Below are 72,089 nucleotides of genomic sequence, written 5' to 3'. Positions count from 1 at the left end.
AGGCCACATCTGAAAAAAACATATTCTACCACTGGTGTGGCCATGTTTGTATAAGAATTTGTAGGGAAATCTCCTGTTGTAGCTTCAAAATTTGTATCACCTGTAATCTAGACGGCATAGAGCCGTGCCATCTAGAGAAAATCCTGTGGTTACATAATACACTGTCTGTAGAATATAAATTTTACAGCACATTATTGGAACGCGTAGATAGACGTACAGTGATAGTGTAGTGGTGGTATTGTAACTGAGCATCACAGGCTCAGGCAGGACCTGATGTGTTGCCAATAGTATTTCTATTTATATTTGTTTATTTGTTTATTTATTTATTTATATATTTATTCTACTTCTGTTACTTCTGTTGAAGTGCAATAACAACGAACATCAAGTTTTCAGGTGTACTACAAAGGCCTAGTGCCATACTGGTACATGTAACATACTCTTTATTTATTTATTTTATTTTTTTGTCCCTGAACAATAAAGTGGACAGTTCAAAGAAATGCACAAATCACCCCTTTATGAGCAGACATTGTGCTACGTTCTCTCAGTGTTCTCACCTACAAGTGTACATGTATATAAACCAATGTCCTACAGCCCATCAGGCAGGGGCCTGTCTTATAAAGACTTGTGATAGAAATCAATCCCAATTTTTGTGTGTGCTGCAATGCAAGTTGCGATTGATTTGAGGACTTGTGATCGATTTGAAGGCTTTATACAAGACGGGACCCAGATCTCCCCAATTCTGTGATTCTGGCATATTGTGAGTGTCTGTAAATACAGTGTATGTCTACAATGTGAGCATGAATGATGCTTTCAACCTCTGCAAATATTTCAATTTGAGACGATTGTGTCATGAGATGAAAATATGAGGAATGATAGGGATTGACTCATTAGTTATACATTTCTTGTGTTACAGTATTTCTTGTGATCTTGTCCATGTGTTTGTATGTTTGTTTTCAGTCCCTTGGAGATGGATGAGTGATGAGATCACCTAGGTTATTCCCCAAATAAAATTGATTGATAAACAAATGTTACAAGCTGCATAGACATTTTACTTTGATAAAGCTTCCAGCGTTAATTATAACCAATCTTTTCACAAGTAGTGATTTGTGAGCCCAATTTTGAAAAAGGAAATCACTCCTTGGCTTGACAATAATTTGTACATCACAGACTGTGCATACAGTGTACAATGTACATTGCATAGTCAACGTGCCATCCTTTTGTAGTTCTTTTTTTTTTTAGATTGTATTGTGCAATTGTAATAGCAATGGGGGTATTCCCCATTTACATGTAGGCTATAACTCAGAGATAGGTTTACTGCTGCTGAGAATACCATGTACACGATTGTACCAAGATGACTGACTGACAAGTAACTAAAAGATTAATTATGAAAACTTGCATCTGGGGTAATCTAAAACAATAATTACTTGGTGGATTACACTCTGGCTTCTTGTATCACAAGGGAAATGCAGATTGGGAGGCAGTGTGTCGCTGTATGCCCAGTCATCAGAAAACAAACAAACAAACAAGCAAACAAAAACCAACAGGCCACGTGTGAGACTTTGTTCTCTGACTCATGATAGTAAAAGGAAAATCCTGTACACTGTTCATGTTGCAATCGCCATGTCATTTACAATGTATGCATGCATAACATGTCAAAACTTGTTGTTGCCACCTGTTTTGCAACCAAAGCCAACGAAGGTAGGCTTTGCAAATTATACTTTAATGTGTTTTATGTCTATTGGACAGCAAAACATTCATGCAGTTGTGTACATGTACATTTGTACAATACTTAAATGTAGATTAATTGTAATAATTGCAGATAATAATGCAGCATGATGAGCATGGAGATGGCTACTTCAGCTGAAAAAAAAAGATAAGACAAAAAGTGAAATAATAAATGAATCAATGAATCAATCAATCAAGCAAGCAATCAATCAGATAAATGAATAAATGAAGAAATAAATACATAATAAATGAATAAATAGATAAATAAATAAATGAACAAACATTATCTGGAGTTGAGTTAAGATTTGAATGACAGGTTGCTACTGTTTTTCTATTACCATAGTACTTGATGTGTTTGATATTCTGTAAATTATAAAAATCATAAAAAGGTTGACTTCCATACTCTACACTGTCTCAGTATTTTCTTTTTATCTTCAAATAATAGTCTTGAATAATCATTTGTCTGTTTCTGTATTTCTGTTCACTCTAATGTGCTGTGCAGGAATGGAAAGGGTGCAGGGATCTCTAATCAAGATATAACAGCAACTTTGATTTTATTTTCACTAATTAGTCATCAGCTGAAAATACTTTGCCAGTACTTTGCTAATGCACATACTTGTGTTTGTCTGTTTGCTTTGTGTTTCATCTTCTTTGGTAATTCTATGAAGCTCTCACAGTTTAAAAATTGTGGACCTGTACAGTGTATTTCATGTAGGAAAGTAAATTGGTGGTCTCAAGATCACCAGAAGAACGAGATCTAAAGAAAAGGGATATGATTAGATGTATTTGATACTAACTTTTCTTATCATATTAAACATGAAATAACATGACTACTTTGTAGATTTTTATTTAAACAGTCTATTATAATGTCAGTCACCATTTTACAGCATTGTGTGTTGAAAGTCAGAGAGATTGCTAAGAGTCTACATACTTGTACATGTATGTCGGTTTCATTCAATTTGAAAGCAGTCTCCCACAAATTAGAAAAAACAAAAACAAAAACAAGCCAAGTGAATTCATGCAGTTGTACACTGTACATGACTGTATGTCATATGATGCTGTGTTAGATTGCACAAATTGATGCAGTGTGAATGTATTAAATGAGTATGAGGTGCAAAATTAGTAGCTAACTTGGCAAATATAATAGTATCACCAATCAGAATCATGCACTGTACACTCCGACATGGTGATGGTAACAATACACCTATGCTCTGCGCCAAGTTTTCGAGTGTGTTTTCTCATGATGTTTGTATTAATACATAGTCTGCTAGATGTCCTGTTTCGGATGCTACAATTAATGAAGGTGTCTAGTTGCAAAGGTACAATGTAGGGCAGGTACATGTAGAAATGAATAAAAACTCAACAATGCAATGAGAGTGCACATCACCAGCTCTGGAATAAAGATTTGTGGTGATTCCCAGGAAGAATGAAGCAAAGCCCTACAAACTTTCTTTACAAAGTACTGTAGCAGTGCAGTAAAAGACTTCAAAGACAGCATTACAAGTGTATGTCCAAGAATCCACACAGTAACCATTACTTTTTGCATAGTCAAAATACTGCAAGAATATACCTTGGAAAAGGAGTTAACAGCAGCACTTGAGATAGATTAAAATCTAAGTGGTCTGTAATCTTTTTGCGAGCTTAATAGATATGTTGATGGTAATTATAAATGATAATAGAAATAATGAAGAAGAAAATTATGATAATAATGATAATTTTGATAGTGGTTATGAGCAATTATTATTGTCATCATCATCATCATAGTCATCACCACAATAGTAGAATCAATGTTGTGATTATGAATTTTGATCTACTTCTTGTACCTGAAGGCAAAGTTTATTGGTAATTAATATTGAAAAGAAATTGGAACTTACACGTACATGTACAGGTACTGTATTGTAGATTTGTGACATGATCTGTCATTTATACAGTGTGTACAATCAACTGTACAGTAGAGACAGAAGATATGATTTGTATGATTAATAACAGGGTGTTTATTTTACACCTTGTCTCTAGACAACACAATGGAGATGAGTACAAGACATGTAGAAGTCAGGATGCAGATTTTGAAAAGATTTTTAACGTGGAAAAAAGCATGTTGATTTGAGACATCCCAAGTTTGTCCCATTGATGATTTTAACAGCGTGTTGTGGTGATAGTGTACTTACAATTGTAGTTTAGTCTACTGCTTTTAATACTAATATCATCAATTATTCGTCCATGGACATGGCATGACATGCCCAACAGCTTCGTTACAAGGCCAGCATCATAATCAGCAAACCTCAAAGCACTATGAGCACGAGTCACCCCACCCGTGACTCAATTCGCATTCTCAATGAGTTTCCACGTCCGACAACCCACTACCTGGGTGCGATGATTGCACTCTACCAACATGTGTATGCTGTGGGATGGTGCACCGGGCATCGTTCAGCCCCAACCGTTTTGCCCGCTGCCAAGAGAAGTTCAAGGTTGTCTTGGGTCATGCCAGACAAGCTGTTGCCCATAGCAATTTGCAAATGACATTCATTAGCTGGAAAATTAAGGAAATGGTAAGCCTAGACCATATGCTGTGATGTGTGAATAGTGGATGCAACCTCACATGAGCACATTGCTATAATATGTACTTCATGTCAATGCATTTAAAGCTTGAGATTATCCTTAAAATTCAAGATTCTTTTTTTTTTCTCCAGAATCTCTGTATCCCTTTTAAGATTGTATATTTATTTTTAAGTGCAGACATCTTTTATATAAAAAGAACTCTTGGAGAGTAACAATAAGAAATCTCTTCATATGTATGATATTGTGACAAGCAAAACTAGTGGCCTAATGGTGAGCAATTATAAAGTTAAGCCCTCATAACACAGAGTACACAGTCCTTGATAAATTTTGCTTTTACAGTTTGGCCAGTCCTCATGTTCAAGAATTCATTGATTTTACATTTAATCTATGTTTAAAAAAACTTCAGCTACAAAATGTAGTTTGATATGAACTGTGCTGATCTATATATTAAAAAAAAAATAGCTGAGGTAGTAACAACTGCAGTAAATTTAGCAACCAAAATGGCAGGCAAAATTGTGTTTGACTGTAGAAATCACCTTATGCATTGTACAACCATACATTGCAGTGCGAAAACCAACTATCCGATACTGAATTACACAAACTGACCGCAAAATGATTTTTATATCATTTTTGCCCTACAATGTATATTTGGGGTGAAAATGGAGGGGGGTGGGGGAGGGGGATATATGATAGCATGGTATTGTCAAGTGCTGATCTAAATTAGTGTCATTGTTTGAACCTGTACCTTATTACAATACTGGGTAGTTGTCCTTTTTCCCAATTGTACTGTGAAATGAAGAGTGAAGATGTGCCACCCCCCTTTTTAAAGATGATCTGAAGTTCGTACTTCCACCTGCACTCGTGCAAAACTACATTGTATGCTAGTTTTGTTTCATGTGTAGGAATGCAGAGGCCAAAGATATTAGTGTATAATATTGTCTTTGCACAAGCAAACCGCTGCTGGTATTCACTGAGGGAAGTTTGTAGTACATACAATGTTTAGGAGTAAACAAATTGTGTGTTTATTGAGAGATAAACTTGCAGGGTGGAATGATATATGAAGGAAAGAAACATACAATGTACAGATATACATACATTGTATATTGGATATATCACCCTCCCCCCACACACACACACACACAACACACACATACAGTACATACAGTGTACACATACACTGTGTACGTACACTGTATACACACATACTGTTAGGAGGCTGTGGGCACTCACTGTAAATGTCCATATTTTTGCGTGATTAATTTTTCACGCTTAGGGGCTCAAAAACATATTCACGTGATCTTGAATTAAATATGCTTCACGATTATTAACCCATTCAAAATGTGCAGAGAAAATTGTTATTAAAAGCCAAAAGTAGCATGAAATGCGCAAAAATTAATGCACAGTGAAAATGTGTGCGTTCACAGTATCGGATTGTTTGAGAGGGGTGATATCACCACAGGCAGTTTGGTAGCCAGAGGCTTAATTAGCCTGCTAGCATGGCGTGCCACCAGCGTGGACTACAGTGTATGCATGTACTCAGTTTGTGAGTAAATAGAAGTTTGTATGACTCAGCAGCCAAAATGAGGAAGAGAGAGAGAAAGAGAGGGTATGCGAGGTCATAATGCTATTCTCACCCGCCAGTTATGTGCCAGTGACGTCCCTGCGAAATGCAGCAGTAGGGGAGAGATGAGTTATGGGCAACTCATCGGCCTGTCACTGCCCTTCCTCCCTCGTAGTTGGTCATGTGTGAGATATTATGCAATCGAGCTCAACGCTTTTCTCTTTCCCCTTGGGCACCAAGAAGTGTCCTCACTTGAATCGACAGTGACAGTGTCCCAGTTTTCTTCTGATGAGCTGACTCACCCTACTCATTCTGCCTCGCTCAACTCAAATTGATATAATTTGGAAATATAACAGTGTGTAATGTATATTTTGCCCTCCAAAACATATTATTCCCCTTCCAGTAATGAGTGACATACACATGTAGTGCGTAAAAGATCACCATATACTACTACCGTATTTCACATAATATACTAGTACTGTATTGCCCTCCAAAATATGTTACTGCCACCATGGCGGCTGTCACTGAATACTGCACTCTCCTTCCTGAAATGAATGACATAGTGTGTGAAAGGTCAACTTTACACCATATTTCTTACCACATTTTTCACCAAGTAATTTTGTTCAGCTTGCTTACTACCCTAAAATGTATGATTTTAGATTGTACTGTCTTGTGTAGATCTTTGAATTCGTCGGTTGCCCGTGCATTGGCCGCTAACGCAATACAAATTGTATTGCGTTAGCGGCCAATGCACGGGCGCCCGACGAATTTATTTTAAAGCAATTATAAAATTGGACAAGTACAGTGTATGCTTGACCCATTGATACCATTTAGGAGGGCAGTGCTAAATGTTGAAGAATGGCCTTAATTGCATTCCTTGCAGTGTTTGACCAGTGATAAGCTTTAGGAACTCCCTAACGAGCTGTATGAACCTGCTTTTGAATTTTAGCCTTGGTCTGATAACTTGTATTTGCCCTTTACATTTACAATCCGTACAAGGAGATCCTGTACTGTAGGTCTCACCAGGTAGAGTTTTTCTCAAATTTTGTGTACAGTTTTTGAAAAAAGATATCCCAACAACACCCAAATCAAAGAAGGATATACGGCAAACTATCGTGTATGCTTCGAAACAATAAAGTCATTCCTGTAGGAAATTGTGCAATTTCCTACAAATATTGCTTTCCTAAATGATATAAAAACATGTAGATTTGCATTGTCAGCCACATAAAACAAGTTGTAGCCAGATTCTTCAAAAATTTACGTTGTGTTCACCACCAAGAATTGTAGAGCTCAGGGTACAGTTTCATGAAACTTGTAAGCCCCGACAAGTTAACAGTTTCTGACAATCACCATAGTGACACTTTAGTGACCAGAGCTCTCAGCCAATCAAAACCAAGGATTTTACTGAAATTGTCAGAGACCGACAACTTGTCAGAGCTGACAACTTTCATAAAATTGTGCCCTGATTAGAGCAGTGTATAATAGACAACATTGTGACACAGGGTTTTTAAAAATGAGGACCCATACATGTGAAGCTTATTGTGTTTTTTGAAGGAAGTACAAAGTGCATGATCCAAGGTATGTGAGAAAAGGGGTAGAATATCTCAGTGTGACAGAATAGGTACAGATTATATGTCGGTATTGATATAGATAATGTCACAACAGCAATAACAAAGTACACTGTACAGTTTGTACATACAAATTGTAACACTGACAAATTCAACAAATCGTTCTACACTACTACATGTACTATACTACTACTACTACTACTACCGTAACTACACAAATACTACTTTTTACAATTGCAAAATATAACAGTATATACAGTGTAGTGTAATTGCAGTGTTTTTTTGTTGATAATGATGATAATGACACTACTACTACTAGTACCACTAATAGTAGCAGTAGTAGTAGTAATACTTACCACCACATTGTACTGTTTAAATACTACTACTACTACTACTGCTGCTATTTCTACTTTATGTACGTGTAGTTACATCTACTGTTAATATGACTGGCAATTATGGGGTGGTAGTAATAGTGATATTAATAGCAATTTAGTATTAAAAGTGATAAAATAGTTTTGAGCATGTCCCATTTTGCCATTGCAGATTAGTGCATACATAATGTATTATGAGGCAATCAGTCCTTTTGCAATTAGGCCTACATGTACAAACCTATATTGTGAAATACTTTGATGCTTTCAAGGCTTGCAAAATTACAATATGTAGAGTCACTGAGTCACTGTTTTGAAGAGATCTGGCACATTTGTGATTTCCTTTGCTTAATCTGGACTGTTCAGTTACCGGAACCATATTTTGGAGCAATACATGTAGCTTATGAGTGGCTGTTGATTCTACATCTCTGATGTGGTGTTGCATATTATTCTACACCCCCCCCCCCCCTCCCCTGGGGGGAGGGGGAAAGGGAAGAGTGGTCAAGGTACTTTTTGGTCATCATGTCATGTCAAGCATATCAGCCCTATGGATGCCTGTGCTGTCCATATTCATGCACCATATGTCCACTGGCTTGGTACAAGTACATGTGTAGAATGCATAGTGAAATCACTTACATGTTTATCATAGCGTGCTGCCATGTAGATGGATCGTTGGATACAATGACCCAGCTATAAATCCATTTCAAGGTTCTACAGAGTTGTGATGCACTTTGTGTCACAAGTACAGTTAAACTCGCCTAAGTCGACATCGCATATATGTCGAATAATCGCGCAAGTCAATGATTTTAAAAAGTCCCGATTTTTCCCCATTGACTTGTGTGTATTCACTCACAAGTCGAATTTTGTAAGTCGAATACTCGCCTAAGTCGATGAAATTCCAAGAACACTTTCACGGAAAAACCATTAAATTCACTATGCCTAAGTCGAATAAGATTTTATTGTGCAATAAATCACTGTCAAAATCACGAGACGCCAGTTTTTGTTTACATAAGACCTAGCCCGACCAGACAGGTGACAAAAAATTATCTAAAGTATCAAAATTCAAAGCGATCGCATGCGATTGTTGAACTCTCTTCGTGTTTGGAGGTCCGCTGGTACAGCCCTGTCATGCTACGTACGTACAGCGACTGGGCTGTGTATAGTTTGTGCATACAGCGACTGGGCTGTGTATAGTCTGTGTATGTTTGCAGTCTGCGCTGTGCAGTGGATGGATGAAGCTGCTGAGTTTTCAAAGCGGAAAGTAAGGGGAAAGTTACGGGCACGGGTAAATCAGAATTACACCTCTACACGTATTTCAAGCCACGGTATGGTAAACTGGAATCAATCACTGCTCAAATACCGTTCATATTCACTTCCCCAAGGTTTAACAAGGGTGTAAAGTAATCGGACCTGTGCCAATATTAATGCAATGTCCATGCAAAGTTAGCCGCGGCCCTGCCGGGCGACCCGTGCTGCGGCACACCTCTCCAGCTCTCGGCTCCAGAGTAGACAACATACCGTAAAGTTCCGTGTATAAGACGCACTATTTTTTCGTCGGAAAACGTTGAAAATCGGGGGTGCGTCGTATACACGGGTACAGTCGAATCACGGAAAAAAAATCCGTCATGTACACCCAATTTTATAAGGCCAACTTGGGGCCATGTATGCCCATCGACGTTTGGAAGGTAAGCAATCACTAAAACTTACGGATAAATTAGCGATCTTTCAATCTGGACACACACAAAAGCTGCAAGTACAAGATAAACTTACATCGGCCTTGTGCAGTAACGATGTATCAATCTGGCCATAGACAACAGCTGTAACAGCACTGCTGTATGCTACCGATGTCAGTCTACCAAGCTACCAACAGCCAACCTAGTAGCTGGAATACGCGATGTACAGGTATCATTACTAAATTACCGATACCGTAAAACTTATCAATGTACTAGTATCAATATGGCCACAGGATCGACACTATGTCACCGCAAATATGAACGATGTGTGAAGCATGCATGCATATCCACGTCATTCGTTTGCTCTTCATTTCACGAGGCCAGCTAGGATAGCATAGCTACACTTTCACGAGGCCAGCTAGGATAGCATAGCTACACTGTAGCTAGCTAGCAAGCCTTTGGCAAAGGCAGCAGCTGCAGAGAGGCTTTTGCAATGGACTCGCGTGCACACAGCGATCGGATCGAAGTGCGCTTGCCCGTTGCGCGCTGTGTGTGCAAGTCCATTGCTCTCTGTGTGCGTGTGCTGAAATTATAGCGAGCTGCCTTTTGCAAAAGGCTAGCACTGTGCCTGTGCATACAAGCATGGTACAAGAGACATACACGTTACTGGTAGTGCATGAGTGTACTACCGTACGCACCGTACGTCTTGCCGTATGATCCCTCTGCTACACTTGTTGATGTTTTTCTTATTTTCCGTAATGAACCTTCCAGTCTGACATGCGTCAATATGCGAGACCCTCTGCTATCATGACAGCAAAGATCGTACTGTACACTCGTGAGTACGATATGCATGACACATGTACCACGATTGAAAGGCAAAACAATAGCAAGTGAGTACCGAGACAAGTCTCGCATTTTGCGACTTCCATATTTTGCCGATGTCAGATGAATACCGTTAAAAGAAAATATAAAAGGAAACGAAAAATAGAGCAAATACATGCTGCATTCTAGGGAAATTTTGAGATGAAATAATATGTATGACACACGCAATATTTGCGTGGAAATTTTCGTGTTTTGTTTTTTTTTTTAATTTTAGGTCCGAAAGTAGGGGTGCGTCTTATACACGGGTGCGTCTTATATACGGAACTTTACGGTACATGTACATTTATACATAATGTATGTACCGGTATGTGGTGTAACTGTTGTTTAGTCGATTTTTTTTCAACTTACGCACAAGTCGAAAATCGCCTAAGTCGATGTGTTTTGCTCAGTCCCGAGAAGATCGACTTATGCGAGTTTAACTGTATATCAAATAGAAATGCAGTTTATGATACAATTTCTTCAATTTTTTAATATTTTGTTTTGTTTTTGTTCTGGAAGTAGCCCCTCTACATCCATCTGTACAAAATTGAATTATCATAAGCTGAATTTGTCTGTCATACATTGTAGATATGTCATAAAATATCAAGTATGGAGTATTTCAAACAGGCTATCAATTTTCTACCATTATGTGTCATCACCTCATCTCTTCCCCTCCCCCTAAAAAAAAACCCAAAACAAAAAAAAAACAAAAACAAAACAAAACAAAAAACAAAAACTCTCTTTTTCATGTAAACAGTATACAAATTAATTCATGACAAGATAACACAAATTTCATTATAACAACATGCATGTAAATTCCACATTGTCAATATTACGAATGAAAAAGAAAGCATTTTGGTAAAAAAGGAAAAGAAACAAACACATCAAACAAAAGGCAACAAGACACCCCCCCCCCCCCCCCCCCCACCTCCAACCAACCCCATATCTGGCGAACCCGCTTGCCATCTCTTTTTTGTGTGTGTGTGTCAATCTTTTATTTTTGTATATAAACAATATAACAAATTAATTCATGACAAGATGACATGACACACACACACACATGACACACACACACTCACACACACACACACACACAACAATGACTATTGAGGCTAGCTTGATGAGGTATTCATAAAGCCCAGATAAATGTGCATTCAGCTCCTTAAGCCTCTCTTGACCACATTACATGTATATACTTTATAAACTGTTATATTCATGTACAGATATTTTCGCCTATGAGGAAGTCACATACATTTTTGCGAGATGTTGTTTTCACAAATGGATACCGACACGATAGTAGATGCACTATTTCCCTAGCGCATGGCAACATTTTTGTGTGTTGTTAAATCCGCAATCCAACTGTGATTGGTGAAATTCGTGAAAATTAAACCCTTGCAAATATAACAGTTTATACAGTAATCTGTATGCTGCTCATTCAGGATGGGGCACCATCAGTACGAGCAGCTTCCATTCACACCAAGTACTGTATAGATATCATACCGTTCCAGGAATGAATGTTGGTGTTGTGAAACCAAACTGATTATGAGTGACTCAACTGTATTGATCTAATGTTGGTGACAAATTGTAGAGGGATTGATATGACAAGCAATGCCACACACACACACACACACACACACACACACATATGGACGCACGCACACTACATGTAATATACACGTGCATACACTGTATACAGCTGTACATTGTACGCTGTACACACATGTGCACACACCCAATATTTTTGCATGTTTGGGTCAAGTGCAACAGAAATACAAAGGTACCCTTTCAGAGAAAATTGAAAGTGCTATTTTCCTGCAACTTGCTCGCAATAAACTCATTGTCACATCTTCTTTATACATTGTATATGTGTATTCACATATGATACAATAATAATATGCCTTCAGGGTAAGATCCCAGTGATTTTTTGTGAGTTTTTGTTTTCATGTTCATGAGACTGAATTTAAGCTTACCGACAAAAATATGTACATTGAGAAAATACAATCTTGTAGACATAATATGTATAAGTGAATGAATAAATGAGTATGAAGAAAAAATTATATGGCTGCAAAAAGCTACGTGTACCATTCAGAGAGAAACCAGCGTGACATGAACAGAAAATCTACAAGCTTTGCTTTTCGGTGGGTCTCCCATCTCCATCCTCCACCTCATTCATCACCCAAATGTCTTACTTCTTCAATCCCCAACAAAAGTATACTGTACTCCACTCTAGTTGATGTCGATATTCCTTCACTTTCATTCACATTGTGACTATATTAACGTTGAGATGGAGAAAAACAAAACAAAATATACACTTGAACTGAACTTGAACGGAAATGAACATGCAGTCCATTCTCTACATTGCCTGTCTCCCATGACCAAGCAAAGTAATCTAATGTGTGTGGGGTGTTGCATGAAAGATCTTTGAACATGATGTACTGTGTACGTACATGTATTTCCCAGAACGTTTAGCTACATTGTACATGATTCTCTGAAAATCCCAGTTGTTCCAAAACTACAGTGTAAATGCTGAAAATGACCACATCTGCAGTGACAGTACAAATGTGTACTAGGTACCTGTGATATGAGGCTCAAAAAGTAATTGAGGTTATACACAAGATGAAATGTGCCATGAGTCTTTAATGTGTCTGTATTTAAAGTAGAGGCAGAAATAAAACAAACAAACAAACAAACAAACTTAGACATGTCTCTGTGTGGTATTCATCTACTTTCATGGCAATGTTACCAGTATTTAATGAGGTCTACCAAGTATCAGGTGCTATCCTTGAATGTATTTTTTTTTCTTTCCCTCTCTCTTTCCTTCCCTGCAGGAATTGATTTCAAGATTAGGACGATAGAATTAGATGGCAAGAAGATCAAATTACAAATATGGTGAGTACGATCATTTTTTTATCTATTTCTTTTTCCTTGGCTACATGTACTCGGGGTAATTTTCTGCTGGGTCCTTGTAGCCCCACTGTGTATATTGCGTGTGACCATTTATATAGATGAGTAAAGAGTGCTATCATCTCTGTCACATATCTTGCAATAGACTAAGACTTGAAAATTTTAAGCAGATGCTTGTCCGTAGTATAAACATGCATTTATAACCGATACTGTTGAAGTGCACGGCAGTACACAGTTGAAGAACTTACCAAAAATTCAATGAGTCAACCCTGTCTTCTACTTTTTTGTGTATTTAACTAATTTTTGTCTTTCTTTCCCCATTGAAACATCTGCTCATCTGTAGATGTTTCAGGTCTCCTCCTCCTCCTCCGTATAGGCTTCCTAAAAGTTTGTATCCTATTTGGTGATTAAGATTGGCACTAGGATATTGCCAGATGCTGAGGGGGATTACACATCTCCAGGAAAAATTGAAGCAGATGTTTTGGAAAACCTGCTCCTCAAAGAACGACATTTGAACCCCCCCCCCCCCCCCCCAAAAAAAAAAAAAAAAAAAAAAAGAGAGGAAGATATGAAGTCTAGCCAACAGCAATGGGAGCAATATTGAGATTGAAAATGTAAGGGATAAGTGATGATCAAAAGCTGAATCCTTGTGCTTGATTCAGTATTTTTACGCGTGGGTCCACTGTATCAAAACACATTACTCAACACACCATACACACACACACAAACATGCAACACACGCACACTCATGTATCTTTACCACCGAGGACAATCAAAGTACTAAGACCCCGTTTACAGTGCGGGGCTGGGCCGAGCCCGGCCTCAATTGTGGGGCCGAGCCCCACAATTTTGTCCGTTTACACTGCCGGGCTCAGCCAGGGCTTTTAATTCAAACCTTTTAATATTTTGTCGTAGTGGCGCTCTGCTTGTAAACAAACGCAATTTGGTATAGTCTGATTTCCAGACCCTTTGCCAACTGGACTCCGCTTTGTCGCCACCTTTGCCGAAGGAAAAATCCTTTGCAGGACAAAACCACCTCAAACTATACTAGTTTTCGACGTTGAGGGCGTTAATATCCTTGATAGTGAAATAGTATGGACAGAGGGTCTGGAAGCCAGACTAAATTTGGTACCGCTTTTGGCCCAGTTTGCGTTTACACTGAGAAAAGGCTGAGCTCGGCCGTGGCTCGGCCGCCGCCGAGCCCGGCCTTTTCGCTCACTGTAAACGGGGTCTAGGTCAGTGTCTTGTGAGGACGTTCATCACAAAGTTGTGTTTGGATTGTGTAGCTTAGTCATACCAAGGAGGTATCACACGCTTGGTCACACAGAATGACTCTTCTCCAATATACTTACATGTGAATCTGAATGTTGTGGAATTGAAAAGTGAATCAGAAAAAGAAAAATAACAAAAAACCTTCAGTGATTGTAGCAGTGTGAAATCATGGATAATGCTGAACTGTGTAGGAATTCTGTCACTAATATACATGTATTTTGAAAGTACATTAGCAAACATTGAAGAGAAAACACACCTTTTTTAATGACTGTTTTTAAAAGAATTTTGAGAACTGTTTCGCTTCATATTCTGTCAGTTTCAAAAATGTATTATTTGTGCATACATGTACAAATAAGATGGGAAAATAACTTTATGACCAAAGCAATGAGATGTTGACATATTTTTGCATATACACTGTATGCACACATGTACATGTCTGTATGTTTTGTATGGATTTGCAGTATGAAGACTTATGCAATCTAGTGGTGTCGTAATTAATATGTCGTGTACACTCGTATCTGAAAGCCTCCTGTGGAGACACCACAGCTGCAAATGTTGAATACTATGCAGAAAGGGTGCATTTCATCTGCATTCTCTCGATATATGCCATTGATATGCAAATTTGATCAAAACATAATAGGTTTATTGATCACATGGTTATGAATCACATGATGTGGATCACCAAACTGCCCCATGTGTCAAGCCAGATGTACATTCTACACATGTATCTACTGTACACTCAATGTAACAGTATGTTTGCAACTACAGTAGAGTACCCTTTGTCAACTGTGGCTGTTGACTCTGGAATACAATGTCATATATGCATGTGGGCATGCATTGTGTTTGGCAGCAAACGTCAACAACCACTCAAGATTCCTGTTTGAAAAAAAAAAGTCACTCGAACTTTGACTCTTGAATCAGTGGTCTGCCAATGAACGGCATTACTTAGTCAAAGTATCTCATGTCGATGACATCACAGATTACAAACAAAGGGTATCGTAAAGGTTTATCTCTAGTGCACTGTTTCACAATGTAATATTCACCATGTAGCGTTTGCTTTTAGAAATCCAAATCCTATGATTCGAGTGCACCAGTCACTTAACAGTCACTTGAATTTCATTGCATTTTTCCTTATTTCACTTTATTTGGCTACATCATGAGCAAGCTGAAATATTTGTTTATTATAGCGCCTTCAGACTAATATCAATTTGACATTTCCACAGATATAGAAAGGTACTGGTTGGGTATCATTGTCTGTATTAAATTGCAAACATTGCCAAGGAATGGTAGTCAAAGATCATATGCAGACCAAAGTCTGCTCTGTACAATATATAGTGTTTGCATAGAAGCCAGGCCTTTAGACCTTTTCCGAGTAGACTCATAGTAGATTATCTCCCAAAAATTTGAAAGACACATTACTGTTGAAGCAGAATATGGAAGGTGAAAGAGAAAGGTCACTAAAAAATGATGTAGTATGATGACAGACGAAAGGTGACCGTACAATTATGTAATAAAAAAAGAAGAAGTTCTGTTTATCATATTAAAGGGATGAATGTATGTACTGGAGGGTGCCTGGACATATCAAATAGAGAATAAAACTAACACTGTCATTGGCAGGTGTATTGTGTGTGTGTATTATTTCACACCTATCATACATAGTCTATTTAAGTGCAGATGTCTATGGGCAAAATTTGATAGAAAGTGAGAATGTGTGCAGATATAGTGCTATCAACTTTAAAGGGGCTGTACAGTACTGGTTGAGGTGGGGATTCATGTTTTGAACATTCCTTAGTGAGATAATGTGAGACCTGGAAGAAATATGAAAGAGCATGTATTTTTAAGAAGGATTCAACGTTTATTTGATGAAAATTGGTTTTCAAATGGCTGAGATATCCAAAAAAGTGATAATAATATAAGACTACATACCATGCCTTTTATTAGGATCTCTTTGTTTCACCTTGTTTTTGGATATCTCGTCCATTTCAAAACGGATTTTCATCAAATAAACTTTTGATACCCCTTGGAAGTGCATGCTCTTTGACATCTCGTAGAGTGGTTTCTGAATATCTCGCAAAACGTTAAAAGCTAAATCCTCACCTTGACCAAAACTGTACTCACCCTTTAAATCTACCTACGACACCTCTGTGGAACTTCTGCACCATGAATGTTTTTGTGGAGTATCTACAGATTGTACCAAGGATTTTTTTTTTTCTACAGTGTGAATATTATTTGGACAAATGTATGAACATTTGTTTTTTCTTTCTTTCATGTCATCAGGGACACAGCTGGTCAGGAACGATTCCGCACGATCACAACGGCGTACTACAGGGGAGCCATGGTGAGAGAGCTGAAAATATTGACAGGGTCCATCTCATTCCTTATAAATTGCTTCATATTATGTGGTAATATGAGTCGACATAACAAATTGAGAAAAGAACGAATGGATCTTGATTGTGAAGTGATCATGGAGAAGGTTAAAATTCTTACTTTTAGGTAGAGATCTTCCCAACCCCCCCCCCCTCATTTTTGGGGGAGAGTCTTTCAAAGGTCATTGACAGAGGATGGAATAAAAAATAATGTATCATGTGATATCAATTTTATTATCATAAAAATTATAATGTCCTGTCCTTGTGATTATATGTGTGTGCTTGCTTTCTGGATAACTAAATTACCTTTTGGAGTTTGGTAAGAAATAAATGCAAAAGTTAAGAAAATGCCCAAGATTTGAGGCAAGAAGGTATTTGAGCATTCAAACAGCAAACTTAAATGCTCTTTCTTCCTTTTCTTTTTTTTTTCTTTGTCTTTTTGTGTAAAATTGTTATCTTTCACAGTTTTCAGAATAAACATGTGTACATGTTACGACTGGCCCAGTGTAGATATTTCATAAGTTGTCAAAACACATCAAGGGAACTCGTCTTTACCTAGCCTACTGGTTTTGTGTTGTTGATCTCTTTGGTTTACCAACTTGGTACCCATGTCTTTCAGTGCCTGTGTATCAAGAAAGAATTTTAGCCTTATAAAAGTTAAGTGGCTACAATAATAAACATTTCATTTTGAGAACAAAAAAATGCTACACTAAAAGTTGATTCATTCATTGTTCCTGGTACAAAGCTGAATGCTATGTAGTAGTGTATCAACATTGTGTATCAACATTGCATATATTTAGTAGACATTGTGTTGGTATGTGCTGGGTCATGCTGTAAATGGCTGCAGAAAGCATTATTGTGGTATACATTTCTTACCTCTAGGAATGGTCATATATCCTGTTTAGTTTGTACTTTCTTTGGGGGTCATCTGATTTTTTTTTTTTTCCGTATCATGTATGTTGTATGTTTGTTTTCTGAAGGGCATCATGCTGGTATACGACATCACAAATCAGAAGTCATTCGACAACATCAGGAATTGGATCAGGAATATTGAAGAGGTGAGTCAAATATCCTTGGCTGGATTTCACTGGTAATCTCTCTCTCTTATATCTTGATCTCCCCCTATATTGTCTCTCTCTTTTCTATCTATTTATCTGTCCATCTATCTATCTTTACATTAGTTTCATTATAACTCACAGTCTTTATTCTTCATTCAGACTCCGATTTAGATGTGAACCTGTTGTGAATATGGGCTAACAAACAGGCCAGTGTTACTGACAGGTAAATTCGTGGTCTAAATTTAGTGCGGAGACCATGTTTGAACCTCCCATGAGGATTCATGCAGGGCGGTCTGGGACTCTACACCAATACGTGCATGTGGTATATACACTGCCATTGTTTGAACTTGCTGCCAAGTATCTGCGTTGGAGCCTATATCCACAGTGCCAAGCAGGAAGTAAGCTGATGAAGACACGAATAACCACAGAGTAGAGAGATTAGCAATGTCTGCTAATTGCACATATTATGTGAAATAATTGTAGGCTTGTTGTTTTTGTGTACCCAATGAGCCGCCATCGGTTTATTGTATGTGTTTTACCGTGCGCAAGCGTTGGGTGAGGATAAGTGTGCAAGAAGTTGATATGTTACAGTTGTACATCTTTGAGGTTGTGTGGTAGATACAAAATGAATAAGTACATGGTATGTAACAGTCAATGTGGGGGGGGGGGGGGGGGGTATAGAGAATGGTGGTTATTCGGTGTCATGCCTTGTTAAATTTATTCACAGAATTAATCTAAAAAATTCCCTGAATCTTGCATATTGCTCTTCCTCACCCCACTGAGTAGCAGTGACAAGTTATTTATTTGGGGGTTTTTTTATGCACCTTTATATGCTTGAATATGGGAATCCAAACCACTGTGATTTTATATTTTTGACCTTTATAGGCTTGAATGTAGGAATTCCAACCAATGTGATTTTGCAAGTTGTAAAAACCACAGGTTTCATGAAGATATTCTGTTTTAATGTCACAGATCTTTGCTTATTGCCTTTGTCATGCAATAGATAACTGCTTCTCCACCCCTCCCCCCTTTTTTTTTGGATCAAGTTTCACATGTGTGCACACATGTATATTTAGCAATACTATCAATAGCAAGGTCATGCATATTAGATGTAGTCTGTGCTTTATACACCTTGATAACCTGGAAGAATATTGTGTAGGTACAGTATGTAGGTGTATAAACAGGAATATGACACATTGCTGCATAGCATGGATGCCAGATTGTGAAAAATACAATGAGGTAGATTTGTAACAACAACTTTTACCATTGCAAGGAGGATGGGTATGAATCATTCACCATGCGTACTATAAAACATGAGAATTTCTTTGGGATGGGGGTGGGGATGGGGGAGGGGGGAATGGGGTGGTTTCAGGCTTTCCAGCATCCATTCTATTAAATTATGCTTTACATTATGAGGTAATAACTTCATAATGATAGTGTGAAGTCAGAAGACTACATTCCCATTTTGCAGAGGATGGTAAATTTAGACATCTGGCTGCTTTTTTTCCCCTCTCTCTCTCTCTCTCTCTCTCTTGGCTGAATATCTGTAGAATAATCACTCTTTCTACACGTATGCATGCTGTTTGTGGTTTACATTGTACATGTTTGCATCCAGCACTGTCAGAAGCGGAAATGCATCAAAAATTTATCAGATTATCCAGTTTGAATAGTATAATTACTCGGTTTATTTTTGAGTTGTTTTCTGTAAGTGTTAGTCATCAGTATGTCTATACTAGGGGACCATGTATTATATGATAAAGGAGGAATTGCTGATTTTTGCAGAGGGAAAGACAGTTCATCATGTCGTAGCCACCAGAGTGTAGCCTGAAAGCCAATGTGGGAGAGTGTGCTGCATCCCAGTGTTGCGCCTCCTTCAATTCAGGAAGTGCAGTGGTGCAGGGATCCCCCCTCCAGCAAGCCACTGGGTTCTGATTCGGCAGGGGGACATTAGTCATCTCCTACCTCCAAGAAGATGGATCATCACCCTCATGTCCCTGTGTTGATCCATCATTCCTCCCATCGGCTGTGGTAGTCTTGACAATTGTCTCCTCAGACCCCTTGCTGCCACCTCCATTCCTCCTGCTATCTGCAGTAGTCTCTATGCATGTCTGTTCAGACCTCTTGTCCGATTCTACGCACATTGACTTTGTTGGTATCGACAAGTATGATAGTCTTATACTTTTGTCTCTTTATATTTCTTGCTTCCCCTGTTCCTCTGATTGGCTTTGATAATCTTGACAACTGTCACCCCAGACCTTTTTTCTTGAGCCACGTTCCACCCATAGGCTGTGATAGTCTTGATAATTGCCTCTATTGGCCGTAAAGTATTCGATGCAATAGTCTTTGCAGATGTTGACGTTTTCTACCCATTGACGCTGTTAGTGTTGACAAGTTACTCTTATAGATTTCCTGTTGCCATGTTTAGTCTACTGGCTGGAGAGAAGTGTCTTTCAGACCTTCTGCGGCTACATTACACCCATTGGCTCTGATATTCTTAAAATACAGAGTCTGTTCAGACCTTTTGTTGTTCCATCCAACCCATTGGTTGTGATAATCTTTTGATTACACATGTTGCTGCAGATGTCTTCTGGCTGCATTACCCTATCCATTGAATGTGCAAGATTTGGTGGGTGTGATTTCAGACCCGTGTATCGCAATTTGTCTCATTCCCTGTAATAATCTTTGAACAAGGCATCACCCTCTCTTCTACTTGCAATGGAATGGGACAAATTTGGAAAGAAGAGACAGACATTTGCATGGCTGCTGATAATGACTTTTGCGATCTGTATTTGGGGAATGCCCATGAAAGAAATGGAAGAAAGACAATAAAATCAGCATGAGTCACATGTTTAAAGGCAGTCGTCCATGGTCATGATGGAGAAAAGGAGATCACCATACCATGACACTGATCTTGAGGCAATGCAAATTGATGATTTTGGGAGCTTTACTTTGAACTGACTTTGAGTATTTTTGCAGGTACCGGATAAAAGTGTGCATAGAGTGTCCATGAATAGTCTAAGATCTGCCATTTCTCAAGCATTGAATATGAACATAAACAGAGACACAAGCATGCACTCACTCACACTCACACACACACACTCTCTCTCTCATACATACAATGTATAGTTATTCAAGTCTTCAGGAGGAGCATGGTTAAAAACGTGTGGGACTTCAGACATTTTATCAGTAGTAAAGTGACTTGCCATACAATATGTGGATTTCAGGTACTGGTAACATGCTTGTATTCAATACATACTGCATTGCAGTATGGTAGATATTTGCATCAACATCATTCATTAGTCCACACTTCACTCGCTGTAAAATGTCAGTGATATTGAGAAAATTTTCTGCTTTACATGATTCATGAGAAAGCATTTAACAAGCGTAATCACAAGTTACACAGCATAGCAGATATCCTGCACTCAAAGACTGGGGGTGGATATACTGAGTTACTGTAGACGTGTGTTGTCATTGGCAGTACTTCAAGTGTGAAAGAAATTTCTCCGTGAAGCAGATAAACTATTTGGGCGTGAAGCATCAAACTGCATGCCTGACTGTTTATTGTGTATTTCACATCCATTATGTCTGGCAGCTTTACTGAAAAAAAAAAGGACAAAACTAAGCAGAAGAAGATTTACAAAATTGCATCAGTGCGCTTGGTATGGAGTTACATATTGTATATATGCAGTGATCTGTGAATCTCATACAATGTATGTTAGCTATACAACTTACAATGTAAGAATGTATGTAAGAATACTACTGTAAACGTCAATATTTTCGCGCAATTAATTTTTCGCGCTGAGCGGCTCGAAAACATATTTGCGGGTTCTTAAATTCGCGCTCCGCATCGGGTTAATACACAGTCGCTGTTTTCATCCAGCGCGATGCCAGCGTACGATAAGCGACGTAGCGAGCGGCGCGAGTGCGAGTACAAGCGCTCAACTACATAGTGCATGTGCAATGTAAACTTTTATTTTACTTGATACATGTACTGTAGGACTAGTACTGTAGTCGCGGGGATGTAGCACACCAATCGGCCGTGGGCTCGGTGCATGCGGTGAGTGCGATGATACTGCTATATGTGTAAACATGTCTGTACTACGTAGCAGTATCATCGACGAAGCGCACTAGGCCGTTCAAAAAGTGCATAGAAAATTGCGAAGATATATTCGCGCGTTTTTGAATTCGCGCTAGCCGAACGTAGCGTGAAATCCACAAAAATTAATGTACCGCGAAAATTTCCACGTTTACAGTAATGTACAGATTGTATGCAAAATTCCTGTTTTGTGTAATGAGTGATTATTTGCAGTTCTATAGTGTAGACTGCAGATGAACAGCTACGAGAAAGGAAGTACAGTAGCAACATAACCGGCAGTGGAGTAGATTTGTGTCCATAGTGATTCTGTCTTTGCTTGGGAATTTTTCTTTTTGATTGAAATTACATGAAACTGAAAGAAAGCCAGTCAAAACATGAGAACTACTAGTAATGTGAATAGGACTCACAATTTTTTCCAAAAGATTTCTGTCACCAATAGTGGTCCATAAGAGGAATGAAAATTTCTAGATATCTCAGGATAATGTTTTTTCCAGATGTCGAGCCTGAGCTTGTAGTGAAACAAAAGAATAGACCCATTGGTGCTAGCCATTTCCATTACCCACAGACATAAATGCTGAACATTTTTAATAGTTCAGTGAGAGAGGAGTCTACTCATTGCCATTATATCCTAACTTTTGGGTCAGTTGCCAGCTTTTAACTGTAAGGGTCCCACAACCCCTGCTACTGGTATGCAAATATTCATAAAATTTGGTGATTCATTCATTTAAAAGACAGTCTACCTCCAGGCATCTCGTACTCAAATATAAATTTCACATATATCCCCATTGAGATGTGTCGTATAGTTTTTGATAAGAAGAAAAAAAGGCCTGGTAAAATCCCGAAGGGTAATTTTACATAAAAATGCTGCATGTGTGTGTTTCATCCGTGTTGATATTCTGTTAAATCAACTCATTTCACTTCAATCCACAGATGAGGGGTTGGGAAAAGGATGAGAAGGGGTGTGGTAAACATATCATAGGGGTATTTAAAGCCAGGCAGCTTGTTTAAATACTTCGTTTTGTGTCCAAGCAAAATCTTTATAGAGTTTTGTGTGTCTTTGCTATTTTCCCCCACTTTGAACTGGGGGCGTTTCATAAAGCTGTTCTTAAGATTACGAATGACTTACGAGCAACTGGTGATCAGTTCTTGTGCTGAATTATTGAAATTCTGATAAGTATAGGACATCACAACTGATCACCAGTCACTCGTAAGTTGTTCGTAACTTTAAGAACAGCTTTATGAAGCACCCCCTGGTGTCTAACGGTATGTTGTCTTGTGATATGGTCAGTAAGGTCCATTATACTTCAATGGTGTAGGATATTTCTTCATTGTGTTCCACACAGATGGCATTGATAAGTTTGCCACACTGTTATATCACACTCCTCTCCTGACCTTGGTTGTCTAGCAGATCCCTCATTAGCACTGATTGGCTCCAGCCAAAGCAAATCATCCACTACCAAGTGAATGATATACTCTTGCAAAAACTGTTTATTCAGCTTGTCACTTTCTGTATGATTATATTTTTTCATGTGTATTGCGTGACATATTTGTATGCCTGGTACACAGCCATTAACTCTGATTAGGTGTATCTGATACCTAGTATATTATTTTGAGAAAATGTACAATGTATTTTGATATCTGCTTGGCTACAAAATAAATCAGTTTGATCAAATCATTGTTAGCCCACTATGATAGATCCTGCAAGATGGTCCATGCTCAACACTCAGAAAAAGTGCTACTCGTTTGCCACTATAATGGAGTATACTTCCATAATTTACGGCTAGTATACGTTGTGCATTGTATTTACATGGCTGATAACTCTTGACTGGGGCAGTTGTGTCTTGGCCCATCGAGTTCTGTGGGATTTCATGAGCAGACACTGCTCTCTGGTCATCAAATTAGCAACTCTGGATTTTACTGCATACAGTATGTATATCTTGTGTATTTGAGTAAGATATACTTCAAATCACTACAGATGCATGAAGTCGGAATCTTCTGAAATGTCTTGCCAAATTAGAGATCAGTTGAAATTTTAACAATTAACAGGTTTTTGAAATTATAGTTGAGATTTTATTGTTTCTGTCATAGTAACTCAATGCAAAGTGTACTAAATGGAAGAAAGGGAATTGAAATTTGTGATCATAAATCTGCATCAGAGATTGGAAGCATAAGAAAATAGTCAGAGTGCTCTACCAAATGGCATGATGTATCACCAATATTTGAACACCATGTAGCTGTGTTTTCATAGTAATTTTACATACACTGTAGTCTGTACATGTATGTAGTTTTCATTGCTCCATGTAGTGTACAATACATAGTAAATACCATTATGTGATGCATTATCTGAGATGGCGCAGCAGAGATAATCTCATAGTGTTTGAATTTTGATCAGAAAGCAATGTAATTCAAATTGTACTCCTGGAAAATTAACTCAATGATTTATAATTATATCAGCAGGACCAATTACATTTCATCTAATGATTTTCAAGAATCAATGGTACAGTGTAAGCATTCAGCCAGTGTGCCATTTTTATCATTTTTCAGATGATGCTGGTAGTGACCTAGAAAAAAAAAATTGTGTTCGGTAGTGTACAGGGAGTGAGTATATATACGTTGTAGTTCTGCAGGATCTAATCATAAATTTTTATCTCATATGACCATGGTCATGTGACCCTGTCAGATACGATTGGTGCACAGAGTCGTCAACCAAGATATTACCAGTTCTGCATCTGTGTTTTCCTCAGTACTTCATACCTCTTTTGCCCTGGAATAGTGAGCATAGAAGTGTAATAATCATCAAAGCTGTCACCACGGTAGCATATACCCCTGAGTTACTACCCCCATCCTCTTCCCTCAATACCTCTTACAGACTGTGCGGGTCTGTGGGTCGCTCAAATATTCTACTCACAGCAACCGCCTGGAAAGTTGAAAACATAATTCAAGGCCTACTAACTGGGGCTTGCGCCCTGGTAGAATATTTGTGAGCAAGCGATGAATGATGTGGAATCTCTGGAAATTTGAAATTTTTTGCCTGATGCATCAAACGTGTGCACCACAGAAGCAGGGATGAATCACGGTTATTTTTAGGTTTCTGTGATTGTTGTTATTTTTTTATCTTTTTGCAATGAAGGGTCGTTAGGGGAAAACAAATACGGCTGTAATTTTACCACCACAGTTGGAACATCCTTCTGTCTCTCAGCTGACTTGTGTCATATACAAAACGTGATTACTGTATCTATGAATAGGATTTTAAAGGAATGCTGGGTAGTTTGCAAGTGTTAACAGGGACATTTCAAAATACATATACATGTACACAACTGTAGGACACAGCTAGGATGTACAGTGTACATTGTATGTGTACATTACTACCAGGTATTGTACCATTTTATAGCCAGCGTGTTTTGATGTCTTTGAGTCGTTGTGAGGAATTAAGTGTCAAAAGTCTGATGGATAAAGGAATAATCGAGTCAAAGGTTAAGAAAAAAAAAACACTTCAGGTATCCATGTTGTGCTCACTAGACACAGTTTTATGATGTGTAGTCCCATGTGTCCATATCTGTGTTTGGTTTCAGTCAACATGCTTGGAAATGAAAAGCACAATAATTAACAATGCCAAGACTGACTGTTACCTGCAGCTTTCTGAGGCATTGAAATGCTATTGAATCACATAAACTGACTAGTAGAAATTATTGTAACTAATCACCACTTAGTTTAGTTTCATATCAAATACATGAACATGTACCATGATGTACAGCTCATTTAAGAATTTGAAATGCATTGTATAGCTGTAAAATGAGGAATGTTCACATGCAATTTAATTTCGCAAATTTCACGAGAGGCAAGATTCATGAAATTAAAATGCATGCAAAAGTTCTTGTCTGCACTATATGCACTGAATGTTAAAAGGCAACTTGCGAAAATGTCATGCCACGAAAAAGGCCGTCGGCTCCAATTAGTGAAAATGTCATGTTTTACAGTACATGTACAGTACTTTAGGTGCAGTAGAGTTGCCGGTGGTACTGATAGAGTTAAAGAGTTAACTCTTACCTAGGCTGGTACAGAATCAATGCAAGGTGGACTGAAGCAGTAAGAAAACAGCGAAACTGTCCCCTATGTGCCGAGGCAGGCAATTTGGCAGGGCGTACAAATTATAAGCACCTACAGTACACGCTGTACTCTTTTAATTGTCGATCCAGTGTGAAGTCTGACCTGTACACCTCATCACTTCCGATCTGTCACTCCGTTGACTTTTACGTCCATATTTTGTTTATGATTACTTTCACAGCATGCGTCAGCGGATGTTGAGAAGATGATCCTTGGGAACAAATGTGACATGGATGACAGGAGAGCAGTATCAAAGGAGAAGGGAGAACAGGTAATCAAGTTCACTCACATCCAAAGTAGATTTTTTTTTTTTACAATTATCGTAAGAATTGTGTTTTAGTGCTCTGTTTTTGTCAGTTGATATGTTTCATAATGTGTTCATCACTTGATTAATGCATTCCTGGCCACAAATGGGGCTGGATGTATTTTCTGCTACCACTTGGGAGAAAAAATAGACTGTTCCCGCATGCACATACATACTTAAGGGGATTTCAACCAGCAGAACAAACTTGGTCCTTTACATTATACAACTATAGTCTTCCTTTCTTCTTGAGATGTTCCCCCTTCTTTTTGGCTCAAATTTGAAGTCCAGTGATTTTGCAGTATACATATGCTCACAAAATGCCAAAAACAGAAGGAGGTGTCTGGCCATACTAAGTAGGGAAAGTCATATAAAGATCGGAATGTGTTTATTATTGCAGATTTTGTCCATCTTCAGTACCACCTTAGTGCTATAGGTAAGAATATAATACATCATTTTGCTGACTATGCTGATTTTTTAAGATGTCCATTTTTTCCCTCTCTCTGTGCAGCTGGCAATAGAGTATGGCATCAAGTTCATGGAGACCAGTGCAAAGGCCAGCATTAACGTAGAAGAGGTAAGTAGGAATGAGTGCTTGCCTCTACTGTATTCCAGTTTTATTCAGTCATTGAAACATTAAAACAAATTGTTATGCTACTGCATATCATAATCCTTGTTTTTATGCTGCTGCTTTTCATATTTTTTTTTAAGTGTTAGCATAAGTATGACGTAATGAAATGAAAAATGTTGGGTCTAGTGACTGTATGAGATATGATGCTTTACCGTGCTTGATGACAGCAGAAAGGTTTTTCGTAGGAAAATGTATTTTATGAGAGAACCTGCCTGATATATGTAAAAGGTGTGATTATTTGAATATACATGTAGTCATGATGGAACAATCTTACTGAACGGGCCATCTGTTTATTTAATAAGAAAAGAACATTAGCAACGGAGAGGAAATGATGCAAAGTTTTTCACTTCATTTTTTAGCATTCTTTGTTGACAAATTTTCTTCATGCTTGACAGAGACATCAAGTTGAAGTGTATAGAGATTTTACATACTATGTCATTTCGAAAGTAAAGAGTATCAGAAGGACCAATAGGATTTGGTGCATTCTTTCCATATTTGTCTTAGCCCTTTCCGTGCCAATGAGTGAAATGTGCACAAATTTCATACACATACCAGTTGATGGACAACAGAACCGGTGTAGCACGCAGCATTAAGTTGATTCACCTTGTCTTGTTGGCAGGCTTTCGTGACACTTGCCAGAGACATCAAGTCGAAGATGGACAGGAAGATGGATGCCACAGGTCAGCAGAAGACGACCGGCGTGAAGGTCACGGAAAAAGAGTCGCAGAAGAAGAGCGGGTGGAAATTCTGCACTTTATTGTGATGTCCATGCCTGTCACAGTTGGAGACTGGCCCCGCCCCTTCCCGGGGATTCCCCCAAATCATCTCTGAGATAAAATTGCCGCGGGCAGGGTGTGGCAAGACCAATGGCACAAGCACACTCGGATATCATTTGATGGACCAAGTGCACTTGGTGGCTAGACCAATGTCTTTAAAGGCATAAGTCCCTCTCGCCTGCTCTGGATTATAAATATATACATATACATATAAATATATATATATATTATTTTTTTTCCATTCCCGTAAAGATGAGCACCCCTTAGCAAAGCAACCTTTTCTAACTTTTGCCAAGACTAACATAAAGGGGTGAAGTGTCCTGTGATGGTTTGCCTTTATTTTTTAGCTTCATCCTGCATTACAAAACATCAATGGCAAACTCTGCTATGGAAAACCCAGATTTCTTTCAAAAGCATAGTTTTTTTTTTTTTTGTGGGATATGTGGGAGGTCTTTCTGTATGGGCTGCTTTCTGATGACGGAGTGATCAAAGGTGTGTGCACAGGAAGTGATGCAAGCGAAGAAGGAAACACGATTCTCTTCATACCAAAGACTCATTGGTCTATCCTCTACCGTGTTGCCAATTTGAATCACCTGTTATTGTAGAAATTGTTTACAAAAAAACAACCAAACAAAACATTATTTAGTGTTTGTCTGAACTGTGCATTAGCCTAGAGATATAAATCAAAACATGACAATGTATTGCGTTATTTTTTAGCAGAAAAGAAAAGATTAAGGGATAGAAGTACAAGTGAGAGAAAACACACACACATACACACAAAAAGCATGTCCCCTTCCCTGAAATGATTTGTCAGACAAGTTTTGTCTTCTTGCTTTGGGATATCTCCATGTGCTCAAGTCTCCATTTGAAAAGAAGAATGTAACCAAGCAATTTCTCACTGCTTATCTGGAAGCAAAAGGGAGAATGCCGCCTAGCAACCAGCCTGTACACATCTTATGCCGAGTGGCTCTATAAACACAAGTAGTGGAGTCCATTGGACATTGCTCACTTTGCTGTCTTCTCAGAGTGTGATGCATCCCTTTAAGGGTACAGTTCAAATTTTCTCATCCCAGTGATAATGATGAAAAGAATGTCTCAATCCTCTGTCTGATCTAATACATCCAAAAGCACACATCACAAGTGGTAGTGAACCATGAAGATATGCCAGGTATATCGTGAATATGTCTGCCTATCCACACATACTAGCTGACATTTTGTACATCTCCTCATGTCTGTGTGGACTGGGAAGTATCAGCAGTGTGTGGATGCTTGTTTAGACTTTGTGTTTGGAGTGGAAATATATTTTTTCTTTTTTCTTTTTACATCAGTATACTGTTCAAAAAGTTTTAAAGAAAAAATCTGAACTGTACCCTTAAGGACTGTTGACGTGCCACGACTCCTAAAAAAAAGTAAATGTATGAAGTTTTAATGGGCATTCTTTGAGAAATATGTTTGAGGTCAGTGAAAATATATGTCTCAAAATTTGCTCCCTTTTTCTACTTTTTATGTTGTAAAATTTATATTATGATATACTGTAAGTAATAATGCATGCAAGAATGTTGTACATGTATTGATGATGAATTGTAGCTCTGCAGATGAAAAAGACATGTGAGGCAGTGTTTGCAGTGTGGAGAAGGGAAATTCTTTCTTGTTTTAACATTCTCTTTTTCCCCCCACTGGTCAATAGTTCTACATTATGTGATATTTGAAGTTGCACTCTGTGTAGTTTCTCACAGAGTCTTGCTGTTTTTGGAATAATTGGAATAATTTACGGACAATGAGGAATTAAGCATCTGAATATTAATATTTTTCTGTGTTTTTTTTTTCTGTCATTTTTTTTTTCAAGTCAGGACCGATATGACACTTTGCCATGGTGTTATGGATATATATGGGAATATGCAATCAGTATATTTCTTTCAAGATTAAATATTTGATTGAAAAAGCAGACTTTCCAAAAATCGTAACCATTATCAGTGCAGGTGATGTGTATTTAATACCAGGGAATATGAGAAAGTGGCTTGGGGAAGTGATTGTGGATTATACTTGTGGAAAAATATGTCAACTTCAAGAAAGAAAACAAGCAAACATATAATAGTTAAATTAATAAAAAATGCAAAATAATCCCAGACAGGCTGTTCCACAAAGTGATGGGCATTCTGGAAGGAGGTTATCAATGACTTACAGTAAATGTGTGAACATATTTGTGTTGTCCCAAACTATAGTAGAATAATGTCATTTGTGTTTGATGGTTTTAGAGAAAACCATCGTGGGGTTATGGGCTGTGTAAGGAATTTCCAAATGCTTACGAACGAAATAGTTGAAATATTACCGAAGTTTATTGAAGGCGGATAACCAAATTAAGTGTATCCATGAAGGAGGATATTGGTGAACTAATGTGAGAGCCAGATAAAAGTTGATGAGTGCTCATGTGATCAGTAATTTTAAGCTTGGTGTGAACTCACCTTAACTCAAGGTCGCATTGACTTGATCACAGTGCCCTCTGAATTGACAGTAATTGCATCACCTACGCAAGCCGACTTGTCTTCAACAAGTTCTCGCATTCTGCTCACATGTTTGTGTGTGTGGTGTTGTACGTATGTGTTATGTGTGTATGTATGTTTATATGTGTGTGTATGTATATATTATGCAGGGCTCCACGTTAGTTGTGGCCCAGTGGCCCGAGGCCACTAGAACCGATGTCAGGCCACCAAATTACTACAATTGCTATCTTTTGGTGACCCATTCAGGCTGCTAGAATTTAGAATGAATCTCTATATTTCATTTCATTTTGGGCCACTACTTTTACTTTTCAGGCCACCAAAAGTACAAATTCAAAGATTTTAGTGGCCCAAATAGGCCACCAAATAAAAATGTTAGTGCGAGCCCTGGTATATGTATGTATGTATGTGTGTATGTATGTGTGTGTATGTGTATATGCATTTGTGTTTGGGGTGGATGTGTAGCACAGGTGTGTGCATGTATGGACTTGTGCTTGTGCAAACACATGCAGATGAGGAGATTAGTCAGTGGAAAGAAGGTATGAAACAAAATGAACGGGACAAAATGCATCATTCGTAATGTGGGTTTGTTTTCTGGTGCGCTAAATAAATTCTTTGAAGAGTATAGGTATTTCTCTAAAAAAGAGGGTGGGGGAAGAAGGAATATTGGGAACAAATAGGCTTTCTGCTAGGGAGGTGGGTCCCTGCTTTATGCTGTTGAAACAGGCTATTTGTGTGGTGCTCACATAATGTAGCATGCAGCTTCTTACTAAAATGGCATGAAAGTGACGGACATACACACTCATTAGTGAGATAACTGGAAGATTTGGCCTCGACATTCACAGAGAAATGTAAATTCGTGAAAACTTCCACAGCACTTTTGCCGCCACACATTGTGCTAATTTCAGTTGATGCTAGTCTCAGCCTCATATTTCGTCTACCAAAAATCAACGACAGATGAAATTTGTGTGATACCACGATGCCATGCAACAGATAGAAGAAGCAGAAGGAAGATTTGGTGAGCTACCTTCAGAACCAGCGTCAAAGAACAAATTGTTGTGAGTGAGGGAAAGAATTTGTAAACGATGCTTAACCTGACCCTTCCAATAGACTGTGCAATGGAAGACTATTGAGGGAGAGATGGTTTTCCTTTCTTAGGGCTTTGTACAGTGGAATCCTGTTATAACAAAGTTTTCCTCTGTTATATCGAAATTTGGTTATAACCAAACAAATAAAGAATAAAATACATAGAGCAGATAATGTTGCAGCCTGAATTTTTACTTCATTGTAACCATGATGTCATTATAACCGTGTTTGTTATAACAAGAGTGCACTGTACAAATCTTTCCAAAAGTCATCCCAGACACTTGTCCCCTTCATTGCTTGAAGTGCTTTCCAATTCATTTGCCATCTTGGGTGTGCCCCTCGTTCAATCCGACTATAATGTCAGGGGCCAGAGAGGAGATATTTGGGTTTTAATCTTTTCTGGAGAAGCCGGGAGAATCATCCTTGGCTGTCATGGCTTCGTTAATCAAACCTGTGCAGAGGGTTGCCCACCTAATCACTGATTTCACTTTGCACTTGCCGAGTTTCCAGTTCCATAAGCCTCTTTGATTCGGCCTGTTTGAGTATTAAACTTTTGTGCGAAAGCTAAGACATGCAATAAAATCTGTCAAGGTTTGTTCATTCATTTAATCACTGCCCGTGATCACAATACGTAAGTGAAATGCCTGATCTGTAAATATAAACTGTCACTGAAATGACAGAGACTGCTGCCGGAAACACTTTGTTTATTTGTTTTTAAGTTTACTCACGTGTAATCAAATCCACCAAAAAAAAACTGCAAATTCTTCTTCCCCCTGACATTCTGTAACAGTAATTGTAACAATTACTGTCTAAAGGACTGATGTGTGAATTTTAATTTCCAACAAGGCCTCACAGTAAAGAGAAATGAATGCATGAAAAGAATTGTATTAATTTGCTGTGGTAAGATTTTTCATCTTAATGTTCAAATAGTTCAATTTCACTTTATACAAAGTATGCACGTGTGATTGGGCTTTCTGTCATATGTTTTCTGCAGAGAGGGAGTACAAGTAGTAAGCACTTTTTTTCATTGTCAGTGGTGCTTGCTATTTTTTCAGATGAGTGTAGTCAGATGGTAAATCACATGCACCATGATTTGATAAAAACCATACACTTGCCAGTAATGCACTTGAAAAGTATTTCCACTTTAAATTTGCCTAGGTTGATTAAGAAACTATATTCAGAATTTATATATTGTATAGGTAACTGAGATGAGTAAAGATAGGTAATTTGATGTGGGACGGTTGGTGTATGATTCTTTTGCATGGTGAACAATGTGGCTTGTCATAATCAGCGAATATCTAAGAGGGTGATAGTTGAAAATAGCAGGTAAGCTACGAGAGAAGTGTTTTTTTAAGGAGATGCCAAGTAGCAGAGGGCAGTCTGTGCGCATCAATACGGAAATGTACACAATATGCGTGTGGTTGATAGTAGTGTAAGTAAGTGAGTGTAGACTGTATGCTGAGTTGTTGGCTCATCAGTTGATAAGTTTGTGTCAGTAGCTACGAAAAGGACAATGGTTGTGTGAGGTGTCTAGGAAGCTCCGTGAGCTGTAATGCTAGAAAAGTGGATATTTGCAAAAGATGAATTGGGGCGGCAAAATTCAAGGAGAATATTGCTCGGCCATCTGTTCTGTTCCTGTAGCAGCTATATTTTTATCATTTTCACGTTGCAGTCATGTTGATACACGAGAACATATATGTGGCTGTATGTGTGTGTGTGTGTGTGTGTGTATTGATGATATGGTGTGGCAAGTAGTCATGAGGGTTCTCCTGAGGTGTATCTCTTTTAGTACATACTATGTGTAATAAGCTTGGACCTGGTCATGGCACGGAGCACTGGGATATTACTAAGTCCATTACCAGGGCCTTAAAAGTTGTCGTGTTAATAAGTGTTCTGTACATGTTGATGTATCTAAGCTGCTGTTAATGTGAGAAGATGGTTGCAGTATATATTCTACGATGATGATGATTATGATATAATACAGCAAAAAAGAAAAGACTCTCTTCCAATTCTTTGTGCAGCTTTTGTATATTGAATAAGTTATCTTTCGCCCTTCACGTCAATAGTTTTGCAGATTGTCCTATCATTGACAATGGGCATAAAAGAACAGTTTCATGGTTATTGTTCTTCAAGAGACATGTTGAATGCCGGAATCTTTTTTGATTTGTACTGTTGAAATGGAAGTCTTTACAATCATTTTGTTATCTAGCTGTTCCTGGGGAATTATGTAGTGAACTTTTCTTATCGAGAAGAATACAAAGTAATTTGCTCAACAGTCGGAGAGGCCTAGTTCCATTAGTTGTATTGCGTAACTCAAAATGTTTGTACGTGGTGTACAGCTGTGAGGTGATAGCAGTTTTGCATATTTAGTATGAAGTCTTTCCTTATTTGTCAATGAATTGATGCCTTCGAGTCCCATCATCTTTAAAGAATACACTTTTGGGTCTCCTTTTCAACTTGTGTTCAAATCTTAGATTCAGGTTTTGAGACTTCCTTGTATTTCACAGTTGAAAGGAAGTAGATATTTGAAGCCAAAAATTCATGTATCATTTTCATGAGAAAAAGTTAATGAAGTTTGGCAACTCCTGACTACATGCAACTTGAGTTTTGAAATGATGTAGTGTCTGTAAAGTTGTAGTCCTGCATACTCACATCCATGCTAGTAGCTTATAGTAAACATGGTTGTCAAGGGAGGTTTTCAGTGGTAGTTGAAGTCTGGTCAGGTCTGATCACAGCCAATGAAATCTGTCCTGTACTTGCAAAATGTGGCATTGCCAGTATTGTACATGGGTGTTCAATTTCTATGTACTGTATATCATTCTCAAAACCTGTCTTCAGTCTAACATATCCTTATCATCTCAAACATTGGTCATCTGTGCAGTTTGAAGAGATACAAATACTAAGTAAAAATAATCTCTTCAAACATCAAACACAAAATCACCTGTTCTTGGGAAATTGTCGCCATGGCAACAGATCCCAGCCTGTGATTGGATGTACTTGGATACAGTGTGTCCTGTAGTTAATTAATAACACTATGTTGATGAAGGTGTATGAACAGCACTCTCATGCTTTCAATGAAGTGCTGGTGTATATAATTATGCCCTCTATCCCCATAGGGCGCAAGAGCTGTAATTGTGAAGGTAGCTAAAGAGGACTGTGTTTTTTAATCAGGACTATCGCAATGCAGTGTAAAACATTGTACAAAAACAAACAAGCAAAAGGAATTTCCTTCTGCTGTACAGAGGACATGGAATTTGCTAGTAATCAGGGTTAAACGAAATCTGTCAAATGGCAGGTAACAGTGCTGTTCATCTTTTCTGTGCATATGACTTCCAAGAGCTGCTGCCCTATGGTTTGCTGTCTGGACTGCTGTAATGGAGCTCTGCTTATGTAGTACATTTATGTTCGACCATTTGCATGTTTCTAGAATTTTCACCCTTAGGTGACTTGAAATATTTTAAAATGTGCTTCCAAGATGCATCGGTAAGAGAACTAATGACAGGTAATAAATGTTTTCATTTATTTTTCCTTTTGTTTTTGTTTTGTTTTGAATTTTCCATGAGAGCAACCCGTCGGAACATGGGGTAGAAAAGCAGTGACTCTATATTATGCAGATGTAATAATAACCAGAAGTCTCGGCAACGCGTTTGCCAGATATGAGTGTATAAAGCCAATATGCAAACTTGTGACAGATGTACTCATCTTTAGTGTTGTACATCTGACATATTATGTGTAGTGTGTACATAGCCCATACTGTTTCCTGGTTGGAAAGCTGCTCCGAGGTTTTGTCAGTCCCGTTCTGCTCTCGTGCCACTCGACGAGCATTTACGGAACCAAAGTGTAATGACACAGTCACATCTTCGGGAGATATATGCAGTTGTTCGTGTTGAGAGCACAACACAAGTTGATCCTGAACTGCCGTTGCACCGTAATAACAGATAAGTGTGTCAGCAGTAGATCGGCTTTTTGAAGCATTGATTTTTAGATACGATCACACAATTTCAACATCAGATGCAGGCATGCAATTGCTCATATCTGTTCAATTGACAGTTCTGTCATATATCTCTGGTCTGGATTGCGGCACTTACGACCTTTTATGCAGCAGGGGTAATCATATCTCCTCTTCTCTTTTTCTTTTTTTTTATGAAGTCAAAGTGCTTGCTTTTGGGATGCAGTGGGTTTGCTGGGGCTATGTGGTAATATTTGGAGAAATTTAGGAAATGATGCCAGTTGAGTAATGTTAACCACTTGCATCTGCTTGCAAACAGAACACTTAACACCTAAGTGTTATAATTTCTAGCTCATCAATTCAGAGATTTCGTGAGGCAGATCCTCCTCTTATGAACTTTTTGAAAAACACTGAAGTTTGACTTCTCTTCTCTTGATAAAACCATGAAAAAAAATAATAAAACCATGCAGTTATGTTAATTTTGTTAAACAGAGTTTAAGATGATTTGAAAATACCCAGTGGACCAAACTTGTTATTGAAGAGAAATATCTTTTTGGAGAAACTCAGAGATTAAATGTAGCTATTTACTATTTTGCAGTTGAAAGAAGTTGGTTAACACGGAGAATTGTTTGTTTGTTTTTTTTAAACTTCCCCCAAATGCAAATGCAATGCTGTTTCCATGCCTTTGCTGCAAAGTGAAGCATACTGCTGTTTATTCCAGTGAAAAGGAAAACAATAATATGGTATATTGCATCTACTGTTCTAATCCATTCAGATGAAAATGTAATAGAAAGAGAATTGACGATGGCATATTTTACACATGCAAATTACACTTTTCTAGTCCTCACATCTGAAACAGGCAATATGTTACTTTTTTGTGTCTTATACAGTGCTGTAGTAATCTGGATCCTTCATTCTCCCATGAATTATGCTGTATGACAATAATTGTACACTGTAATATCTTTTGATTTCCACGACAATGCAGAGACAGCATAGTGACACAATTTTGATTAATAATTCCATGGCCAGGACTCTTGATTTTGACTCAAATCAGTCCCCCATCAACAACACATTTATGTACGATGTCCGTAGCATATTAACCCATTTAGGATGAGTTGGTTTTGCTGTAATAGGAATCTCCCATAGACACCTGCCCGAGTAAACTTGGGACTAGTCTTTAACGGGTTATCATGGTCTGGAGAAGGAGTCTCTGACAATTTGTCTCCTCCATTCTTTTGTTTTTTGTAATGGGGAAACAGTGCACGTAGAAATGAGACCATCATCATGGTGTTACCTTCCTGTATATCTGCAGCTTCATGATAACCTTAGGAAGATGTGGAGGCAAGCAATACTGTGAGAGCTTGTGCTGATTATTAACTTACTTCACTTTTGTTTGTATCTTTTTCAATTACTCTGTGCATTTCTTTGTTTATGAAATCGTATATTGTATGATATCAAAAATCGATTATTGTCTTTGTACAGTAGATATGGAGAGAAAAAAAAAAGAATAAAGGAGGGAAACGGCATGTCTTACCCAATAAAAGTGATCATCACCCCTTCCGCTGCATTGTGCATTTGTGAGTAATGTGTGAAGTCTTATATAGGGCTGTCAACTTCGAGTGAAAGTTTGTAGTGAGACACTGTGAGGGAGGGAGCGACCAAACCCAAGGGATCGAAGCGACGGTGGTAGGGAGGGGGGTTGGGGATGGTGTGAAAGGAAAGTATCTCCCCCTCCCCCTTCCACTGCAGGGAGCTTGACAATTTTACATTTTAAATGGTGCACTCTGGTACATACATCAATAAAGATTTTAACACATGCATAGAGAGAGAGTGTGCCTGTGGATAAATCTTTAAAAGTTAAGGTTTGGGCATATTGAACTTATGGATTATCAGGGATTTGGGGAACATGTCTGTCTGTTGCATTATTTTCCATTTTTGGGGGTTCAGTGTGAGAATTCTTTCATCAGAGTGAGACAATTAGAATTTGGTGAATTGTGTGAGTCTCCTGCTGATTGCGTAAGAGTTGGCAGCCCTGCTTAAACCATGCCACAAAGGGGCAACTGGGAAAACACTGACGGTGTGGATATTCACTCTGTTGAGCAGAAGTGAGTATATTGTGTGTCTGTGATCTTGTGTTGACCCTTCCTTCAATTCCTGGGTAATTTTCAATGGAGGAATGTTAAACCTAACCATAGAACCCGTTCCCTATTCCATCAACTCCTCGTCAAATTGGCAATTTTAAATTGTACTAGATTATTGCCCCCCCCAAAAAAACATTCTGTAGAATATGTGTGTGTGCGTGTGTGTGTGTGCGTGCGTGCGTGTGTATGTGTGTGTGTGTGTGTGTGTGTGTGTGTGGGATCAGGCAGGTGAGGAAAAATAGTTCCGTCATATCTTGCCTCCCTAGCGGGATGGACAGTAAACTGCGCAAATCAAATCCTTTACAACTGATACAAGGTTATTGTACGTCTAGTAATGAAACAGCCCCCTCAAAACACACACATGCAAACATGCACACAAACACACACACACACACACACACACACACAAGAAAAAACGTGGTCACTGGGCACAAACTGATTTTTGCCACGTTGACTCGAGTTCTTGACTCCTTTAGCTGCTCACAAGAGACCAAGTGCTTTATACACCATAACTGCAGTCCATTATGACTATAGACAGTCATAACTCACATCATCGCACAAATCAGCAAACTGAGTTCACTTGTACCCTCGAATTGACTACAAATAGATGGGGCTGACATGTTCCACACAATATCATTATTCTCTTCACTCAAGATTTCGCTTTATACAGAATTACATTATATACAATTGTACTAAGCTCTGTACATCGTGTCTTTGTAGGTTCAACTCTTCCGCCTGTCTGCCACAAACACATAAAGACGATATATCAATGTAGCCTGTCCAGCAGAAGGGCCCTAGCTTGAAAAATAGAATTTTGGTTTGTGACATAATTCAACAGTCTGAAAGCTTTATATGATGTAACCATCATCGATTTGTGATACTTCAAAAGCGCAATTCTTGGGGGTCCTTCCACAAGGCAGGTACAGAGACTCCAACCCCAAGCAGCTTCTGATCTGGAGATTCTCCTGCCTGAAACCCCTAGCAAATGGGAGACTCCAACTTGCGCACATCCACGAGCGCAAAGTCCTTTGCGGTCTAGGGTTCTAGATGCTATCTCGTGCTATTTAAGGCTTATTTTTCAACATACAATGAAATTAAGTAAGAAATCATTTCAAGCGGGAAAAATCAAATCTCAAGCAGGAGAACGGGAGATTCTGCAAAAAATGGGCTTTCGGCGGGAGATCTCCCGTCGAAAGCGGGAGAGTTGGAGTCTCTGCAGGTAACAAATAATGCAGACATCTTCCAGATATTTAAAGGTTTCAGCATCCATCCACTGCACTCCTAACATCCTAGTCCAAAAGTTTCAGCCTGTTTCTCAGGATGTTCATGGAGGACACACTTTTTCAGCTGTACATGCCCCAATGAGACATGCTGAAGCTCTCTCAATATCATCTCTACTCCCTCACAATGTCTAAATTCCATTTTCAGGGTATGTGGCTGTATACCTCCATCTTTTTCTCCCTCTCCACTTGCTCCTCCTTCACCCCTCCCCCCCCCCCCCCCCCCCCTATCTGTAATGGAGCTGAGGAGAGTCTCGGGCAATTACCCTCTGGACAATTACCCCAGACCCTTCCCCTGACCTTAACCCTTATCCTAGACCTGAACCTAATCCCAACCCAACCCTATTAAGTCTAACCCTAATCTTTACTCTAACCTTATCACTAACCAGTATTTAGCGGAGGGGGGGGGGGGGGGGGTGAGGGGGATTGCCCGATACATCTGAGGAACATATTAGCTGGAAAGTGCCAATGTTTGCAATGAGACAAGGCTGAAGGTATTACAACTTAGTACAATTAATGTAATACACGTACATATGTACTCAACTGTTCAAGTAGCTTGTAGAAAATGCCTGTGTATTATGTGTTTCTGACAGTCAATGGCTGTAATGTGTCAACTTGGACGTTGTTTCTATGCTGAACACATCTGCAAGTCTTTCAAAAGTCAATGAGTACACTATTGCCAGAAAAAAGCAATCTAAGATATACACAAATCACACAGCCTAACAAATCCTAACAAATGATACAAATGATAAATATTGCATTTCAATTCTTCAGCAGATTACAAAAGAGAGAAAGATCACATTTCGCAGTGCTTGTTTTTGTCCCATGATGGATAGGAAGTACACTGTATACATATAGATCAAAGGGAAAGTTGACCATTTGCAAGAGATTTCACACACAAATTTGTTTCTTCAAAATTCAATAAGCTTGCCTCAGCCAGTCCTCTTCATCCACTCATCACCTCACATATGCTACAAATTGGCACCAGGCACCCTACAAACAGAAATAGAAACAGAAACACAAAACATGGGAGAGATAAGTGCCTTGAAAGTGTGTCTATGTCTTTATTGTATTTCTTTTTTCTTTCCAGACTGATGACACACATCACAACACTTCACAATGAAAAGTATGAAACATTTAAATGCAAATATACCTGAACCACCCAGTGTATATAAGGTAGTACGACAAGAAATATCTGAACACAATTTCAAACTTATCTATCCTTTAAGGATTGCGCTGCTACAGAATACACTTGGATTTATGACAAGTACTTCATAGTTTCACTTGGTATAAAAAATTGGCAACACTGGGAGGGAAATGCCAAAATTCTATTAAAAGCACAACCTTTTTTAAGTGTGATTAGAAATGAAAAGGCATGTAATATTTGTATAAGGAGCCTTGCATATCAGTCATGAGTCTTACAACAGGAGGATAAACAATTATTTTTCTTTATTTTAAGTACTAATTACCAGACCTGTTAATCATGCTGGACTGGCATGATCTACATATCAGTATCCAGGAGGCCCCCAGAAAACTACATTGTATGAGGAAAATGCCAGTGTAGGCAATCGTAATTCTTACATTAGCGAGGCATCCATACTTTTTTTTTGTCGGAATGTGAAAAGATGGTTGATTTTTCACTGAGCCTTGCACAGAATACAGGAGACTTGGCAGCCCTGCACTATGCATACATCAAGGTGCTCCTCATATTCGTGGCGCCTCCCAAACTACGAGCTCGAGATAGCATAAACTCCCTACATGATGACAGAGTCAACATTTTGATGCCTTGTGAATATGACATAATCATCCTCTGCTGCCTAATCATGTATGATTTACCAGATTTGGAGCTCCAGCTATTCTGGCAAAAAAATATTGAAAAGACCCAGAGGTAACCTGTACATTCAAATCAATATGGTGATACTGGGGAAAAGTTATCTTTTTTAATAAATAAAATGTAACAAATATTAGAAGGAAATAGGATAACCAACTGAATAAATGTTGTGTGCATCATTCACATCATTTTATGACTTGAGATGATGCACATGTCTTTCATTACAGATCTGGGTCTTACCCCAAGCCTTACCATATTGCATTCTTTTCTTCTTCTATTTTTAATTTGGGAATAAGTATTCGCAAAAGGAGGGGATGGGGAAAAATCCCATAAAACTTGTTTGAAATTGTTTTCTTCGTTGTAAACGAGTGTGACACTTATTGGTTTAGACTCAAGTGAGTAAAGTAAGTAAGAATGACATTTAGTACATGATTAATTCATCCTAAAAATAATCATTACTGGGATACAAGTCAGTTTTACATATCAATTGGCATTCTAACACTCCACTCCAATGACAGGCATTCAGCCAACTTTGTCATTTTACAAAGTATCATCTCAATCTAACCGTCCTTGGTACTGTATCATCATCTGATATCAAGACTGGTACCCATTTCCTAAAATTACAATATGGACAGGCCACACAGTGTGAACAGAAATTTCACTTTGTATCTCTACATGCCTAGTACCAGTCACATACATAGAGCTCCGGTCATTATCCCTTCCTATGATCTAAAAAAAAAGAAGAAAGTATACCTGAATTATGATGTCATCGTCAATGCAGGTTTGAATAAAGTATATTTTACCTCACGGATTCCCTTATTCGAGAGATTAACAATGCGCAAGAAAGTAATCACTGATACTTCCGCTTATGTCATTCCAAATTAATTACCATGACAGCATACTTGGGTAGATTGCCAGATGTGACATGATACATTGTATATTTTCAAAATGGGAAAGATTTTCTACACCCTGTCACAACGTTTGCTTTGTCTAATTCAAAAATAGTTGAATTAAAAAAATAGCTGAAGACACCGTAAGAGCTGACAATTTCCTAGCCCCCGAACCTACTCAGTGCCAGGGGGCCAGGACAGTTGCTTGCCACCAATGACATGAATGTGGATGTGGTAGACGGACTGGCAGCCATGCTTGCCATCATTCACCACCAGGCGGTAGCCTTCAGAGAGACCTTCTTGCTCTGCCACCTTCTTTACAGTGTACATCATCTCACCAAGTATCTGGTATTCAAGAATTACAAGGACGAAAACTATGTAACAATCACAATACAAATAATGTACAAACAAGCTGTCTATATGAACAGTACAAACAATACATCATAATTTTGTATAAAACTCTACCTCACATTATCCTTTTGTTTGTTGTTGTTTTAATGAAATAAAAATGAAAAATAACGGAAATGTTACTGATTTTTCATCAACTCAGATATTTAAATTTTGGTGTATATGAAAATGGATTTCCAAATAATGTAAGATATTTCCAGTGATGAGAAATGTATTAGAGCACAAATATTGCTTTTCTTTTACCCTAACTCATGGATTTTTCTCATTTTCTTCTTTTTGCTGAAAATCTAAACCTACCACCATTCACAGTGAATTGAGGAAGTGCATTGCTAGAGATTGATCCATGAATTTTAGAGGAATAATGTTCATTTTCAGAAGAGGAATGCTAATGCAAGCAGATGACTTTGAATAAAATCATACTGAATGTTGACACTGACAGATGTGGCATGTACATCATATATGTATATCAATGTAATCTATTATGTTGTCTTTAGAGTGATAGCCCCTTTTCAGAGCTCCTACTGAAGTACTTGTATATACAGAAAAAAAAGAATCTCAGGCAACTGATGGGGTATTTGTCATTATATCTATATCTTTCCTGTGATGTTAGCAGCATCTTGTAGGGAGGCAGATTACATTATTTACACTGCAGCATCCAATCAGGCTGAAAATATCAAAGTCAAGTTTCTTTGAAAACAGGGTCCCACACCCACCTGAACATGCTCCTTCTCAACTGCTGAGATCCCAGTGATTGGTACCTTTGGGATGACAAGAAAATGCTTTGGAGCTACGGGGTTGATGTCACGGAACGCGAGAGTCTGTTAAGAAAAAAAAAGATGGCATGATATTTACAGTAAACGTGGACATTTTTGCAAGATTACTCCACTGTGCTGGGCAAATTTCAATGAATTCATTTGTCTATCAGTCAGTGAAAGAAAGTACACTCGAAATCTCAAAAAAGTTATCGTGCAAACTTAGGGAAAATTTCCACACTTCAAAATATGCAACATCTATAGAATATTGCAGAAGTGTGCATAATGTTTCAAACTTATTGATCAGCAACCACTGTGTGTGTTCAGATTCTAAGAATGGTTACATCATGAATGGGAGATAACTTGTTTTCAAGATAATATGGAGTTCCTACTTTAGATGCATTTCACGGACTGAAACCATGATTCAAAGTATCTGGATATAACTCTACTTGTCAGCATGATGCTTAGAGAGCATTATAACTCTGTTTAATCATTAGAACGTCGATTTAGATGAGAACTGCAGTAGTGACTCTCGCAAAATAACGGCTCATGTTAAAACGGAAGAATTTGGTCTCGAGCATGGTCCATGGATGGACGTATAATTCACAACGCCACCTTGCAGTCCCGTAAAGAAAGTCGGTTTTCGAATAATTTATCTCGTTATAGACCGATGATGGTATCTGTCTCTTCACGGTGGGCTTCTTATCTGACGATGGGTCTTGCAATGGGACATGATCAGCCCCCTCCCCGATTGCCCTGTAACTGTAGCGTGCATCCAAGTAGTCAGTAGGCAACAACATACTGTATTTTATACGCCATATATTTCGCGAGTCTAAATTTTCGCGAATCGGGAATTCCCGACGCGCGAGTGGTTAAATTCGCAATCGTGGAGTCCTGTACTGTCATACACACGTAATTTACGTCACATTCACATCGAAATCAGAGTCAATATTTTCGCGTGTCTTCAATTTCGCGAATAGCACCCAACTAGCGAAATTCGCGAAAATAAAATCTAAACCTCACTAAATATTCGGCGTATAAATTACAGTAGACAGAAAGATCCGTCTGTCCGGCGGAGTCTTTAATTTTTTTTGACGCTATCGCTCTCCTCCGGAGACAGGGAATCCGTGAAGCCAGACGCAATCTCCGCGGAACATATCCCCGACGACGACCAGACAGACCGATCTTTCGGTCAAGCAACAACAGTGCAACTGCAAGTGCGCTACACATCAAACACTGGAACAGAGAGAGCAACTCACAGATCTATGCATGGGACTGAACAATAAGTTGTCGGCAACGCACATCATATTCACCATGACTCTTTAATACTTTGAGGATTAAGGAATCAACTTACACTGTCATCTTCATAGATAATGTCAGCAGGAATTTCTTTTCGTATAATTTTCCCGAAGATCGTATCCCCGCCGGGTTTGGCCATTTGTGCTTTTGCCTGTTCGTCCGACATGATTCTGTCAAGGTCAGCTCAGCCAGCTAGCTCCTCTTCACATGCACACACGACTACGAGACGATCCGACGCGATGGCGATCCGATGTCGTCTCTGTGCGATGAGGTATAGGTGGCCTATCTGGCTTGGATTTTTTGAATTGAAGTTATTCATTTCATTTACATTTACATTTACATTGCATTGCATTGATGTTTACATATTGACACATAATATTACAGTAATATATAAGCATGAATTAACAGAATATAGGGTACTTATACTAACGGAAATGGGGTGACCCAACTAAAAGCATAGCTTGTAAAATTTGTAGGTCACCGTGCATGACGAGTATAATATTCATGATTATGTACAGAGTAATTGAGAATATAACAGATATATAATATACAGACTCCTGAAACATATTTACATAACTTATACATATTTACATCTTAAAGGTAGTAAACATGAATGAGAAAGAGAGGGAGAGAACGAGAGAACGAGAGAAATAGAGGAAATAAAGTGAGAACCAAAGGGGGGAGAGAGGGGGAAGAAAAAGAAAAAAAGAAAGAGAAAAATAGACAGTTGAATTAAAATGAATAGGAATTCCACATGAATAATATACCATGTAAAAAATGATATAAGATTAACTTATAGGATAAAAGTGTCCAGATATCTGGTATAGGATTATAAAAAGTCTAGTTACATCGTAACATATTTACTCAGAAGACTTAGTTTTAATTTGTATTTGAATGTTTTAAGGCTTATGGTTTCGTTGAAGAGAATAGGCTAAAGAATTCCAATATTTTGGTCCAGCGAAAGCAAGTGTATTGTGTTTAAAGTTAGTTCTAATGGATGGCAGGTGGTAAGAAGAAGACTGCCGAGTGTAGTAATTGTGCACTTGTTCATTCATAACAAAAAGTGACGAAATAACCTGTGGAAATTCAGAATCCTTCGAGCTGTACATAATGGATCCTAGATTCATAAGATATATATCCTGTACTTTTAGAAATTTGTTTTCATAGAAGAGTTCAATAGTGTGAGAACGTGATGTTGCACCAGAAATAATTCTCACTGCCCGTTTTTTGAATAATAATAATTTATCCAAGTATAATTCTGCTGAGTTTCCCCAGGCAAGAACGCCATATATAAAATTGAGATAGGGTAGTACAAGGGTTGAGTATAGTATACGCAATATGTTCTTTGGAAATATAGATTTTATATTATTGATAATGCCAACATTTCTGGAAAGAAGTTTACTTAAATAGCATATAATATTATATGCATTCTCCAATTCAATTTGTCATCTGATGTAGGCCAAGAAATTTTGTATTCGTGACTTTGTCTATTTGCACATTATTAAAAAGTATATGGCCTGGTAAAGATGATAATGAATTGCTAAATAGCATATAGTTGGTTTTCAAGAAATTTAAAGATGATTTGTTTGCATGGATCCATGTAACTACAGATTTCAGTTCTGAATTTATAATATTCAGTAGTATGGTGTGGATTTTTGTGAGAGAAGAAAATACTAGAATCGTCGGCAAATAATATGAAAGAAAGAAGTTGTGACGATTTGGGAAAATAGTTTATATACAAAATAAAAAGTAGGGCCCCAAGCAGCGACCCCTGTGGAACACCACAAGAAATAGATCGCAAAGTAGACTCCGCACCATTTAAAGAAACAAATTGTTTTCCATTAGTTAGGTAACTTCTAAACCATTCCAAAGCATTTCCTCTGATTCCATAATAGGATAGTTTGTACAATAAAATATTATGATCAATGGTATCAAAAGCTTTAGAATAGTCTAAGAATATCCCTACAGTATGTAAGTTCTTCTCAATTGCCGAGGCAACCTTATCAATTAATGTAGTATCGCATGTGATGTTGTATGCTTTTCACGAAAACCAAATTGTACATTAGTTAATATTTCACATGACTTGAAAAATTTGATCAAACGAACATGAATGAGCTTTTCAAGGATTTTGGAAAAGCTCATTTATGTTGACAAACTGAAAAGGACAAACCGAAAAATTCAGGTTTGTTTGTTGACCTGGAGGCATAGGAGAGTCTCGACCCTCATCAGGAATCGAACTCTGTGTCATCTACCTTATCACTCTGTAGTTTGAACGTTAATGGATTACAAAGCAAACTTAAAGGACAAGTTCACCTTCATAGACATGTGGGTTGAGTGAATGCAGCAATATTAGTAGAACACATCAGTGAGAGTTTGAGGAAGATCGGACAATCCGTTCAAAAGTTATGAATTTTAGAAGTTTCTGCTCAGTCACGGCTGGATGAAAAGACTACTATAGCTTGTGATGTCACAGTGTACAACGATATAAAGAAAGAATAAAGAAAATTCAAACATATTTCTATTTTTCTCGCACAACAAAAGAACACTCGACTTCTCTCTTTCAGAAGGCAGGGGGAATAATATTACCCTTAACATACGTCAGTAACAAGTCGAAGAAATTTGCACTTTATTCAAAAAGTAAAAGTTTTGTGAAATTCACTTTTTATTTTCCTTATATCGTTGTATACGCATGTGACATCATACACTGTAGTAGTCTTCTCATCCAGCAGTGACTGCGCAGATACTTAAAAATGTCATAACTTTTGAACGGATTGTCCAATTTTCCTCAAACTTTCACTGATGTGTTTTACTAATATTGCTGCATTTTCTCAATCTTTATTTATATGAAGGTGGACTTGTCCTTTAATGCTGGTATTTTGGATTTTGCCCTCAAGGACTATGACATCATTTGCTTATCTGAAACTAAAACAGATTTCCCCGACTTGGACTGCACATGCCTTTCTCACTTTCATAGTTATATATTGAAAAATAATGACAACTCCAGACTCGGTGGTTTTCATGGCCTTTGTGTCTTAGTATACGCGATGAGTTAGTCCCCCATACAACTACACTTGTGGGCAGGCGCGCCGGAAGCAGTTTTGGATTGGGGGGGGGGGGGGCAAATATTGGAGGGGGTTCACGATGGACCATACATAATTATGTTACACAATATACACATACACACACACACACACACACACACATATATATATATATATATATATATATATATATATATAGATGTGTGTGTGTGTGTGTGTGTGTATTATATATATTAAAAGTGGCGTACGATGGGTCGAAACATTGGGGTGGGCACCTTGTGGAAAAGTAATTTTGACGGTGTGTATGCTTGTGCGTGTGTGCGTGCGCAATAATGGGACTATACATTACGGAATGTGATACATTCAACAACGCAGTCATTGAGTTTTCCTTACATGAATTGTGGAATGACGGTGTGAAACGACAAATTATATTAGTGTCAGCAACATCAGGAGAATTGCTTAACAATAAAATGCGAGCGAGCGGAGCGAGAGAGCTTGAAAATTTTGACATTTTACAGTCCCCAAACTGCCGTTTGTAGCTATAGGCCTATCTTTCGCTTCGGAAATTAAGGGGGGGGGGCATCGGGCGCAACTGCTGGCAATTACTGGCGGCAACATTAGGAGAATGGCATAACCATTCAATGCGAGCGAGCGAAGCGAGCGAGCTTGAAAATTTTGACATTCTACAGTCCCAAAACTGGCGTTTGTAGCTATATCTTTCGCTTTAGAAATTAATGGGGGCGCATCGGGCGCAACTGCTGGCAATTACTGGCAGCAACATTAGGAGAATGGCATAACCATTCAATGCGAGCGAGCGAGCTTGAAAATTTTGACATTCTACAGTCCCAAAACTGGCGTTTGTAGCTACATCTTTCGCTTTGGAAATTAATGGGGGCGCATCGGGCGCAACTGCTGGCAATACTGGCAGCAACATTACGAGAATGGCATAATGATTCAATGCGAGCAAGCGAAGCGAGCGAGCTTGAAAATTTTGACATTCTACAGTCCAAAAACTGGCGTTTGTAGCTATGTTTTTCGCTTTGGAAATTTAGGGGGAGGCGCACCGGGCTCAACTGCTGGCAATTACTGGCTGCAACGTTAGGAAAATGGCATAACGAATAAATTTGACGATTAATTTTGACATTTTACAGTCCCCAAACTGCCGTTTGTAGCTATATTTTTTTTTTCGCTTTGGAACTTAAGGGTGGGGGGGGGGGGGCGGCCCAGGCGCAACTGCTGGCAATTACTGGCAGCAACATCAGGAGTATGGCATAGCGATTGAATGCGAGCGAGCGGACCGAGCGAGTTTGGAAATTTTGACATTTTACAGTCCAAAAACTGCCGTTTGTAGGTATGTTTTTTCGCGTTTATTCATTTATATACATCAATCTATCTTATTTTATCTATTTGTATTTATTTGTTTATTCATTCATTTTTTTTTGGAGGGGGGCTTTGAGGGGGGGGGGGGCAAAAATGCGTTTTGCCCCCCCCCCCCCACACTTTTTGGATTGGGGGGGGGGGCGGCCGCCCCCCCCCCCCCCTGCCCCCTCCCCCCACACTTCCGGCGCCTATGCTTGTGGGAACTGTGTCTGAGTCAGTTTTATGAATTCATATTAATAAAGATTACCTGGGGTTTGATTTTATATTAGGTGCAGTTTACCTGCCGTGCGAAGGCTCTATTCATCATTCGACTGAGGTTTTTGATCATTAACCCAGGATTTGTTAGATATGAAAGTCATGTATAATGTCCCCTTTTGTTTGACGGGTGATTTTAACGCAAGAACAGGTTTGCTTGATGATTTTATGACCATTGAAGATATTGTATCTGATCTGTCTGGGTTTAGTACTTCTAATGACAATAGTGATTTGAAGAGCTATCTTGGTGATGAAGGATTTGAGACTAAACACCATAATAGGGATGAATGAGTGAATAATAATAATGGAGTCAAACTCTTGGATGTTTGTCAAAGCTTTGATTTGAAGATTGCTAATGGCCGGTTATAGGGAATGACAAGGGAGTTGGCAATTTATTTTACTCGTTATAATAAAAATGGGGGACGGAGTGTTGTTGATTATGTAATTGCTTCTGTTAGCATTTTTGAACATATATCTAAATTTGAAATTGATGAATTTGATAAATGCATGTCAGATGTACATTGCCTACTTTCTTTCTCACTTGGCAATGATGGTGCTGCTGATGACTGTAAGGACGAAAGTTCAAACGTTTTCCCTGAACCTCCTAAACAAGGAAATTATTTGTCCTTTAATTGGTCTATTGAAAAAGCAAGCAATTTTAAATCAAAATTAGACAATCATATAAAGAACATAATGAGATGATCTTGGCAATGCAGAAGGTACCATTACTCAAGCCAGTATAGATGGTTTATATTCTCTTCTTTCAGATTCTTTTATTAACGCCGCCATAGAGGCCGATATCTGTAAAAAGAAAGCAGAACATCCCCACCTTTGAAAAAGTCTCACAACCAGGAAAACAAACCCTGGTTTGATCATGAATGTAAACAATTAAGCAAGGGACATATATTTTCAAAATAAAAATAGACTGAAGCGTAAAAGAAAAGGTATGCAAGGTCAAGAGAGAGAAGACATTAAAGTGGATCTTGCTAAAGCATCAGGAGTGTATCTTGCTAAAGCATCAGGAGTATATAAGAAGTTGCTTAGGAAAAAGAGGAATTTACTAAATAGATCTCTTCATAATAGTCTCAGAATATCAAAAAAAAAAAATCCCAGCCTCAGGAATTCTGGAAAATTTTGAGCAGTGACTCAAAAAAGACAAAAACCAATAAGGTTTCTCTACTTGATTTTGTGCGTCACTTCCAGGGCTTGAATGCAGTTCAGCCTAGAGAGAATGTACAAACCCAGCATGAGACAGAAGCAGATTTGACAATTGATGATGAATTGAATGCACCCATCACTACTGAGGAGGTTGTTACCATGATTAAAAAATTGAAAAATAATAAGGCATGTGGTACAGACCAAATTAGAAATGAGTGTTTAAAAAATTCATCGGTTATGGCTATTGAAGTAATAACCAAAATTTTTAATATTGTGTTAAGAAGTGGAATAGTGCCCCATGACTGGAGTGTTGGTCTAATTGTTCATATTTTCAAAAATAAAGGTTCAGATACGGATCCAGATAATTACCGCGGTATAACCCTCCTATAAAGCTGCCTAGGGAAACTATTTACTTCAATATCGAATCGGAGGATTACACTGTTTTTTCAAGATAAATCAGAGCTCGGTGAGGAACAGGCAGGTTTTCGAGCCGGTTATTCTACGATGGACCATATTTTTGCAATGAAGGCACTGTTTAGATATATTCCTATCTGGTAGGAAGAGGATTTATTGTGCCTTCATAGATTTCAAACAAGCTTTTAATTCGACACGGTTGATCGGATGTCCCTTTGGTACAAGCTAGTCCAATCAGGAGTAAAAGGCAAAGTGTTCTCAGTAATCAAAAACATGTATAATTCTGCCAAGTCCTGCATGTGTGTCAGCTGCTGGTATTACTTCAGAACCATTCCCATGTGATATTGGGGTAAGGCAAGGTGATAACTTATCTCCCCTGCATGCTGTTTGCAATTTATCTCAATGATTTTGTTAAGTATATTCAAAGCAAATTTAAAGGACTCCGCTATCTATGCGATGAGGTTTGCTCAGCCCATCTTGATTATGACATATATTGTGACAGACGCTGACATTCCTATAAATTTGTATTCATTATTGTATGCAGATGACACTCTCATATTGGCAGAGAGTTCAGAACTTCAGTCAGCCTTACATGCCCTGTCATCATACTGCAAGGAATGGAAATTGTGTGTTAATACATTGGTCAAATTAGTAAAACAAAGATAATAATATATTCTAGGGGAAAGGTTCGCAATTACCCCATGGTATGAAAATGATACCGTTGATGTTGTCCATGATTTTGTATATCTAGGAGTGAAGCTTAATTACAATGGGAGTCTCAACAAGGCAATTTCTAAGCAAGTGATCCAAGCTAGGAAAGCCCTTTCCTCGCTATCATTTAAAGCACAAAGAGTAAGTTTACCGCTAGATAATATTCAATGTGAGTTATTTGACCATTTAGTTCTTCCAGTATTATGTATGGATGTGAGGTATATGGGGCTTTGAAAATTTGAGTCAAATTGAAATTTTCCATCGGAAATTCTTAAGATCCATCCTTAAAGGCCGTGTCACACCAGCCTTGCGCGCGACTTCCGAAGAACATTTTTGCTATCCGGAGGTCCCCGCAGATGACCCGCACATGACAGTACTTAGCATGTATCTCAAAAGTAGTTACCCGGAGGTGCGCTCGCTGGCTCTATTTACCCGCTGCCAAAAAAGGCCCTGTCACACCAGCTAAGCGGGCTTATTGCGTATGGGGATTTTTCAGCACGCAGAATAATTTCTGCGGCCGGACAAGGTTTAGGGCAAGTTTGGCGTGGGTATTACATGATAAACGCGTGATACCTAAGTCCTTCTTGCGTGTATTCCGTTGAACTGCATGTTAGGCGCGTGGGTGTCACGTGATAGCTTCGTGATAGCTTCTTTTATGTCAGTTACGGGCGACATACGGACTCTGCGAAGTACCTGCGCCACAACTGCGTGTCGCCTGCGAGGTGAGTGCTAGTCTGAACAATAGGCTGGTTCGAGTGGATGGGCAAACAATCATTTGTCAACTAGTTTTCAAGAAGTGAAGATGGCCCCGTAGACGGAAAGTGTACAAGGGCAGAGAACGTCCAGTGGATGGACAGCCACAAAGCCCGGAAGATTCACAGCAAATGCATCAAATTGCTGCTGAAGTCCATTCGGCGGATGAGGTCCTGTCCGAAAGGGACCAGGTAGTCCTCGACGCCACAGAGGACAGAGGACAAAGAAGAGAATGAGCCCACAAATGGCACGCACTCCCTTCACATAGGCATAGATCAGCGGGCAACTTACCTACTTCAAGTGGGTCAAATGCCTGTGAATTGCGGCGACTACGGCCCTCCTACGGGTGTTCTGCGTGGAACTCTTCGGGCAATCCTCGCGACTCATCCGGAAATAGTTTTGGTCATGCTCAAAACTTTGCTGCGGGAAAATTGGACTAGCGTGCGCACCTTCGGGCAACTAAGGACGAGATAAGTGCTAGGTACTGTCAAGTTCGGGCCAACTGCGGAGAGCTCCGGGTAGCAAATTTGTTTCCCCGCAAGTAAAGCCGCAAAACTTCCCCAGATACGGTACGACAAGGCCTTGAGCATGCTCAAAACTTGTTCCGGAAGAGTCACGGGAGTTGCCCGTAGAGGTACGCGCAGAACACAAGTAGGAAACCCTTACCGGTAGCACCTCACAGGCAACTCCAAAGCAGGTACTTCGTAATCCCCGTAAGTCGCTCGTAACAGAAAATGGATCGGTTTCAAAGCTCTCACGCGAGTCACACGGAACGCACGCAAGTATACAAATGATGCACAGGATAGAGTGCGTTAGTGTAGGCGTATAGTGCACTCGAGGGTATTTACAATTGTGAAACATGCACGTGACGAGGCGAAGCCGAGTGCATGTTGCACTACATTGTAAATACCCGAGAGTGAGCTATACGCCTCCACTAACGCCACGAAATAATCCTGTGCATCATTTGTTTCATAAAATGGGTCGAAAATTCGAAAACTAACAGCATTTTTCAACGTTTTTCACGTACCTTTGTGGTCAAGACGTCCGAAGATGTTCGTCCCAAACATTTACGCACGTCGCACTCGGAAATCCCGCACATACAAGTATGATGGGGGGTTGGGTTTCCGGACACTTAAGTTCCCGCATGAAAACTTACTTATTTTACATAGAATATGCACCCTTTACCTTAAAGACTTGATATAGACTCCTCATATAGGCCTACTAGACAACATACTCTGAAAACGGCGTGAGAATTAACCTTCTAAATCGTTGGATTTGCCCTTCAAAGTGACTCCATGTACGCGTCCGGTCCCACAACGCTTGGTCTACTGTATGTACACTGTACGTATGATACGCTATACGTGGTACGGTGCGTACACGCCACACATTGTTATGCACAAGGGAAGAAAGGCCGGCCGGCCGGCCGGCAGCCCGAACTAGTGGTACAGGTAGAAGTTGTTTACAGGATTGACAGCGCGTATGCATGCAATTCAAAGGAGCCGCCGCGCGCACAGACCATCGGCAATAGAATTTAACACGCAGTGCAATGGGACTGAGTAACCAAAGCACATGTGACTCATTTCAGCGCTTCCTATTGGCTACATTCTTGAACCCATTTTATAATAGAAGCTAAGTAGCACGCGCCTAGTAAGTAAGAAACAAGTGCGAAAATTGCAAACATTCTTGTCCGCCCGCGGAAAATCTTCTACGTGCTTTAAACTACCTCCTCGCCACAAGCCCGCGTAGCTTGCCCGGACAGGACCCGTGTGACACCGCCTTTAGGTAAATAAATGTACACCTGATTGTATGGTTTATGGTGAGACAGGCCGTACATAATATTGAAGTTCACATTAAGTGTAGAATGATAGGTTTTTGGTTAAAGATAGTAAAGGGAAGTCATTGTAAATATACATTCAGACTATATAATATTTTAAGGTCAATTGAAAATCGCAAGAACACCCCCATGTTGTCAAAATTACTGTCATACATAGAAAGTATTTTAAATAATGCTGGTCTAGGACATGACAATATATGTCCGTGGCAGCGACAAGGAGAAGGGCTCAGTGATACCTGGATCATTAACGCTCTCAAGCTTAGATTAACTGATATTGCTAAGCAGGATATTATGTCAAAAATATGGTCTAATAGTGTTTGTATTAATTATCGAATTTTCAAGACAGATATATTGTTCTAAAATTATTTGTTAACACTTAGTAGACGGGATGCAATTTTGCTATGTCGTTTCAGATGTAGATCACACCGTTTACCAATCAATAATGGGAGGTTTAAAACAAATAAATGTAGAGGACAGTGATATTGAATGCCCATGTTGTGAATTAAAAGTTAGAGGGGATGAATTTCACTACATTTTTGTTTGCCCTTTTTATGGAAGAAAGGCAGAAACATTTAGGTTGTCAATTGTCCAAAGGCAACCCCAGTACATTGCATATGGAAAGTATATTTAACAGATTCAGTTTTAAGCATTTAAAGAATCTTGTGCGTTTCATACAAATTATAATCCAGCATTTTGAATTGATTCCAAAGGCAAACAGGCTTAGTCCTGATCCTGTACATAACGTGTATTTTAAAAGCGTAGTTACTCGTAGTGGTAGACAAACCAAACCACGTGATATCCTAGATCTGTAGCCATCATTTCGTATACGTTCAGTAGTTTGTAGCCTACAGTATTTTATTTGTACTTGCCAGTTTTTATCACAGTATTATATTCTGTGTATTATAACTATGTATAGCCATTGTATTATACTTTTGAACATGTGTTGTACTCTCATACCCCTGAAGGGGGTCGACAGAGATAATAACAATATCAAAACATATCAAAATATATCTGAACGGAAAAAAGAAGAAGAAAAAAAATTAACAACAAAAAACGACGTGAGGTCAAGGAGGAATGATCCGATCCACAAGGATCGAATCTGTCTGCCCAGTACAGGGACCCCCGAAGTGAAGTCGAGACGTATAAATTAAGATATGTGTGAGTGCATGCCATATAACAAAGGGAGTTCAGGTAGTAATCATTACAACAACTGGAATTGCTTCAAAAGGGTGAATAACTCTGTTGGCGATACTAATGTAATAATCCGTATAGCAACAACAAAACAACAGTGCCATCTCCGAAGGCCATCTTCCCCAGGAACTGATGTCTCCGTTGCTGCGGGGATGGTCAGAAACTTTGATTGAATCGGCCAAATTGTTGGTCAGTTGCGGCCAAATTGTAGGTCAGTTGTGGTATCTTATATACAACATTGTAGATGAGGCCCAATAGTACGGCAACAAACACATACCGGAAATCGTACTACCTGCAAATCCACTCTTCATGCACTTTTATTACATTTTTTAAGACTGTAAAACACTATCAGGTTTAAATATCTAAATATAAAGTAATTTTGACACATGTTTATTGTTTATGTTAGTGTTAGATTATCATAAAAGCGCGAATGTAAACATGAATAAAAAACGTTAATTTTGAAAAGTGATACATGCATTATTTCTAAGACCCTAATCATCTCTGTCTCATCATTTTTAGGTTTATGTTCGTTATATTCCGAAGGTTTGTTAAACAGAGAGTTAAATAAGGTTAGTTATTCCGAAATACACCTTTATACCTAGATGTTCATTAATCCGAAAATGGAACAGGGTTCGTTAATACCAACAGTTTTGTGGAATGAATTATTCCGAAGAGTTGTTATTCCAAAGGTTCCGTCATCCTAAAATGAAATGAGGTTCGTTATTCCGAATGTTTGTTTATACGAACACGGACGAATGTTCGTTAATCTGAAAATGAAAAGATGGTGCGTAAACTGAACGAACCCATGGGATTCAGACGAGCCTTTCATATTTTTCATGTTGCTACGGATTGACGAAACTTCCGAACAACAAGCTTCATTTCTTTTTTGGATTAACAAACCTTCGGAATAACAAACTTTCGGAAAAACAAATCTTCGGAAAAACGAACTTTCAGAACAACGAATTGTACCACGTTTAGCATAAATAACAAACCTGCTTTGGCAACCACAACGATAACCTGACTTTGTATCGACCACACGTCATGTGACAATGAAAAATGCAGGGCAATTAGGTAACACAAAATACTTCACCTAGGTGTGTTTATAATATACGTTAAATCTATGGTGCCGCAATGGTTCATCACAATGACCATCTAACCTGTCTACAACGGTTTCTTGTCTGTAGGCCTAACGACTGCGATTCGTGTTTTCCTTGGGCGGGGTTCGGACCCTCCATCCCACCCCCCTCCTTAGCAGGCAGGGCTCGCCTAAACAAAATCGAGTTTTTAAGTTAAAAGAAATCCCCTCCCTTTGGTCATACCACCTGGTCATACGCAGCACGGGTGAGGGCCGCTAATTACCCCATCCGCAAAATGTTCCCCCTTTTTTTTTTCTTTATCGACGCAGATATTATATTTTCAGAAAAAAAAAATTGAGCGGTAATGAGAAAATCACTCACCAATCATAGAATTTAGTTTATTTTTGTTTCGTTTTTCATTTGAATAGATAACCAATTCCCTCAAAAGTGTACACCAGATCCTACAATTTCAAGTCTAAATAATGCGCAGCAGACATCCCCCTCCCACCCCAGTCCTCCGTCTGCATGGCCGCTGCGCTGAAGATTTTTCAAAAACTTTGATCAGTCAAAATAAATGAAAGAATTACACAACAGAGAATTTCGTTTGTTTTTGCTTCTAGTAATTTGAATGAATAACCATGCGACTTATCGTCTCTTTTTTTCACTCAAAATTTTCTAATATTCCATCCAAAGTGTGCACCAGACCGTGAGACGGTTGAACTTCAATTCTATAACAAAGCTAATGCTCACTCGTCTGGGAAGGGGATTCCCCTTCCACACCCTCCATCTGCTGCCCGTATATAAGATGGTAGATGTTCGGGATGACAATAACCCAGAGATAATCTCATCTTCTACATGTTCTAAATATTCCTGTACACCCATATAAATCAATATGGTGATATTAGAAAAAAAGAAACCGCTCTGTTTTTTATGCTTTAATTCAAATTTTGTAATAAAATCTAACACATAATAGGAAACAGGATGACCAACTGAATAAATCTTGTGCATATTATTCATATCATTTTCCCTCTATGGAGGGATACTTTATTCATTCATTTGCAAACATTATGTCAATGATTGCAATCACTTCATAACACAATTTGAATGAATACATACACAAAGAGAGTCATAAAATACTTTGCTGTTTTTCAGTTTTCGATAATTCTTTTCAAAACAATAAGTATTCCAATCGAAATCAATGTTTGATGATTTTTTTTTACCAAAGTATTATTATACAGCTATAACTTTTCTTTTACTGGTACATGGCTATTGCAAAATTGTTTCGATTTTGTTATGGGTGATTCATATGTATATTCATTGCTCTTTGTTACATACGAATTATCATCACAATTTGATGAACGTTTTCATGACCGTCTATATTCACTTCTGATGTAAGTTCCATCCACACCTTTTGAGTTAAAAAAAAAAAATTACTCCACTAACAAATCGTCTGAATTGAGAACACGACAAATATAGACAAATACATCAAATTAAACATGTAAATGAAACGTACAAAAAAAAAAGAAACCCTCTTTCGATGGGATTTAGTGAAATAGATCTCCTCACCTTTTTTCGCTTAGAATTTCAAAGAAATCTGTAAACAATTTTATTTAATATATTGTGCCAGTAATATTTTTTTTTTTCCCCTGGAAGGGTAAAGCACTAAAGATACATAAACAACAACAGTGAAATTATCAATGATATGTGATAATTACCACTTTTCCATACACATTGTTAGATTTCTAATTTTACAAAAGCTTGACATGAGTTTCACCTCTTCTAATTTTGAAAACCAGTTGAATTGTTTAGATTCTGCAAGTTCTTTGTTAGAGGATTATGTTCAAGTATTTTACAAGGTCACAGTTACACTGTACTCTTGAATTGACACTGTTACTGCTTTTGCATCACATTTTGAGTTGGTTCAGCAATCCGCCGAAAGTGTTTGACTTCCCTGTGTAAAATTCATCTTTGTGATATGGCGGACTCTACTGAATTGACACACACACACAAAAAGATGGATCTGTTCGTTATTCCGAAGTTTCGTTATTCCGAAGGGTCGTTAATCCGAAACACGCAAAGTCCCTATACCTAGAGGTTCGTTAATCCGAAAATGAAAAAGGGTTCGTTAATCAGAAAATTTGTGGCGTTATTCCGAAGGTTCGTTATTCCGAAGACTGGTTAATCCGTAAATGAAATTCGGAACAATGAACCTTAGGAATAACGAATCTTAGGAATAAAGAGCCTTCGGAATAACGAACCTTCGGAATAAAGAGCTGTAACCAAAAAAGATAAGTGTCATTAACCGTGGCATTTTGCAGCCCCTCTGTATGGCCTCATTTGCTAAAAAAAGTAATACTCTTCATGTGACTGTTCCACTTTATCTTAAAGACCGTATACTTCACCTAGCCTATATACAATATTGTAAGTTTATAGATTATAATGTAGAAAAGAGGCAGCCCTGTCATATTCCCCACTTTCATTTCAAACTTGTCTGATATATCCATCCATTCTCTCCATGAGTAGTATACTTTCTTGATTCGTAACATATTTTCAGTTTCTTTTAATACAGTACTATTTCTTTTCTCTTTTTTTTTTGCAAATCTTTTTCAAATTGAAGAAAGTACTCAGTCATTTCTCATGTAACCCAGGGCATTATTACTATTCCATTCCATTATTCAGACAACTTGTCAATTTACTGCATAATATAGGTCTATCTCAACGGACAAGTCCTTGATAACATTATTTTAGTACATGATTAATAGTATATTTCATTGAATACATCTTTGAAATGATTGTTACTGGGAGCAACAAGTCGATTTTACATAATTATCTTCCGGCATTATCACCATTATTACTCCAAAGACATAGCAACCTTTATCAATTTACAGCGCATCAATGATCTCAACCTAACACTGCTTGCTATAAATAAAATGTAGCTTTACCTGATATCGAAAAACTGATCCCCCTTATACACAGCAAATGTGAACAGGCCACACAGTTTGAACATTAAGTTTTAGTTTGTATAGCATTCATCTATAGTACCAGCCAGGCATATAAATACAGATTTAAAAGAAAAAAAAATCGTCGAATACTGTATCTTACTGATTATAATGATACCATCAAGTCTGAATAAATTATACCTTTCTTGATAGATTCCTTTATTCGAGAGGTTAACAATCGGCAAGAAGAAAAATCAGTGATTATGGTTATACATACACGTATATACATATATATATATATATATATACACACACATATAATAGTTGAGCACTGTCAGTCATATTGCAGTTCACACTCTACTTACCTATATACATGATTTTGTTACAAATGCATTAACCCGATGACACCCTTGCGCAAATTTCCAGATGTGACATACTTTTTATATCTATTTGTATCCAAGAAAGGAGTAGATTCTCTCTTGAGACCTTTTGTAAGAACTAGACAACTTTTTCACCCTTTTAAAAACTTAATCAGTGCCTGGGGGCCAGGACAGCTGTTTGCCACCAATCACATGCATGTGGATGTGGTAGACCGACTGGCAGCCATGATCGCCGTCATTCACTACCAGGCGGTAGCCTTCAGAGAGACCTTCTTGCTCCGCCACCTTCTTGGCCGTGTACATCATCTCACCAAGTATCTTGAATTAAAATATTACAAGAACAAACAAGAATTAACAATCACGACAAATGAATGTACAAACATGCAGCCTGTATGTGGTACAAAATAACATCATAATTTTGCATAACACTATATCCTTCACCATACCCCTTCATATTTTATTCTTGGTAATTTTATTATACTAATGTTACTGCTTTATTCATCTCACGTTGATTTTATAAAGTTACATCAGGCTTTAAAATGTACAAGTGTATTTATGAAAACTAATTCTTAGATAATTGTCAAGTGTTTCAAGTGATGTCAAGGAATGTTTTTTTTTTTAATGTTTTAGAGCATTTCCTTCACTCTTTAAAATCGGTGCCAAGTAAAAATGTCAGGGGTAAATACGTCATTGGTAAAATTGTCCGGGGTAAATTAATGTCAGCTGGAAAACTGTCAGGAGATAGAATGTCTAAAGCAAAAATGCCCGCAGTGATAGGCAAAAGAAAGACAGAAAAAAACAAAATTGATTATGTCTAGAACAAACTTAAATTGCTGATATGGCAGAGCTATATATGACTGTGTCAGAAACAAGGATGAAAAAATCGACAACAAAATATATATATATGCTGTAACATTGTCCACCATTGGCGGAAGCGTCTGTTTCACCTGCCACGTCAATTTCTTTCTTTTTTCTTTTCTTAAAAAATAGTCAAGTGGAAAGTAAACTTGTAGGCAGTAATAGTACATGAATGGAGAAAAGTATACATGTATACACGTATTTCAAAACTACGTGATCCTGAGAGGTATAAAGCCAAAAACCTTCGGAATAACGAACTTTATTTCATTTCCGGCTTGACCACTGTAACCTTTCTAAATAACGAAACTCATTTCATTTCGGATTAACAGACCTTCGAAATAACGAATCTCATTTCCGACTAAGGAAGCTTCGAATTAACGAACCTTCGGAATAACAAACCTTATTTGATTTATGGGTTAACGTACCGTCGAAATAACGAATCTTATTTCATTTTCGGATTAACAAACCTTCGGAATGGCACACGCTACAAGTGTTTGGATTAGCAAATCTCAAGGTATTATAGGGAGTTTGTGTGTTTCAGAATAACGACCCTTATAGAAATAACGAATCTTATTTCATTTTTTAAACAGTCATATTGTGTGTAGAAAAAATGAAACTCAATTACGAGAGATAAAGCCAAAGAGTAATGAGATTTTTTTTATTTTCATAATGTTTGGTATAAACAAATCTAAGTCAAATATGTTGACCATGGATTGAGCGCATGATGCAGCTCTCCTCTGTGCTCTCCATTCAGCATTGATCGTGAGTGATTTATTGACCTGGCCTTTGTTTTAAAGTTGTATCATCTTGAAGAACTAAGCTCAGAGATTCTGCAGGACTTATTAGAAGACATATCTGCATTAAATGGAAGAGAATTTTGAAGAAACTTTATTTGTGAACCACGTCAGTTTCTTTGAGTTTGTACTGGAGCCATGTTTAGCTGCAGAACCTGCAACAGCTCCTCCAGTACCTGGCCATGCATTGTTTGGACCTACAACACCAGCACCTGTGGAATAAAAGCATCAGTCTGGTCTTCTGACAATGAGTCCTATTCATCCTGTTTTGGTTGCTACCCTTGGCATTTTAGCCTTGTTGAATGTGGAAGGGGAATGTGCTAATTTCCCATCCTTGCATCACATTGTGCAGCAGCCATTCACAAGGAAACAGTTTCTTCAAAGAAGAATTGCCTATTATGCGAATGGGTCAGCGACCTTCTAATGTCAGCTGCTGAGGGATGGTGATGTACACCCTAACCCAGGTCCTGATGAGTATGAATTCAACAGGGAATCAACATGCAAATCATTATGTCAATCACAATATACTTCGCAAGATTTATTGGAGCTGCAGCATGGAAGTACTTATCTCCTGCCTAAACATGTGTATGCTACAATCAAGACACTTGGATTGAATTGCATAAAACCCACAAGGCGAAGCAAGCGAGGTGGGGCAAAAACCAGAAGTTGGCGCCACCAACGGGGTACAGCTCCTAGTCCAACTAGTTCTTTCAGCAGTAGCACTAACATCACACATTCTGCTGCTCAACTTACATGTAATCCTCCCAAAGATACTCCAATCTCTGTTATCACTTCATCAAGGCGTTGTGTCAAGCATCATAAAAAAATAGGCAGTTCAGTAATCTGACTAAGATTATTCCTCAGTCTTCTTTTGCAAGTTATTTCAAGCTATAATGATGCTCTCTCAATGTGCGTTCCCTGCGCAATAAGTCAATCGCAGTGTTTGATTATTGATAGTAAGGCAGATTTGTATGCTTTCACAGGAACTTGGCTCACCGACAAAGATTCGGCTATTATTGGTGATGTTGTTCCTACCGGTTACAAATTCAGTCACAGGCCTAGAACAGGCCGTCGGGGAGGTGGTACAGCATTGATGTATAGAGATTGTTTGCACGTTAAGAAAGTAGATGACGGTGAAAAACAATCATTTGAATTCAGTGTGCATAATTTTTCATTTCATTTCATTTCATTTATTTCATTTCCAACAACATTTTCATACACAAAATAACACAACATCAATACAATGTCGTAACAAAGAAAAATACATGAAGTTAACAATAATACGCATGAAAAAAAGCAAGAGAATATTGAATCAAAACTAAAGTTGCAGGAAATGGAGGAGACATGCTATAATAGCATGACATAATATAAGAGACATGACATAATATCACTATCAACTCTTTTCAGTTAAGAATTATCAATTTGTACAGACCACCTTATTCTGAACAACACCGAATTTCATTTGGAGTTTTCTTGCATGAGTTCAGTGAGTTTCTGCAACCACACCTCTTTTGTAAAATCCCTTTTATAGTAACAGGTGATTTCAATGTTCATGTTGATGTGAATGATAATTTGGATGCGATAGCTCTCCGAGAATTGCTTGAGTCTGTTAGCTGTATACAGCATGTAGATGTCAGTACTCATACTCATGGTCATACTTTAGATCTTATCATCAGTAGAAGTTTAGATGACATAGTTGTTGGAAAGCCTTGGGCTGATTCACTGGTTTCCGATCATATGTCAGTCATGTGTCAGTGAGAACACAAAAACCATCAGTAAAAGTAAAGAAAGTTATGTGTCGTAAAATTGCATCAATTGATTTTGACACTTTTCAGAATGATTTGAGAGCAAGCGATCTCAGTACTTGCATGTGTGATGATTTAGATGAATTGGTCTCATTATATGAAAACTCTTTGACATCTGTTCTTGATAAACATGCACCATTTGTAACAAAATATGAGTGAGAGGCCCAAAACACCTTGGTTCAATGAAGACATTTGGCAAATGAAACGAAAGAGACGTAAAGCAGAAAAGAAGTGGATGAAGAGCCACAACAAATGTGATCATGATGATTATAAGAGTATACGGAATATGACTTTGTCTTTAATGAATCGTGCTAGACAAGATTATTATAATGAATGCATAACTGAGAATGCTGCTGATCAGAAAAAGTTGTTTCATATTGCAAAGTCTTTGTTAAATATTATGAAGAAGTCCATAGTTGATTTACCACCACACATTGATACTGAAAATTTTGTAAATGAGTTGGGTATGTATTTTGAGCAGAAAGTAGTGAAAATGTGTGAAGACATTCAGTCGAAAATAGCAGATGGATTCCCCAACCAATCTTCTTATTCAGAAGTTCAAAATAAGTTGTCACAGTTTTCTCCGTTATGTGCACATGATGTGCAAATGTTGGTTCTGAAGTTAAACAAGAAGACATGTATATTGGATCCAATACCCACAAAGCTGGTTGTAAGGAACATTGATATCTTATTGCCAGTTCTTACAAAAATTATCATCCTGTCTCTGACATAATTGGAAGTTGGCTATAGTTAGACCATTATTGAAAAAGCCCGGTGCAGATTTACAGTTTTCAAATTGTAGACCCGTTAGTAATTTGCAATATGTGTCCAAACTGGTTGAAGCAGCAGAAGAAGGTCAAATTCAGCAACATCTTGTAACCAATGATTTACTACCACCAATGCAGTCAGCATATAGACAAAACCACAGCACAGAAACAGCCCCATTAAAGGTGAAAAATGATTTGCTGTTAGCAATGAATAAGCAACAGGTGGTATTTTTGGTTCTACTGGACATGAGTGCAGCTTTTGATTTAATTAGACACGACATTCTTGTGAATGTTCTCCAAACACATTTTGGAATAACTGACAGGGCATTGTCATGGTTTGAGTCCTATTTGAATGTCATAGGAGACAGAGGGTTCAGGTCGATTCCAGTATGTCCAAGGAGTTTGATGTACCCTGGGGTGTGCCCCAAGGCTCCTGCCTGGGTCCCCTTCTCTTTACTTTGTATGCTAGTAGGTTGTTCCATGAAATCCAACACAATTTCCCAGAAGTAATGTGTCATACCTATGCGGATGATACACAGCTGTACATATCTTTTTCACCTACTGCAGTAGATGAGAATTATTCTGTGCCCATTATAGAGCGATGTATTGTGCATCTTCACAGATGGTTATTATCCAACAATATTCTACTTAATGATAAGAAAATCAAATTTGTAATATGTGGCACTCAACAGCAAGTTTCAAAACTACGCACTGAAAGCCTGAAAGTGATTGATATTGATATTTATCCTGTTGATTCAGCACGGAATCTGGGAGTGTGGTTTGATTCACGCCTAGCTTTTGACAGACATATCTCTGAAGTATGTAAAAATTCATTTTATAATTTGTTTAATATTGCACATATTCGGAAGCATTTGACGCGGGAAAGTACTGAAAAAATCATCCATGCGTTTGTCACAAGCAGATTGGATTATTGTAACAGTTTATTTTATGGCTTATTAATACCTGATAATCAATTTTAGGTAAACTACAAAAGGTGCAAAATGCATGTGCTAGATTAGTTTGTAATTCTCCTCGTTTTTCTCATTGTCGTCCATTACTACGTGCATTGCATTAGTTGCCTGTAAAGCAGAGAATCATATTTAAAACTCTGCTAATTGTATATAGAGCTATTCAGCACCAGCACCAGGAACTTGTAGAGTTAAAAACATCATTTCAAACATTTTATCATCTTCGAAGTTCACGGGATCAAACATTATTGAAATATCCACTGGGGAAATCAAAAGTTACTCTTGGTGACAGGGCATTTTTGTACGCTGCACCAAAATTATGGAATAATCTCCCTTTGTTTGTAAGACAAGCAGTTACAATCAATGAGTTTAAGGCCAGGTTAAAAAGTCATCTCTTGAAGTAATGTATTTTCTGTTTGAATTTCCTGTATGCATGTCATTTTGTAATGCGCAGTAGAGTATATTATTATAGTAGCTGCGCAATATAAATGTCCTTTATTATTATTATTATCATTATTATTATTATTATCATGTTAATATTTCTCATGACAGATTTTTGAAATTGGCCGATAAGGTCAGATTTGAGAAATTACATAAACGAATCAATGTGTGCCAGTCTAATGATACTGGACAAAAATATTTGGAATGTATCATAGACAACGCTCCGACTCGTGGAGCGTGCTTATTGATAATTTATGAGGAGAGGCCTTGTCATTTTACATCTGGCATAATTACCCATGATATTCTTTTCCTGGACATTTTTAGCCCGACATTATTTTTACTCTTGATATTTTTCCACTAATGTATTTGAAAGGGACATTTTTCCTCGACATATTATTTACCCCTGATAATTTCCATAACGTTTCACCCCTTACATTTAATTTTTACTTTTAATATTTTCCCGGACATATTAGCCCTCGACTTTATACCCCTGACATTTTTACCCGAGACATTTCACCTCACATACTTCGCCTTTCATATGTCATTAAACTCCCCCAACATTATTGCCCCTGGATATTTATCCTGATATTTTTTATGTTACATATCTACCCCTGACACCTTTTGTCACCATAAATATTACTCTTCATGCCTTTCTCCTGAAACATTTGCTCTTGACATTATCAACAAAAGAAGGCCGATGAAAATTTTCCCATGACATATTTAGCCATGCATGACATTTTACCCCCTGACATTCATTATACCTGTGACAGTGTTTCCTCGTACATTTACTTTTGATGTTTTTTGCCATGACACATAATACCTGTGGCATATTCCGCAATATAATTCACCCCTGACATTTTTCACCCTTGACAATATTTCTTATCTTTGACAATTTACTTTTTTTTTACAGCTGATATCTTTTTTCTCCTTAGTGACATATTAAGCACTGACATTTTTTTTGTTCCGAACCTGAAATGCATAAAAATATTCGTGTTTGTTTGTTGTTGTTGTTTTTTCGCTTAGAATTAAGCCTACTAAAGTATATATTATTATCATGATTCAACAGGCACCGAACTGCTTCGCATGAGATTGATGCAAGAATTATTTGATAGAGGAATGTTTGTCTTTCTTTCTAGTTAATATCAGTCGTTCAGGAGAGAAATGCTATAACACAAATCAATATTAAGTACTTACAGATATGACATGTATCACTAGCCCATTTTCATCACGATAGAACATACTGAAAAAACAACAAAAATCAAAAGGCAACTATAACATTTGCCATTATAATTACGTATTTGCATCTCCGTAATGGACAGCATCTTTAAAGAGGGCTATTACGTGAGCACTGCTGAAATTCATTGTTATCTCGGTATAGCATCAAATTACATTAAAATATCAAAGCCAAATTCCTTGTAACAAAGAATGAACATCCCCCCTCCCCCCCCCCCCCGAAAAAAAAAGAACCAACCGGAATATGCTCCTTCTTAGCTGCTGAGATCCCAGTGATTGAGTCTTTGGGATGACGAGGAAGTGGCTTGGAGCGCGAGGGTTTCTGTTCCTGATCGCAATTGTCTGTGAAGAAAAAAGTATTACAGCAAAACAGGCGCGCCGGAAGCAGTTTTGGATTGGGGGGCAAACATTGGAGGGGGGCTCAAGATTAGACCATGCATATGTTTACACAATATACACATACACACAGCACACACACGCACCACGCACACACATCTATTATATATATAATATATATATATATTATATATTAGTATATATATATATATATATGTATATATGTGTGTGTGTGTAAAGTGGCGTACGGTGGGGTCGAAACATGGGGGGAACCATAAAGTAATTTTGACGGTCTGTATGCTTGTGCGTGTGTGCGTGAGCAATAATGGGACTACAATACATTACGGAATGTGATAACATTCAACAACGCAGTCATTGAGGAACATTGTAAGTTTTCCTTACATGGATTATGGAATGACGGTGTGAAACGATCGACAAATTATATACTGTCAGCAACATAAGGTGAATGGCATAACAATAAAATGCGAGCGAGCGAGCTTGAAAATTTTGATATTCTGCAGTTCCAAAACTGGAGTTTTGTAGCTATATATTTCGTTTTGGAAATAAATGGGAGCGCATCGGGCGCAACTGCTGGCAATTATTGGGCAGCAACATTAGGAAAATGGCATAACAATTCAATGCGAGCGAGCGAAGCGAGCAAGCTTGAAAATTTTGACATTCTACAGTCCCAAAAAGGGGTTTGTAGCTACAGTATATCTTTCACTTTGGAAATTAATGGAGCGGCGCATCGGGCGCAACTGCTGGCAATTATTGGCAGCAACATTAGGAGAATGGCATAACGATTCAATGCGAGCGAGCAAAGCGAGCGAGCTTGAGAATTTTGACATTTTACAGTCCAAAAACTCCCGTTTATCTTTCGCTTTGGAAATTAAGGGGGGGGGGCATCGGGCGCAACTGCTGGCAATTACTGGCAGTAACGTTAGGAGAGTGGCATAACGATTCAATGCGAGCGAGCGAAGCGAGCGAGCTTTAAAATTTTGACATGTTACAGTCCAAAAACTCCCGTTTGTAGCTATATCTTTCGCTTTGGAAATTAAGGGGGGGGGCATCGGGCGCAACTGCTGGCAATACTGGCAGCAACGTTAGGAGAGTGGCATAACGATTCAATGCCAAAAACTCCCGTTTGTAGCTATATTTTATCTTTCGCTTTGGAAATTAAGGGGTGGGGGCATCGGGCGCAACTACTGGCAATTACTGTCAGCAACATTAAGAGAATCTCATAACGATTCAAAGCGAGCGAGCTTGAAAATTTTGACATTCTAGAGTCCAACAACTGCCCGTCGGAGCTATGTTTTTCGCTTTAGAAATTAAGGGGAAGGCGCACCGGGCTCAACTGCTGGATGCGAGCGAGCGAAGCGAGCGAGCTTGAAAATTTTTGACATTTTACAGTCCAAAAGCTGCCGTTTGTAGCCATATTTTTCCCTTTTATTCATATATATATACATATCTATTTTATTTTCTTTGTTTATTCATTTATTTTTATTATTATTATTATTATTTTTTTTTGGGGGGGGGGGGGGGGCAAAAATGCGTTTTGCCCCCCCCCCCCACTTTTTGGATGGGCCTAATAATATCTGGTACCAGTACAGTCGGATGATAAGGATCATCGTGTGATTTCATGCATACTTTTCTTCAAAAAGAACAAAATATCAAAGGGGGAGCGCTCTCATCGGCGGCGCCCGGGGTTGCGCTGAAAGCAAGTATTTACATTTGGAGCCCGCACAAAGAGGAGATGGTTGAAAACAAACTGCTGAAGTCCAAAAAGGGTTCATGTGAACATTGTCAATGTTTGCGCACAAACGATGACTTCACCTAACGGGATGGAATTTACATTTTCACACTTTCACGCAATTTCACGCAATGAGACTTTAGCAATCGTCACTGGAGTAGCTACATAGCCTTAAGTGCTCTCTCTATATAATGCAATATACAAAATATACTTTGCACTGACAGTTTCTGGTTAAGACACTTTGGGCAGAGGTGACACCTAAGGAATTATTCACTGAGGAGTGAAGCCCCAGAGTAGAGAGTTCTTTTGGAGGCATGCACCAAGGACTATAATTTTAACCATGCAGAAACTCTAAATTAATCAAAGTATATTTGGGTTATATTTTGGATCAAAGCTATCAAAACGGGAGAATGGGGGAAAAGGCTAGGTGAGAAGTCGTGTAATGGATGCGATGTTGTAAAGGTATACACTGATCGTAAGAAGCAGACTGCTTTGTGATGTTATGGTTTTGTTCGAAAATGTTACATTTCACAGAGTGATCGGAACGATGCAGTGCGCTCTGTCAAAATTGCTTTGTAACGTCACAATAAGAGTGACGGTACGATGCAGCGCGCGATGTCAGAATCGCTTTGTGATGTCAGAAATTTTATTCACAATATTGCAGACTGATGGTACAAAGCTGTGCACATTGCAGAATTGCATTGTGGCATCATTTTGCAATAGTATTGTACTACATGTATTTGAAAAATGCCGTCATAGAAGTGACGTGTATTAGCAAAACAGTCATATGCCTACTCAATGGAGTGTCAAACATGCCAACATTCTGATAAATAACTAGCTGAAATATCTATAATCACGTGAAGCTCTTTCCTTTAACCAATCACTAGAGAATAAATTTTTGATAAAAAAATAATGCAAAATATCACTGAATACCCCTTCCAACACACACACACAAACACACACACACACACACACACACACACACACACACACACACACACACACGTTCGGAGAGCCTAATAAAAGAATACGATATACCAACTCCACACACTTATGACCGTGCACTACTACAAGTACCTCAATAACTTGCACGAGGAGACATTAATGGAAAATGATGGTGAACACGTTTTTATCACACTGGTGACTGCGGGGCCGTATTACCGACAACCAGTCGCCGCACAAAGGTATGGACAACAATTAACACTGCACTCAGAGATCATATGCCAACCATAAGTTGGCGCATCATATTGTAATCATGCCTCTTCAATACTTCGAGGATTATTGAATTCACTTACATTATCATCTTCATAGAGAATTTTAGCTGGAATCTCTTTTCGTATTATTTGACCGAAGACCGAATCCCCGCCGGGTTTGGTCGTCTGTGTTTTTGCCTGCTCGTCTGACATGATTCTGTCATTGGCCTCTTCCGTTTTTGATATACCCGGCAGCACATGCAAGATTACTATGGATTGTAGTATTGACCCGGTCCCGATATGATTACACTTTGTATTCGAGAACTATTGTGTACCTAAAGCTTTATCACCATCTCTAGTCAAGTACACACACAGCCGAAGAATCTCGACTTGAACGTATACGCTTGATGCGCATAATATTATTTGCTGACCGAGTTTACAGTTCGTTATTCCGAAAGTTTAACCCTCTGCATGCGTGCCACTTTATTACCTGTTCATAGGTTTGTGCGTGAAATGTGTCCACATTTGAATCATTGACATAGAACGGGTTAATCAAAAAATGAAGTAGCTTAAATTGATATTAAGTTTCGCAATTGGGATTCGAGGACTCTATAGAGTATTCTATGTTATACGCACTGTTTGTTCGTTGTGCTATTCGTGGTTCCTATATCAAAATTTATACCTCGAATGCGGGCAGCGAATGAACCGGCGCTCATTATTATTTTGTTCTCTGTTGTTTCAGTTAATGTTGCTTTAGTCCTTTAGTCGCGTGCATCAGGATCAGATACATACTGGTAAGGCCTACGTATGATACTAGTATACAAGGCCGAACGATCTTATCTTCGACAATCGTATACACCCGATGGCCAGGGACCCAAGATGATGACAAGACGAGGTACAGACGTGAGTGCACATAGTCCTGGTAATAATATAGTAAAGGTATATGATACGGAATCATTGCTAATGTAGACAAGCTATAGGAGCGCTTGGAAAAAAAAGTAAACTGTAATTTTATAATGAGATTAAATTAGATTTATTTTACAAACCGCAAATTAGGCCCTATGCGTCCGTTGCAATAACACCAACACACTGTGTGCTTTCACCACCATTATAACCGATATCTCGTTGCTGCGCGCTGAAAAAAAAAAATTATGATAATAAACTGGTCAGAAACTTTGATTGATTGTCCAGATCCGAATAAAGACATATCACAAGCTAATCTGCTTTCGATTATAATTTTAATGTTAACACTATAGGGCTTTTTACACTTGTAAAATTTTGCTTAGCCCCGGACCAACGGTGGGGCTAAGGGGGGGGGGGGGGGGGGGGGGGGGCTTAGCCCCACCGTTGGTACGGGACCATAGGCGTACCCAGGATTTTTTAGAGGGGGGTGTTCAGTGGCGTACCGTGGGTCAAGACATGGGGGGGGGCGCACCTCATGGAAGCAACATCAGAATTGCATAACTGTACAATTAAATGCGAGCGAGTGGAGCGAGCGAGCTTGAAAATTTTGACATTTTACAGTCCCTAAACTGCCGTTTGTAGCTATATAATAATATATGTATATATATATATATATATATATATATTTGCTTTGGAAATTAAGGGGGTTGCACCGGGTGCAACTGCTGGCAGTTGCTGGCAGTAACATCAGGAGAATGGTATAACGATTAAATGCGAGCGAGCGAAGCGAGCGAGCTTGAAAATTTTGACATTTTAAGTCCCCAAAATGCCGTTGGCAGCTATATTTTTTCGCTTTAGAAATTAAGGGGAGGGGGCGCACCGGGCGCAACTGCTGGTAATTACTGACAGCAACATCAGGAGAATGGCATAACGATTAAATGCGAGCGAGCGAAGCGAGCGAGCTTGAAAATTTTGACATTTTACAGTCACCAAACTGCCGTTTGTAGCTGTATTTTTTTCGCCTTAGAAATTAAAGGGAGGGGGCGCACCGGGCGCAACTGCTGGCAATTACTGACAGCAACATCAGGAGAATTGCATAACGATAAAATGCGAGCGAGCGAAGCGAACGAGCTTGAAAATTTTGACATTTTACAGTCCCCAAACTGCCGTTTGTAGCTATATTTTTTCGCTTTAGAAATTAAGGGGAGGGGGCGCACCGGGCGCAACTGCTGGTATTTACTGACAGCAACATCAGGATAATTGCATAACGATTAAATGCGAGCGAGCGAAGCGAGCGAGCTTGAAAATTTTGACATTTTACAGTCACCAAACTGCCGTTTGTAGCTATATTTTTTCGCTTTAGAAATTATGGGGAGGGGGCGCACCGGGCGCAACTGCCGGCAATTACTGACAGCAACATCAGGAGAAGTGCATAACGATTGAATGCGAGCGAGCGAAGCGAGCGAGCTTGAAAATTTTGACATTTTACAGTCCCCAAACTGCCGTTTGAAGCTATATTTTTTTCGCTTTAGAAATTCGGGGGGGGGGGGGGCGCACCGGGCGCAACTGCTGGCAATTACTGGCAGTAACATCAGGAGAATGGCATATAACGGTTAAATGCGAGCGAGCGAAGCGAGCGAGCTTGAAAATTTTGACATTTTACCGTCCAAAAACTGTCGTTTGTAGCTACATGTATATTTTTTCGCATTGGAGGGAGGGGGCGCCCGGTGCGCCCCCTGGATCCGCCACTGGTAGTCAAGGGTGTCGGTTTATGTTTATGATTGGGGGAGGTATGACCAGCGACGGGGCGTCGAAGTGACCAAGCGGGAGAAGGATGTCCAAAATCTGCACTTTATATAGAGCATCCCCTAATTTGTTTGTGTTTGTGAGTGTGTGTGTTTCATACAGATGGAAAAGTTAGGAAATAGCCAAGGTCAAGTCTTATTATTGGC

The 72,089-nt window shown here is 38.5% G+C and overlaps 2 protein-coding genes and 1 pseudogene across 2 annotated transcripts in view; 1 reads left to right on the top strand and 2 right to left on the bottom strand.

Moving 5' to 3' along the window:
- LOC139734702 (ras-related protein Rab-8A-like) overlaps positions 1-29,669 on the top strand; it is a 30,275-nt gene extending 606 nt beyond the window's left edge. The window contains exons 2-7 of the mRNA XM_071645495.1: positions 13,144-13,204; positions 16,769-16,829; positions 17,838-17,915; positions 26,297-26,386; positions 26,928-26,993; positions 27,667-29,669. Coding sequence (XP_071501596.1) covers positions 13,144-13,204; positions 16,769-16,829; positions 17,838-17,915; positions 26,297-26,386; positions 26,928-26,993; positions 27,667-27,810 — 500 coding nt within the window. The 3' untranslated portion in view covers positions 27,811-29,669. The remainder of the gene's footprint in view (positions 1-13,143; positions 13,205-16,768; positions 16,830-17,837; positions 17,916-26,296; positions 26,387-26,927; positions 26,994-27,666) is intronic.
- A 10,017-nt stretch (positions 29,670-39,686) lies between these two features.
- On the bottom strand, positions 39,687-44,154 carry LOC139734690 (uncharacterized). Its single transcript, XM_071645483.1, has 4 exons — positions 44,013-44,154; positions 42,620-42,724; positions 41,677-41,843; positions 39,687-39,770 (listed from the first exon to the last, which is right to left on the bottom strand). The coding sequence occupies exons 1-4, from the start codon at positions 44,121-44,123 to the stop codon at positions 39,749-39,751; spliced, it is 405 nt and encodes a 134-aa protein (XP_071501584.1). The 5' UTR covers positions 44,124-44,154; the 3' UTR covers positions 39,687-39,748.
- Positions 44,155-59,032: 14,878 nt separating this feature from the next.
- LOC139734689 (uncharacterized) lies at positions 59,033-69,515 on the bottom strand (annotated as a pseudogene).
- Positions 69,516-72,089: the final 2,574 nt, after the last annotated feature.

The sequence above is a fragment of the Diadema antillarum genome, unplaced genomic scaffold (assembly GCF_040938485.1).
Source record: "Diadema antillarum isolate AM-2024a unplaced genomic scaffold, OU_Dant_1.0 seq00000541_RagTag, whole genome shotgun sequence".
In the NCBI taxonomy this organism is placed as follows: Eukaryota; Metazoa; Echinodermata; class Echinoidea; order Diadematoida; family Diadematidae; genus Diadema; species Diadema antillarum.
The sequence above is the reverse complement of the archived record's forward strand: the minus strand, read 5'-3'. Positions and strand labels throughout refer to the sequence as shown.

Excerpts from the sequence above, each read along its gene's own strand:
- LOC139734690 (XM_071645483.1), bottom strand. The coding sequence starts at position 44,123 with ATGTCGGACGAACAGGCAAAAGCACAAATGGCCAAACCCGGCGGGGAT. Across the intron at positions 41,844-42,619 it reads TTGAGAAGGAGCATGTTCAG|ATACTTGGTGAGATGATGTA; the intron begins GTGGGTGTGGGA and ends CTTGAATACCAG. Across the intron at positions 39,771-41,676 it reads TCCTGGCCCCCTGGCACTGA|GGTGCCTGGTGCCAATTTGT; the intron begins GTAGGTTCGGGG and ends TTCTGTTTGTAG.